At 50.3% G+C, this 71,791-nt stretch overlaps 1 long non-coding RNA gene and 1 pseudogene across 1 annotated transcript; both read right to left on the reverse strand.

The window, feature by feature from the left end:
- Positions 1-32,627: 32,627 nt before the first annotated feature.
- LOC103556244 (eukaryotic translation initiation factor 4H pseudogene) lies at positions 32,628-33,428 on the reverse strand (annotated as a pseudogene).
- Positions 33,429-35,629: 2,201 nt separating this feature from the next.
- Positions 35,630-54,272, reverse strand: LOC139074781 (uncharacterized). The gene is made up of 4 exons (XR_011524526.1): positions 54,137-54,272; positions 45,709-46,107; positions 39,770-40,367; positions 35,630-36,350 (listed from the first exon to the last, which is right to left on the reverse strand). It is a non-coding gene; the product is annotated as an uncharacterized lncRNA (long non-coding RNA).
- Between the last annotated feature and the right edge of the window lie 17,519 nt (positions 54,273-71,791).

Genomic DNA, 71,791 nt, shown 5'->3' on the forward strand with positions numbered 1-71,791 from the left:
GGGGCTTTGGGGAGAAAAAGGAAAAAATAAAATCTTTAAAAAAAAAAAAAAAAAGTGTCTCTAGACATTGCCAAATGTCCTCTGGGAAAAAAAAATCACCCCAGACTCAGAAGCACTGGACTAGGAGCACTCACAGATGACATTGGGGAAGGACTTGAAGGTCACACGATGAAGCTTAGACATCGAAGTGTCATCGGCATTGCTTAGTAAGCAGAGTATAGAGACCATTTTTATTTTCTAGGATGATTGGTCGGTCCACAGTTGGGTGGGTGGATGGGGTGTGAAGAGATTGATGGCGGGAAAATGGACCCTGCTGGCACAGTTCAGACAAGGCGTGATGAACCAAGGTCACGGCAGCAGGAATGAAAGAGGAGCTACAATTTGAGGACCTTTTATAACATAAGGTCCACAGAATTGGGGAAAAGAGGATGAGGACTGAAGGGGACCACCCTGTTTGTATATCCAAGGAGAGCTGGCCCGTGAGCAGTATGCAAACTAGCAAACTAAAGTGCGTAGTTCCTTTATCTAAAATACTATGTTTTGCACACTATGTAAGCAATCACACAGTCATTCAACAAACATTTGTGAAGTGCCTACCATGTGCCAGCTCCTGAAATTTAAAACTAGTAACAACAGCACTCGTGCCAGGTACAGTACAAATAAGCATTCGACATGAGTTAGCTCAATGAACCAGGAGGATTTGTATATTATTACAAAGGTTAATGTTTGTAAACATTATCCCTATGTTAAAGAGGAGACAGCTGGTTCTTACAGAAGTTAAGGAGCTTTTCCGTAGATAGAAACACCAGGATTCGAACCAGGCTTTGTTCCTCCTCGAGGTTCACATGGTTAATAATGCTCTATACCAATTTCTTCCAAAGGTTCTAGAAAGCAAAGGACGCTCCTTGATCCTAGTTTACAAGGCCAGCGTGAGGGGAGGGGCGCGGGGAGAGGAGGAGCAGAGGAGACGGAAAAGAGCAGAGCAGAGGGGAGGAGCTTTGGCGCGTCTTCCCTGTCATCACGCTGAAGCATCGTTGAGGCAGAAACGCGTGCTCATCACAGCAGCCAACCCTCTGCCCAGGCCCCCGAGTCCAAGCTCTGGTCTAAGCTGCATTAATTGTCCCGGCTCCACGGTGATGCCTGTTTTGTTTCTCTTTCTCTTTCTTTTGAGACTACGGCTTCTATCCTGCATGAAAACCTCTTGCCGAGGGACCTGCCTGTTGAACCAGCCCACAGGTCAGGGAAAAGGTAGGCCAAGTGACCCCGTGAGGAGCTGCCTGTCCCCCTCTGTGAGCGGCCAGATGCCACCCGGAGGCCCGCTAAGATGGGAGCGTCGGGTCTTTTAAAACAAAATAGAACGAGATGCTGACAATTTGTCAGTGGTGTTTCCTGTCCTGCTCCTACAAGATCCTTCACTATCCAACCCCGTTCACCTTGCCAACCCATCCTGATGCCTCCCCACTCCCTCCTCCCATGTCCTGCGGTCCCCGGATGCCCCAGGTCTCCACCTGCCTCCTTTGCATAGGGTCTGCGGTGCCTGGAGGCCCCTTCCCACTGCCACCCCACCCCCAGCCTCTTCACCCTGCCCCCTCGGCTCACCTGTCAGGTCTAAGAGGACACATCACCTCCTCCAGGCAGTCCTCCCCACTGCCCAAGGCTGGGTTGGGACCCAGCTCTGTGCTCCCAGAGAATGCTGTGTTCGCCTCATAGCATCGCAAACCACACTATTTTATAATTCTCTAGTGTCTTGTGTGTCTCCCCCGCTAGACAAGGCTCAGCAAACTACAACTGGGGCCAAGTCTGTTTCGGTAAATAAAGTTTTCTCGGAACACAGCCACACCCACTTTTACATAATCTCTACAACTGCTTTGGCATCCACAACAGCAGGATTGAAGGGCGGCGACGGAGACCTTCCGGCCCGCAAAGACTGAGATATTTACTGTCTGGCCCTTTGCAGGAAAGTCTGCTGACCGTCACCCTAGGCTGCGGGCCGGGGGACAAGGACTGGGTCTTCCCTTGTATTGCCACCAGCATCTGGTGCGCAGCCTAGAAGACACAAGGAGCCTGACAAATATCAGATGAATGGATGGATGAGCGCATGTTGAATGCGTTTAAGTGTCAAGTTCTGTGACAGTGTGACACTGCTGGCACAAAAGAGACACCTTTGGCAAGAGAGTATCAAACCTTAAGAAATAGTCTGATTGAAGAAAATGAGCCTAGAAACACACACACACACTCACACACACACACACACACACACATACAACTCTGGCTGGCGCATCGGGTCCTGACTTGCAGGAGCTGCCACACAGAGAGGTTTGATTAAAGTGACTTCCTACTATGAGTGTCTATGATAGTTCCTTGAGTGGGTTTTTTTTCCTCTAATGTTTTGAACAAGAACAATCAGTTGCTGAATTCAAGCTGAATTTCATCAGCCGAAAAATCAGAGTTGAATGATCCAGACTTTTTTTGAGGCTTAGAAGGAGGGGAGAAGGGAGTCCAGCTTATATGATCTGTGGAGGGAAAGCGCGGCCTCGGCTCCTCACACGGGCAACACCCCCCTGAACAAAGCCTCGCCACGCTGGTCCAGCCGATAAACCGAAACTCCTCCTCCAGGAGCCAGTCCGTGTCTTTGCCTCCCTGAAGGCTTCTCTGACCCGTCTCCCAAAACAGCTCTCTCGCTTCCAAACGCAGATAGCCTTGCTCCTCCCTGAGTCCCAGTCACTTCTCAGAACTGCTGGCGTCTCTGTTCACAGCACTGGTTCTCTGAGCTCCCTGAAGAGTCCTTTCTCCTCTCCACTCCCAGGTACAGAGTAGATGCTCGATAAATGTTTATGGAATCGTTGAAAGAATAAATGAACAAGGCAGAGAGGGAAAGAGGAAGTGGTTGAACCAAATGAGTGAATGCATGGATGGGTGGACCAGGGAGTAGGTGAATGCATGAGTGGAGAAATGAATGGATAGGTGGATGGATGGATGGATAGATTGGGTTGGATTGGATTGGATTGGGTTGGGTTGGGTTGGGTTGGGCTGGGTTTGGCTAGGTTGGATTGAGTTGGGTTGAGTTGGGTTGGGTTGGGCTAGGCTGGGCTGGGCTGGGCTGGATTGGGTTGGGTTGGGTTGGGCTGAGTTGGGCGGGTTTGGGCTGGGCTGGATTAGATTGAGTTTGGTTGGATTGGGTTGGGTTCAGCTGGGTTGGTTTGGGCTGGGTTGGGTTGAGCTGGATTGGGTTGGGCTGGATTGGATTGGATTGGGCTGGGTTGGGTTGGGCTGGGCTGGGCTGGATTGGATTGGGCTGGGTTGGGTTGGCCTGGGCTGGGCTGCATTGGATTGGATTGGATTGGGCTGCATTGGGTTGGGCTGGGCTTAATTGGATTGGATTGGATTGGATTAGATTGGGCTGGGTTGGGTTGGGTTGGGCTGGGTTGGATTGGATTGGATTGGATTGGGCTGGGTTGGGTTGGGCTGGGCTGGATTGGGTTGGATTGGGTTGGATTGGGCTGGGTTGGGCTTGATTGTATTGGATTGGGCTGGGTTGGGTTGTGCTGGGCTGGATTGGATAGGGCTGGGTTGGGTTGGGCTGGATTGGATTGGGCTGGGTTGGGTTGGGCCGGGCTGGATTGGATTGGATTGGATTGGGCTGCATTGGGTTGGGCTGGGCTTAATTGGATTGGATTGGATTGGACTAGATTGGGCTGGGTTGGGTTGGGTTGGGCTGGGTTGGATTGGATTGGATTGGATTGGGCTGGGCTGGGCTGGGCTGGATTGGATTGGATTGGATTGGGCTGGGTTGGGTTGTGCTGGGCTGGATTGGATTGGGCTGGGTTGGGTTGTGCTGGATTGGATTGGATTGGGCTGGGTTGGGTTGTGCTGGGCTAGATTGGATTGGGCTGGGTTGGGTTGGGCTGGACTGGATTGGATTGGGCTGGGTTGGGTTGGGCTGGATTGGATTGGATTGGGCTGGGCTGGGCTTGATTGGATTGGATTGGGCTGGGTTGGGTTGGGCTGGGCTTGATTGGATTGGATTGGGCTGGGTTGGGCTGGGCTGGGCTTGATTGGATTGGATTGGGCTGGGTTGGGTTGGGCTGGGCTTGATTGGATTGGATTGGGCTAGGTTGGGTTGGGCTGGGCTTGATTGGATTGGATTGGGTTGGGTTGGGCTGGGCTGGATTGGATTGGATTGGATTGGGCTGGATTGGAGTAGGCTGGGCTGGGCTGGGCTGAAGTGGCCAGACTGAAGTTATGAAGGAAGTGAACGATACCCTCAGAACTCTCAAGAGCTTGTGTCCTACTGAGGACTGTCCCACACACCTACCCACCCCCACCCCGCAGGCCTCTCTCCTCCAGGCTTAACGGTTCCAAGCCCTAGAGTGTTTCTTCCTCACTCTCTCATTGCATTTATCCATCATTTCCTCATTTCTCTTCTCTAGAAGCTACCCCAACTCTCCTTGACTCACCATGTCAGCTTTGCCCAAGGATCCAAGAGGGCAAAGGGGACTTTGTTCATGGGAAGCAAGCAGATGGCCAGCTTCCAGCCCCCCAGGAGGACTGGAGGGACGCCACCTGCTCACCCCCAATGGGTCTAATTAGAGCAGATGCTTTGCCTGGTGCCTTACAGCTTGGTCCTCCTCCCCCACCCCCTTCCCCCGGAGAAAACAGTAGAGCCGTGATGCAAAGCGAGCTCTCGTGGGGACAAGGTTGCAGGTGTCTACCTCTGAAATTCCGTCCTTGTCCTTTAATCATCTTTCAGCTCCAGATCCGACTGACCCAAAGAGGCAGCCCCCTCTCTCAGGAGCAACCCTCAGACCCCAGGACTCTCGGAAACACAGATTGAAAAGCTTTGCTCTGGCTGGAGAGAAACCACTCTGAAGATGGGAAGACTGAGGACCAGAGAGGGGAAGTGACATCCCTGGAGTCACCCAGGAAATCAGCAGGGACTCAGAGTTGGAGGCCAGACCTCCTCCCTCACAGTCCAATACACGTTCCCGCCTCACCACCTTATATGTCAAATTTTGCATGATTCCCTTGGAGACCCCTGAATAAAACGTACCGTCATATCCAAAGGAGGGGCCCCATCTCAAGCTCATTTCGCATTCCACGTCCGTGGGAGCTCATTAGAATTCTGATTATAATGCTGGAATCATTTTTATTTCCAAGCTTCAGTCATTTCGTATCAGGTGGGCATTAGTCAACAGAGACCTAAAAGAAGTTGTAAGCAAATCATCACAGAAAGGAAACTTCTCCCCTACATACACACACACACACATACACACACACACGCACACACACACACATGCACAAGCACACACATCTTTCTTTCATTAGCTTTAATTAAGTTGACCCAGATTGATCTGGAAAATTTTCCAGACCCAGAATGAGTTTCTCCTTTATGATTGTGAAAATCATGAGGTTTTCAGAGAATGGGACCCTAGAGACAAATCAAATGAGAGGTAGCTTCTGGGTAGACAAAGACCTTGATAAAATGAGAGACAACAGCCAAGGCCAGTACTGTCACATCACAGAAGCATGCCATTTGGATCCCCTTTCTGTGCCTCCTTAGCTGTGTTACCTTGGGTGACTTACTCGCCTTCTCTGAGCCTCTACTTCCAATCTTGCATACGTGCCCCTCTCACAGTTCCTTCTCTGCTAAGTAGCCAGGAGATTTTTCCAAAACGTAAGTCAATCCAGGCAACTGTCTGATTAAAAGCCTTCAATATCTTCCCATTTAACTTAGAATAAAACCCACACTCCACAATGTGTCCAACGAGGACGTCCACAAACTGACTTTTGCCTTATATAGGTTGTAGGTTAGGGTCGTGCTTGGCTATGTGTAACAGAAACTTAAGCATATTTGTGTAACCAAACAGGGGGATATTATTCTCACATGACAAGAAGTCCAGGAGTGGTCCAGAGAAGCTCAAAATGCCCTTGGAGACCCAGGCTCCTTCTAGCTTCCTGCTCAGCCATCCTCAGAAAATAGGAAGCCTCATGGTCACAAAACGGCTGCCCTACCTCTCGGCTTTGTGTCCAAGTTCCAGGCAAGAAGAAGGGGAAAAAGCAAGGAAGAAAAAGCACATGCTAGTTGGGTCTGTCCCTTTTTACTCAAGAAAGTGATAACTTTTCTTTAGATTGCCATTTACAAGTCATTGGCTAGAACGAGGTCGTATCACCAATGGTAGTTTCAAGGGATTCTGGGAGCCAAGTCCTCTTCCATCGGCACTTCTCCTCCTCAACAAAATCAGGCTTTATTGATTAGGAAGAAAGGGGGTTAATATTGGGCAGGCAACCAGCAGCACCTGCCACACAGCTTCCATTCTCACTCACAACATGCCCATGGTGGGCAGAATTCTAAGATGGACCTAAGATCTCTGCCCCTTGAGGCTCGCAGCCTGTATAATCTCCTCCCTTTGAGGGTGGGTGGGACTTGTGCCAGCCAGTGGAATACAGAACAGCGAAGAGATTTCACTGATATAATTAAGGTCCCAAATCAGTTGGTTTTGAGTTCATCAAAAGGAAGATTGTCCTGGTGGGCCTGACTTAATCAGGTGACAGCCCTTAAAAGAGGGACGGTGGGGGTCTCCCTGAGCTAAGAGACCCTCCTCGCTCGCGGAATCCTTCCATGTGACAACAAGAACGTTATTGTTTTAAGCTGCTACGATCATGGTGATTTGTCGGGAAGCAATAGAAAAAGAACACAGTGCCAAACACACAGGTCTCCTCTCTGTCACTTGCGGCAACCTCCTTCCCACGTCAGGACCTTACCCTTTATCGTCTCTTCTTCCCTTCGCGCTCTCCGTACTGGGACCACTCTTTCCCCAGCTGCCTGCACCGCCACACCACCTCCTCCAGGTTCCAGCCCACAGCCCCTTGTCAGAGATGCCGTTCCTTGCCGTCGCACCTAACCACTCCTGTATCACTCTCTCTGCCTCACTCTGCTTCAGAAAACCTACGAAAAAATCCAAAATCGTCTTTTTTTATTTATTTCCTTCTTTGCAATCATCTGTCCCCTCCACTAGCTTGTCAGCTCCAAGAGAAGAGAGAATTTGCTCTACTCCTCATGGCCCCCTCTCCACTCAGAACAGCGCCAGGCTCACGGTGAGCCCAGAAAAAGTGACCTCTCCGCATACCCGGCCTCTGGGGCTGCTTGAAAACCAGTTTCCGCAACCCACGTGAGCACAACACACTCATGAACGTTCCATGAAAGGAGCCGAGGGCGCTCCCGGCCCTGGGCTCTCCCACGGCCACCCCATCTCCCGCACGCCCAGCCGCGTGGTCCTCTGGAGGCATGGCCACTTCGCATTTCCCTCCCTCGCACTCGCCTTCCGATAGTCAGTGTTGACTGTAGGATCCTGGCTCTCCAGAACTAGCAGGCGTTTTCCGGCTAATGTCCAGCATAAACAGAAGATACGGTAGAAACACAAATTCAGCATCCATGGTCCTAGATGGCCAGCTTCTCGCTGTGTCCTCACATGGCAGAGGGGGCGAGGGGGCTCAGTGGGGTCTCTTTTATAAGGACACTGATCCCACTCACGAGGACTCCACCATCATGACCTCATTGTCTCCCAAAGGCCCCACCTCCTGCTACCATCCCATTGGGGGTTAGGTTCCAAAATGAGAATTATGGGGGGGACACCAACATTCAGTCTATGGCAGCATATTTAACAGAACTACATCTCAAAAACCAGGGCAAGATAAGGGCCTTTTCAGAAGAACAAAAACGAGAAGCTTTAAGCACCAGTAGAACTTCTAAAGGGTCTAGTTCAGGAAGAATGAAAATGATCCCAGGTAGGAAGGTCCGAGATGCAGGAAGGAAGGGCAAGGAGGGGCCAACAGGTGAGCATGTCGATAAATCTAGACCATCCTTGTATTCATAGACTGAAAAAACGCATGTAATCAGTAGGTTTAATGAAGAGACAGAGCTAAAATCCTAGGCAACAAGAGCATGTCAGTTAGCAGGGAGCTGCCTGGCGTTAAAATAGTTGACGGTCTTCGTATGTTCTGGCAGGGCAGGGAGCTGGCGAAGTCACGCTATTCACATAAAGATTATGAAGTTTCATGGGCCCTGTAAAATTTCAAAGATAACCATTTAAAGAGTAAAAACGGGCTGTAGCTTTCATCCCACAGGAGAGCAAAAAGTAATAAGAAAAAGATCTTAATTTTTACAGACCAGAAAAGAAAAATTATATATATTTATATATAATATACATTATATTTATATGTGAATATAAAAAGCAGGACAAATGAAATTCACAAAAGTTAAGATGAGAAAAGCAAGTCCAAATATATTAATATTCACGGTGAACGTAAATGGAATAACCACCCCAATTAAAGAGATTATCAGATCGGCGTGGGAAAACATCCAGCTATATGCTATTTCCAAAAACAAAAGAAAAAAGCTAAAACATAGAAAGATTGAATGTAAAGGATGGACAAAGAGGCAGCAGGCAAATACTAGCAAAATAAAGGTGGAGCCATAGGAGTAACAGACAAATTGGTCTTTAAGTCAAAAAAGCAGTTTATCAGCGACAGAGAGGGTCACCACAGAATGATAGAATGTCGCTTCTCCAGGAAGATACAATTCTAAGAGGACAGGCACCTCATGAAACAGCTCGACAACACGTATTGCAGGGGCTTCCTCCACCTTCTGCAGGAAGGACCTCGGCCGGCCAGCCGCGGGTCCAACAAGGACAGGGAGAAAAGACTGTGGGCGTCCAGATCAACGTCTGGAGGCTGTGTCCCCAGCCTGTAGCAAAGATCCAAGGGACGCCCAGCCTTGCTCATCTCTCCAGTTCCATGACTCATTCTCCTTCCCATGAGGCAGGAGGAGCTCAGATCAAACCTGCTTCCCACTCTCCCTCGAGAGGGCAGGCGTGTTAGGATGAGTTCATAATTTATGGGCTGACGCCGGAGCACAGGAAAGAGTAAGGCAGAAGTCCTGACTCTTGAACCTAACATTTCTCTAATTTTTTTCTTTTTTTGAGGAAGACTGGCCCTGAGCTAACATCTGTGCCCATCTTCCTCTACTTTTATATGTGGGATGCCTGCCACAGCATGGCTTGCCAAGCAGTGCCATGTCCACACCCAGGATTGAAACCAGCCAATCCCAGGCCACTGAAGCAGAAGGTGTGCACTTAACCACTGAGCCACCAGGCCGGCCACTAATTTTTTTTCTTAATACCTTAAGAGCTGCAGAATTTTGGCCAACAGCAACCAGATCCAATCCTTTCATTTCAAACACGAGGGAACAGAAAGCACAGCGAGGTGTGTGGCTTGCCCTAAGTCACCGAAATAATGTATCTGCGGGTGCATATGATCGTTAATATTCACACCATGACCCAAGAGAGATTTTGAAAACAAACGAATCCAAATGTTAAAATGGCAAATTCCCCATGAATAAAGAAAAAAGCCTTTATCAAACAGCCCTGCTAAATTAAAAAAAAAAGAAAATGCACTCCACTAGGGCCAGCAAGCAAAGAGCGGTGACACGCGTGCACGGCATCGAAATGTCAGATAGCTGCTGACTCCAGTAATTCATCACTGAATTGAAAGCGCTACATATGGGGAGAGCAAAAATCCAATTCCAGCTCATTTCAATAAGAATTGATCTCAGAGTTCATTACACAAAGTAATTTTTACTAACACAGCTTGGCACGTGTCCTCCGATGAGGATTAGAATCTCCCCCGTGATAGCTGAAACTGATAAGGGGAAATTTACATACGGGCTCCTTGCCTTCAATTCAACAGTTTTTGTGTGTTTGTTTGCTTACTATTGGAGATGAAGGTTAGAAACTGGGAAACTAGAGTTTGGGGTTATTTTAAAGAGGGACCTCAAATCCAGGTTCCTTTGTCTCCAAGAGCTGTGTGACCTTAGTCATGTAACTTTGCTTCTCTGAGCCTCTCTGTCTTCATCTACGAGCATATCTGTATCTCGTGTGATCATTTAATAAGCGAATGGAGGTAAACGACTTAGCATAGCTTAGAGTTTTTGATGAATGGTAGCTTTTAAAAAGCTCTCGAAACCCCAGTTGCCTAGTCTGTGATATCGAGATCATAATACGTACCTGGTCAGGCATCCTTAAAGACGAAAAGAGTGGAGTTGTGTAGAATGCAATTACTGTTACATCCAACCCTGTTTTGGGTGGGCTTGAGTGGGCTTGACTGAAGCCCTCCAAGGTCCAGGTCCCCCCAGCCTTGTGTCACATTGGCATCAGCAGTGCGGCTCATACAGCTAGACCCAGAGACCCCCAATTCCTCGAGCAAAGGAAACAATTCTCCCGTCTCTTATTAGACAGGCTTTCTGGGGCTGGCCCAGTGGTGCAGTGGTTAAGTTTGCACTTTCCACTTCAACGGCCCGGGGTTTGCCAGTTTGGATCCCGGATGCAGACATGGCACCACTTGGCAAGCCATGCTGTGGTAGGCGTCCCACATATAAAGTAGAGAAAGATGGGCAGGGATGTTAGCTCAGGGCCAGTCTTCCTCAGCAAAAAAAAAGAAAAAAAGAGGAGGATTGGCAGTAGTTAGCTCAGGGCTAACCTTCCTCAAATAAAATAAAATAAACAGGCTTTCTGGACTCAAACAACAGATCTCCAGCCAAATTCAGAAGTTCTCAAACTTGATTGTTCTCTGGGATCATCAGGGTGGGGGTGGGGTGCTTTTAAAAACCCCAGTGCCCAGGCTGCCCCCCAAACCAATTAAAACAGAATCTCCAGGCCTGGGACCCAGAGGTCCGGGGGCGGGGGGGGGGGGTCTTTGAAAGCTCCCAGGTGATTCCAATGAGCGAACGAGGTCACGAACCACCAGAGCTGGTGGGTGGGAGAGAAGAGAAAGCTGGAGGACGCAGAATGGATGGGTGGCTTTTCCCTACCCTGGCCCCCGAATTTCTGCTCGGAGCTTGAAGGATAATGTGAACAAGGGGTAAAGGAACCAGAGTTTTTTGCCAAAACCCTTTCCAATAACAAGGTAATGGGAGGTCTAGTTAGCCCAGAGAAGGTCAGAAAACTCTTTACAGATCATAAAAAAGGCCTGACTTCAGTCCCCGCCTTGGTCAACGAAATGGCCCATTTACCACTGGATGTGAAAGAGGAAAAGCATGTGGACGCTGGGGACCACCCCTGTTCTGTGTTCCTGGAAGCGGGTGGCGGGGACAAGGCAGGACGTGGGGGGAGGTAGGCTGGGAAGGTTCAGACCTCAAGGAGCCTTACAGCTCTGCCGCGGGTCTGAGGGCAATAGGGAGCCTTGGAATGTTCTAAGCAGACGAGTCATCTCGTCAGATGGACATTTCTGGAAACTCACTATCATTACAGAATAAAGAATGGATTGGACGGGGTGTGGCCAGACGCAGGAAGACCAGTGAGGAGCCAACAGGTCAAGGCCAGACATTTCTAGGACAGGTTCTCGCCCCTTAGCTGCCTCAGAATCCCCTGGGAGGGGCTTGTTAAAACACAGATTGCTGGATGCCCCCTCCCAGGGTTTCTGATTCAGCAGTTCTGGAGCCGAACCTGAGAATCTGCATTTCTAACAAATTCCCCAGTGAGGCCGATGCTGCTGTCTGAGAGCTTTGAGAACCACTGCTGTGGCTGGGGGTGATGTTGGAAGGGAGGGGGAAGGTATTTAGAAAGAAGCTCATAGTTCTAGGCTGGTGGTTCCAGGGCGAGGTTTAATGCTGGCTGCACATTAAAATCACCTGGAGAGACCAGGCCCCACCACACCCCGACACTGATTCAACTGGTCTGGGATAAGGCCCAGACACGAGCATTCAAAAGCCCCCACATGACTCTAGGATGAAGTCAGAGGCGAGAACCAGTCCTTGCTGCTCCAAGTGTGGTCCATGGACCAGCAGTACAGGCGTCATCCGGGAGCCTGTTAGAAATGCAGAGTCCTGGGCTCCCGGACCCACAGAGTCAGCATCCATGTACTAACAAGGTCTTTGGGTGAGGCAAATTGCACGTGAAAGTTCGACAAGCACAGACACAACTAGCATCCGGCCAGAAATGGGAATCCAGAAACAGCTAGAAACTTGGGGGAGATGGAGTCTGGCCCCCAGAGTGACAACCCAGAAATGGACCCAGGGGAGAGAAGTTCATTCATTTATTCAAATGAACTATAATGACCTGCACCGTGTGCCCAGCAGTGTGCTAAGTGACATAGAAATGGGAGGCAGACTCCTGGCCTCAGGCCATCAAGATGCAACACCAATGAAACAAGAGCTCGAGAGCTGTTCCTGGAAAGCTCTAGATCTGCTTCTGGTCAGCAGCCTGGTCAGCAATTTATAAGCGTCCTGAGAGCAAGGACGTCATCCCAGCACACAACAGGCCGGGCACACGCCAGCTCTCCGCAGATGCTGGCTGAAGGCACGCCGAACGCGGTCGCTTCTCGCTGGACCTTCTGAGGTGGAAAGGTTTGCTACAGGCAGAAATGGGGGAGGGTCCCAGAGATGCAACAAGCTGGGAGATGCGAGGGACCAACAGCACGCAGTGCCGTCTGGCAGACTTGGGGCAGAAGTTGGCAAACTTTTTCTGAAAAGGGCCAAACAGTAAATATTTAAGGCTTTGCAGGCCGTGTGGTCTCTGTTGCAGCTGCTCAGCTCTGCCCTCGTAACATGAAACCGCCACAGGCAAGGCGTAACAAACCGGCGTGCTGTGGGCGGGTCAGACTGCATCGACAGCCACGGCCTGCGGGCTGGACTGGGCCCCCAGGCCATGGTGTGCTGGCCCCTGAGCTGGAGTAAGAGGGGAAAGAACTGAGATGGAGGCGGATGGGTGAATCGGAGGTCAGTAGAAGGCCATCGAAGGCCATGGCTACAAAGCAAAGCAGAGCAGACCCTGAATCCACAGCGGGCGCTCATGCAGGATCTTCGACAGCAGAGCGAGTGATCGGAGAGTAATTTGGCAGAAGCGTGTGAGAGGAGATCAGGAGCTGGGGGGAGGGGCGAGGGGCGCAGCGGGCCAGTCAGGACATGTGGGGATGGTTCCTGAGAGAGCTGGATGGAAGAGAGCCAGAGTGAGGGACGGCAGTGGAGGCCCTGCGTGGGAGAACGCGATCCACAGGGCTCAGGGTAAGGAGGACGAGGGGGGAGACACAGACAAAATCCGTTTCTGGTCATGGGGGTCACAGGGGTGATGGGGAGGATGCTGTGGCCGGAGACAGGGGGAGCTGGTAGGAGGCGTGGCTGGGTGGGGACTGGAATCTGGGAGCCCAGGGAAGCATGGAGCGCAGCCGGACCCACTGCAGTATGTCACCTGTCACACCTGAGCAGCCAGGCAGCTGGAGAAGACATTCAAGAAAAGCAGGAGAAAAGGTCCAGAGGCAGGGCCTGCCTGAGGGCTGCTGCCAAAAGATGCAAATCTGGGAAATGGAGCGCACCCAGGCTGGAGGCAAATCCCAGCTCTCCGGGGCCAGGAGGTGCCTCAGAGCAACGCCCCTCAAACTCTGATGTACCCGGAAACCCCCCGAGACGCTGTGAAGGAGGATTCTGTCTCGATGCAATAGACCGTGGATGGAGACACTGCATTTCTAACGAGCACCGTGGTGCTGATGCTGCCGGCCCAGGACCACGCTGTGAGAACTGAGGCCTTACATATCCCCCTGTTGTCTCCCCAACAGGGACAGTGGGGCCCATTAGATTACTATTTTTTGGATGATAATATATGCCAGACCCTGAAGACACTAAGAAAACAGCAAAAGTAGCTAACATTGGAATCCTTGTTCTGTGGCAGGCACCATTCTGAGACACCGTGACTCATGTATCCTTGCTGTGGCCAATGAGGTGGGTCCCACTATGTCCCATCCCCCTACGATTTAGTGACAGCCACACTCTGGGGCCAAAACTCCATCCCTGAGGCTCAGAGAGGGAAGCCACCGGCCACCTATGGCAGGACCGAGAATCCCAAATTGGTGCATTTTGCATGTACCCATGGCAGGACCATGAGTCCCAAATTGGTGCATTTCCCCCCAATCTAGGCCACCTCTCCTGGAAAACTGAAAACTTCAGCTTTGACGTTGAACCCAAGGCAAAATGAACCTGCCTAGTCCTGTGGGCTGGGGGCAGGCGACAGGCCTGCAGCGGGGCCACCACGCGGCTCGGACGATCCCTTAGCTTTGCTTCTGAGACGCTAAGACGGCCCTTGGGAGAACTACTTCCGCGGAGCTCCTGCAATGCAAACAAATGCCCCAAATAAAAGGGGAATAAATTCAGTGGAGAATTCTGAGGCTGGTGCGTAGATTTTTGCGGGCATCCTTTTCCGCAGCGGCTCTTTGTGACGGTCCCGGGCGCGGTCCCCGCCGCGCGTGGCGATGCTGCCCCCTAGTGGTGATGGGGAAAGCTGCTGCGGAAGTCGAAGCGTCCAAACCCCCGAAACGCTGGGGAGGCGGCATCCTGTTAACACCAACCTGGGCGGTGGCTGTTTTTAGCTGGGTCTCTCCTTCTGTGCCACTTTCATCATGAAAGCCGACTCTCTAGACCCAAAAAAAGCTGCGACGTGCTATGCAAAAGCTGTTCGAGGGCCAATTTTAGCTGCATTTCTTGGAATTTGGGCTCCCGGGAGGGAGGAGGGACGGACAGTTCCCAGGAAGTCGGGCATCTTCTTGGAACCTAGAACCCGGAGGCCCGATCTGGCCATGAGAAGTGTGACATCATAGATCCCCCTGGGTTCCAGCTTCTGTACCGGGCCCTGCAAAGGAATATAAATTTGGGGGGTGGGGGGGGGGTGAAGGCAGCAGCTACTGCATCTTGGCAGTTTTACCCTGTACTAAGAGGCTCCCTTACATGGACTGTGTCATCGGTGCCTCGAAATAACCCTAAGAAGAAATGTAGAGTTCCACCCATTTTACAGATGAGAAAACTGAGGCTTGGAAAAGTTAAGTGACTTGGCCAAGGTCATAGAGCTGGTACCCAGCAGAGCCGTGATTTGAATCCTAGAGTCTGTGTGTTAATCCAGAGCCCAAACAAAGCAATGGATCAAGAGCTGAAAGTCCTGAGTTCATCCATCCTCTGCTGCCAACTCACTTAGCACCGGAGAACTGGAAAGGCACCTCATTTTCCTCTTGCGGTCGACCCCAGTGGGCTGGCAGAGGGGAGAAACACTGCAGAGAAGGAGTTTGAGGCTTACCGTGGTTGACTAGTGATGTCTGCCTTGGCCCTTCCTTGGGGAAGTACACACACAGAGACGCATACACATAAACACACAGACACAGAGATGCACATCTGTACACACCAATGCAAACACACACCCATACACTCAGAGACACGTAGAAATACATATACACACACATATATACACACACACACATAGACTCAGAGACACACAGACACATGCGCACATGCACACATACATGTAGAGACACACATCCAGGCTCGTTACATAAGCTGCTGAGGACAGAAGAACCCCGACTCTCCTGGAAGCATGCCTCTGCACACTTTGGGGTGCATTCTCCCTCCTATGCAGTTTTAGGTCCATTCTCCCTGCAAATACGACCCTCAAGTTAAAAAAAAAAAACAGACCGCCTATTTCCTCCCCACCTCCCAGCACTTCAGGGCTGGCCTGGCCTTTTCACATCACCATGGAAACAGTGCCACCACCCCCCCAGCACTCACCCTTCAAAAACTTTTGTGCCATTCGAAACCATTCAATAATGTCAAAGTGACATTGATACTTCCCAGACAGATGACCCTAATTTTTGACTGCGGTTCCAAGGACTCCTTAAAGAGAGAACGAGGAATGACTTTGCCGGACATGGGGTGAGTCATCGGGCAGAGAAGGCAGTATTGTCAATCCATGTGCCTTTGGGTTCTGGTTTTTTAACGCCGTGGGCAGTCCTGTCTGCGGAAGAAGAAAAGATGCCCCAAGGGAAGCAGTCACCTTGGAGCCTTTGTAATAAGTGCCTTGCTTTATATTCTCAACAAAAGTCTATAAAAACATGCAAGGGAGTTCTATTTTATTTTATGTGCCTGATCAGTTACAGAATTCTGTGTTATAAAGTGGGCCTCGAGAATAAATTCTTGATTGTTAACATGCTGCATTGAAGAAATAGGGGTGCTCCGAGGCCCAGAGAAGTTAAGTAACCAGCCTGAGATCACCGAGGAGAGCCAGGTTTGACTCCAGTCTGAACCCAAGGCTCCCCCTCCACAATTCTCCCTTGCTACTAAATGGAATGCAAGACCCTTGCCTCTTTCTTCGTGTCCTTGAGATGCCACACCCCAAACTCTACTCTCCACTCTTCCGAAATGCTTGCCTTTCTCTGTGCATTAGTTTCCTGGGGCCGCCATAATAAAGCACCATCAACTGGGTGGTTTAAACCACAGAAATTTGGTGTCTTGCAGTTCCAGAGGCTGGAAGACTAAGACCAAGGTGTCCGCAGGGTGGCTTCCTTCTGAGGGCTGTGAGGAGGAACCTGTTCCAAGCCTCTCTCCAGCTTCTGGGGGTTTGCTGGCCATCTTCGTGTTCTTGACCTGTAGACGCATCACCCTGATCTCTGCCTCTGTCTTCCCATGGCCAGGACCCAAGGTCCTCAGCAGCTGGCAAAAGCCTCCTCAGGGCCCCAGTCCAAGAGAACTCTTGGGAAGGGGGCCCAGCTGGCAGCGAAGGGAAAGCCCCGAGGACACCTAAGCTAGGCTCCTGGAGATTCAACATCCAACGCTACAAAGTCTTTAGACGCAGGTTGATAAAGTGGGTTAATAGCTGATACCTGAGAAGTAACCTCGTGGTTCGGAGAGAGAAGAGCAACGAAAGTCTGCTCTCTCTCTTGCTCTGTCTCATCTCATTCCACACACACACACACGCACACACAGACTTCCACTGCCCGAGCCCTGCCAGCAATTCTCAACCAAGATATGGTATGTTGCAAGCAGCTGCGAGGTGTATTACAAGTAATCTATTGCTAATAATAAAGTGCCAAACGCTGCAGATATGTGTACGAGTAGAGTCAAGGTTATTCCTACAAAGCAGAGGTTTCACTCACTGCATTCTGATTAGGTTTCTTCAGTGGGAGCAGAAAGGAAGGAATTTACAGCCGGAGGATGGAGGTGGGTGTGTCCGCACGGGATGGGATGGAAAGCCTGGGGCAGCCTCTCTGTACCCCGTGCCCTAGGAGATACGTCCAGAAACATCAAGCTTTCTCTTGTGTAACATGCACAGATGCACCTACTGGGGATAGATCCTGGGGGAGGAAAAGAGGTTCACACGGCCAATAGAGATCAGGAAAGATTCTCAGGGTCACCAGTGATCCAGAAATGCTAAGTAGGAAGAGGAGGCACCATTAGTCATCCATCCCATTGATAAAACACATTGCGTTGGATCCTAACAGGTATTGGGAAGGGAGGGAGGGTGGAGAGAGGGTTCCCCCAAACATGGCAGAGGGGAGTGTAACTGATAACGACCATTTAGGGGGCATTGCAGATCTGGAAGCCATGACCTTGCTGACCTCAGTTGCTTCCGCTCTCCCCCTCATTCACTCTGCCCCAAAGTCTCCTTGAACTTGCCAGGTATGTCTCTGCCTCAGGGCCTTTGCACCTGCTCTTCCCTCTGCTTAGAATGTTCTTCCTCCAGCTTTCTGTATGGCTCCTTCCCTTTAAGTCTCGAGTGACATGTCACACATGTCCCCAGCCACGTGTTAACTCCCACACACACACACTTATACACGTACTTCCCCTCTCTCTCTCTCTGTCCCTCTTCTCTGCCTTCTCTTTTTCAATAGCACTCACAAATTGCTGAATATACCTATGTTTGACATATTTCTTGGTTTATTTCCTGCCTCCCCTCAATGCTACACCCCACAGAGTGTCAGCTCCAAGAGGGCAGAGGGATTTTGTGATTTGATTGTACCCCTGTGTCCCCGAAACCTGGAACAGGCTTCACCCAGAGGGCAATATGAATGTGTTGAATGAATTAAGATTTGAAGTGCAGATAACCTTTGATTCCCCTTGTAAGAAACCATCTGTGTTCGTTTTCTATTGCTGCATAACAAACTACCACTTACAACAGCTCCCACCATGGGCTCCCAGTTCCACAGGTCACACGGTCAGCCCGGAGCAGCTGAGTTCCTGCTCAGGCTGAAGGCAGGGTGTCAGCCTCCAGGTGCTTATCTGGAGCCCAGGATCCTCTTCCACGCTTATTCCTGCTATGGGCAGAAGTGAGTTCCTTGCGGTTGTAGGACTAAAGTCCCCAATTACTTGCTGGTTGTCAATTGAGAGGCAACTCGACTTCTAGAGGCCACCTGCCTGCCTCTTCACAGAGACTCCACACCTTCCGGCCAGCGGCAGGGTGTTCCCATGCTTCACATCTTGCTGGCTTCCTCTCCTGCTCCCAGCCAGAGAAACTCTCTGCTTTCAGAGGGCTCCTGCAATCAGATTGAGCCCAGCTGGATAATCTGCACATTTGCAGTTAACTGACTTGGGACCTTAATTAAATCTGCAACATCGCTTCCCAGCAATACCTAGGTCAGTGTCTGGAGGACCTGGGGCTGAGAATCCTGGGGGCATCTTTAGGGTTCTGCCTACCACACCATCCTAGAGAAACAGTCAGCACTGTGCCCTGGAAGACAGAGATGTGCGTGTACGTTGCAGAACTGTTTATAACAGAAGAACCTGGGAACGACCTCCACGTCCGTCAAGAGGAAACCAGTTGAATGAGCCACAGTACAGCCATGCTATGGAATACTCTACAGTCATGAAAAAGAATGAGGCAGAGTCCCAGGGTGCATTTTCACCCACAGAATCTACACAGCGGGCTGTATCTTCTCCTGGGGTCAAGAGCACAGCCCTGGAGAAAGGCCGCCTGGGTGAGTCTCCACTTCATCACTTCCTAGCTGTGTGAGCTGGGCAACTTTTAAAACCTCTCTGTGCTGGTTTCCTCATCTGTAGAATGGAGGTGATGACAACAGTAGGACACCACAGGGGCTGTGTGGATTAATTCCCATAATGCACATCAAGGGCTTAGCACTATGTTGGAACAGAGTGGATGCTCCATCCAGAGCAGCTACCATCCTCACTACGTTATTATTATTCTCATCATCGTCAGTGTTATTTCAGATGCGCCGATGGGGTCCCTTCATTCTGCACGATACAGGCCAGTGTGCCAGGATTTAGTATTTCTGTACATCCAGATATGACACTTTTTACTCAGCTGTAGATAGAGACATGGGATGTTTTCTCTCTGTTGTTTCTACCGATCAGGCAAGTGTCACTGTTGGTGACATAACAGCCATCAGGCACTTTACTGTGTTATTTTCGGGCGAGGGTTTTTGGGTGTTATGTACTTTGTTAGGAGATGTGTGTGTTTACTCCTCGCCATCCATGCAGACCTGGCAGCTTGTGGTTGGTTCCATATGCTTGGCTCACGTCGCCGCCATATACGGTGATGCAATCCCAGAAGAGATGGGGAAAGACTGAGACATAACTGCATGGCTAGCAGTGTCCCTGGACACAGGACTTCCAGGTTTAAAACCAACAAAGTTCCAGGCAAACTAGGGCAAGTTGGTCACCCCAGACACAACCCGGGCCAGCGTTCTCCAGATGCCACTCATTCGCGCCACATGTGCGTAACCGCTTAAGACCAGGGACTCTGGAGTTGGGGGGTCTGGGTTCAAATCTCAGCTCTTCCATTTCCTGGTCATGTGGCCCTGGCAAGGTACTTAAGTTACTGTGAAGTGGGGCTAAAAATAGAAGCAACCCAGTGGTGATGAGGATGAAATGAGTTAATAAATAGGAAGCACTTGGAATCACGCCTGGCCCCTAGGAAGCACTCAATAAACCTCTGCAATTATTGTTATCATTACATCTGCCACCACCTCTATTATCGACTTAAGTATCTTTTATATCTACATGCTCTTAAAAGGCTCAAATGCGTTTATTGTAAAATGAAATTGCACATTGCTACCCTAATTGGAAAGCCAGTCCTGTTGGCCATAAAGAAAAGGTAACCGTCAACAGAAATGAGTAACTATTAACAGTCAGAAGTGGCTGGGGCCCCACCTACGGGTGGCGACACCCTTTGGAAACCCTCGTTCTGTACAAAGGGAAATAGGCTCAGAGACAGGGAGGGAGGAGAGGAGGCCGAATCGGGGCTCAGACCTGACTTATGACAGGTTTATGGGATCCAATCCAGAGCCAGTCCGAGGGCCAGGACCAGGGGCCATTAGGGGCCAGGAATTCCCCAGAGCTTGGCCCTTCTCGAAGCAACTGTCTGGAAGGCCTCCCATCTCTTCTCACCTAATTTGGTCCTCAGAGGGCAGGTCTGGGTTACAATGAGGGCAACTCCCTGCTTGGGCTCTGCCCCTTAGGACAAGTCTCGCCACCTCTCCTAGCCTCGGTGGACACTATCTGCAAAATGGGCATCACAACACCCACCTCTTGGGGTTACTAAGAGGATTGAACGGGATGAAGGTAACCTCCAAACCGTTCAGGAAACATTCGTGCTCACCGTCTGGTCTTTTCAAATATCAAGAATTATTTTGTGGAAGCTTTTCATCACTCGAGTGGAAACAGCTCCTTCCTGTAGCCTCAGCTGCTGGGGTGAACCGTGAAGGGTATATAATCAGAAAGCCCTTTAGAAGCCCAAGGATGAAGGATGCTAATTTTACCACTTTTAGGTAATTGCTCTTTTCTTCTCTGTACTTGAAAACCTGGGCTCCCACTTAAAAATGCTTCAAACGTTGAACTCGAAGCACGGGACGAGTTTCTAGTGACAGGCTCATAATGCAATTAGGGCAGCTGATTATTATCTCCCATTATTGAATAATATGTTCTTTAATAACTCTTCCCTTTACCTTAACGTTCCCTTGCTAAGAATAAGCATAAACACCAAGACCCAGAACAGACTGAGAGCTGAACTCGACCTCAGAGTGGCCAGCCACAGCACTCAGTGGAACTGGCAGGCGGTGGGCACAACCAAATCCAGCCGGGGGCCAACTCTCTGATCCTCTGATCTGGGAGCCCTCGCCCACCAGGCCAAGTGGAGACAGCAGGAAATGAAAGGCCCTGCACAAGTCTTATCTGGTGTCATCCTCACCGCATCCCTGGAAACCAAGTATTACCACTGTGACTTCCCATTCCCAGATAAAGAGACCTTGACTTGCCCGCCCAAGCCACGCAGTGTGGAAATGTAGACCTGCTCTCCACTTTATAAATGTGTGTGACTGAGTATATGTCCTCTCCCACAAAATAGGTAATCATCTGTGCCACCTTGCCCTTCCTCCTCCTCTCCGTGCTCTCCTGCCTCCCTTCTCCCTCCAGCGTGGGCATCCAAGACAAGGAAGAGGGCCTTTCTGTAGGATTATGAGAGACTGAACGTGCATGTCTGTGTGCTCAGAGCTGCTACCCAGGAGAGCTGTGGCTTCTCCCTTTGGGGGCTGAAATTGTCTTCGTGGAGGAGCTGGAGAGTCATATAAATAGCTCGGGGACGTGCCAACAGCCACCTTCAAGCTCTGACGTTACATTTTCCTCCCCTGAGATGACTCAGGGACTCAGGGAACAAAAGGCGTCAACTTGCAGGATCTTCCGTCCCATGACAGTGAGGCCACTGCCCAGAAATCATGTTCATCCTCTTGCTGGCTCTGCCTCACTCACCCCGCAGTGCCCTCCTGGCCCATTTATCCCCGTTTTATAGAGAAGCTCTCACACATGTGATCTCATGACGGCCTCATTCACCACCAATAAGGCAGTTTTCGCCATTTCTTCAGGACTCAGAGGGCTTAAGTGACTTGCCTGGGGTCACCCAGCTGGGAATCAAACCCATGCTGTCTGCCTCCATTGTCCACACTCTTTCCATACACCACACAGCCAGCAGGTAGATGGTATCTGAGAGGCTGGGGGCATCATTCCTGTCCAGGATCCCAAAGGAGATCCGTCCTCAAGGCCTTCCGTGAAAGGTCATCGAGGTCAGAAACCAAGATGCACTTTTTTTACTTGCAAAAGATGGAAAATCCAACTCAAGTTCCCTTAAGCAATGAAAGGAATGTCTTGGTTGGTGTGTGGGAAGCCTAGTAGTAGAGCTTCATGGACAGCCCGAGAACAGAGTCAACAGCATCATCAGGGTCCCCAACAGAGGGTCCCATCACCCCTCCAGGTGGCAACCTTCTCAGGCTCTACACCATGGCCCTGGAAGCTGCTAGCTTTCATCACCTGAACCGCTAGCACTTCCTAATGGAGAGAGAAATCCCCACTACAGATCCAAGGCTTGGGATTAAGACTCAGCATTGGCTTGCCTCTCCTCTCTTTCCTGAACTAATTGAGATGCAACCCAATGTGGTGGTTAAGAGCCACCCTGCCTAGGTTCGAATACTACTACTCCATCACTTACCTACCGGGGACCTCGGACAAGAGCCTTAATCCTTCTGTGCCTCCATTTTTCCATCTGTAAAATGGGAATAATAACTGTACTTCACTCAACGGCTGGTGGTAAGGATTAAATGGGTTAATAGACATTCATAAACTGCTTAGAATCTTGACTAGTGCACAGTACGCGGAATGTGGAAGTGACTGTTAATTAAATTCCTGAAGGCGGGGGTTGAAATATGCTAACTTGACAGGCCCAGGGTGCATCCTTTTATTGGGAACCCACGCAAGTGGAAAGACCAAAAGAGCAGCTGCCTAAGAGAGTGGCCTCAGTGAAATGCCACCATACCTGATTATTTTCTCTCCCCTGGGGACAAACTTGAGGTTGGAACTGCCTTAAATTGGAAAGATAAAGAATATCCTAATTATGTGCAAGAATAAAATGGAGCAGGTCATTCTGTCCTGCTGCTAGGCTTTCTTTGTGTTTCTACCCCTTGAAAATGAAACCAGCAAAACAAGACATTTGAATTCTACCTTTGACGCATGCACTTAGTCAACAGACCTTTAATGAGCCCAAGAGCTGGGCTTTCCCTGAAGCTAACGAGGCTTAAGCTTCAGGGGCCCTCTCTTCAATGGCTCTCTTCCAAGGCCTTCTACCTAATTTGGTATTTGTAATTCTGTATTCTTTTACTTAAAGAAGGCGCTCCAAATTATATAAGCTTCAAGCTCTGAGAAACCTGGATTTGTCCCGCGCGAGCTCCTATTGAGAGCCTGGCCAAGAGGTACTACAGGAACAGAAATGAATAAATGATGATCCTGTCTTCAAGATGCACCCTCTACCGAGGGAGACTGAGAACGAGCGTGAAGATCATTTCGCAGGCAAAACATTTGCTATTTATTCATTCACCCGTGGAACCAATATGTATTGAGTACCTCTTTGTGCCAGGCACTGGGGACCCTGGGAGGAAAAAGCAGGTAAAGATGTTCATGGCAAGGAGCTTATAATCAATCAATCAATCAATCAATTAACAGCAAAAAATTCAGTACAAAAAATAGAATCAGGTGGCAAAGAATGACTGGAGGGGTACTTTAGATCGTTGGTCAGGAAAAGCCTAGTAAGATATACATTAAAGATTAAAAGAAAAGGACTGCAAAAAAAAGTTAATGATTACATCATTAATGGTAGCATTGTTATTGTTTTCCTGAGGCCAATCTGCATGTGTTGTGGCATAAAGGAAATGAGCCATTATGTTGGTTTCTTTGGGAGTCAGGAGTTTGGGAAGGGAAGAAAGGAGACACTGAGATAAGATTGAAGACGTTATGTAAAAATCTACTATACCTGAACTTCAATTAGAAGTCTCTGTATAAACTCAAGATGTACTTTATCTTCAAAAACAAAAAGTCACTGGCTCTAAACAATAAAAGACTAGAAACAGTGTCCAACTCAGGACTAATGAGCACCTCTAGCACCCAGATTGTGGTCTCTAAGGACCGTTCCCACCAAGAGAAACCAGAGATCAATGGAGAAATGGCTGATTCCATGTCTGGAGCAAAGGATGGCAAAGAAGCAGAGGAGGAGAAGTGAGAAAAGGAAGTTATAAACCAGCTGCCAGGGAACAGGAGGAAAACTAAGAAAGTGAGGGGACAGCAAAGCCAAGAGAAGAAAGTGTTCTACGGCAGTGAGAGTGATCAAGTGTGTCTAATGCTGCTGACATAAAAGTAAGATAATAGCAAAGCTGGCCGCTGGATTTGGCGATCTGGAGGCCAGCAGTGGCCTTGACAAGTGTGGTCTCAGTGGAATGGAGAAGCCTGACTGGAGTGGTGAGAAGAGAATCCAAGGTGTAATTATCAAGAACGCCAGCAAAATTAAAAGATTGCTCTGAAAACTTCTGATGAAATAAAAAATAACACAGCCAAAGGAAACACATCCAGATCCTGCCATCTGCATACTCACCTCTAATAGGAACCTGGCATTTAGAAAAGGCGGATGAAAAAGACGTGTGCTTTTCCTTATGCTGTTCATCGAAATGCAGGCGTCATTTCTGTGCGTGGTGGTGTTTAAGTGGGAGAGCGCTACCTCAGCTCTCCTGACCCAGGTGAGGCAATGAGCACGTCATCCCGAAGGTGATCAAGTTAAGGAAGGAAGAGTATCCTTCAGGGATGCTGTAGAGGTGGTCCAGCCTTGGATATGGAAATAGTGCTCTATGAGTTGTGGGCTCTCCAGAGCAGGAAAGCAAACAATAGGGACTTCAGTCTGATCTGGGGAGCTCCCCCAACATGCCCACATCTTCAGCTCCAAGACCTTCCAACTCCACGGTGGTTGCTTTGAGTAAGGGGGCTCTGATTCCCTTCCACGGAGCATTTCTCCAGGTATTTCTCTCCACTGGCCTCTCCTCCACTCCATCTGCCAGCGTGTCTCCTGCGCGTCCTGCTGCCAGGATTAGCCACAGAAAAACAAGCGAAAAGGAGTCTTTTATTGATAGCACCAGCTGCATACCTCGCCCCAGGCTCCTCTGCAGCCTCCCGCCATGTGGTGGTTGTGAAGCAAGTCCAGAGCACAGCTGTGCATCCTTCTCCTACTTACTCACAGAGATGGAAAGGGAAGGGGACCCGTTCTCCAGTGTGACCTCTGTGTTAGGTTCTCCTGAGGAAAAGAGCCAACAGGATGTACATAAATATAGAGAAATAGGGGCTGGCCCCGTGGCCGAGTGGTTAAGTTCGCGCGCTCCGCTGCAGGCGGCCCAGTGTTTCGTTGGTTTGAATCCTGGGCGCAGACATGGCACTGCTCATCAGACCACGCTGAGGCAGCATCCCACATGCCACAACTAGAAGGACCCACAACGAAGAATATACAACTATGTACTGGGGGGCTTTGGGGAGAAAAAGAAAAAAAATAAAATCTTTAATAAAAAAATAGAGAAATATCATTTGAGGGATTGGCTCATGCAATTACAGAGGCTGAGAAGTCCGACGATCTGCCTTCTGTAAGCTGGAGGCCCAGGAAAGCCAGCGGTGCAGTTCCAGCCCAAACCCATAGGCCTGAGAAGCAGAGGGGCCAATGGTGTGAATCCTAGTCCAAATTTGACGGCCTCAGTTAACGGGCATGAGGGGTCTCATTAGGGTGGCGGCAATAGTTGCACAATTTGATAAATTTACTAAAAATCATTGAATTGTACACTTGAAACGGATGAATTATATGACATGTACAATATGCCTCAATAAAGTTATTCTTTTAAGTGTTGGCACCACGAGTCCCAGTGGATCAGCTGGAAGAGATTCCAACCCTGGACGAATAGATGAGAGGCGCCCAGCAGAGGGAATGCAGCCCCCATCAGCTCAGGGGCAGCACCCATGGGAGCAGCAGTGTCCCCAGATGTGGAAGGTGACTTTCTGCTGAGCACAGAGGGGCACGCTGGGGTTCCAGTAAACACTTAAAAGGGATTTTAGGCAAGACAAAGTCCTGGTTTGTTACATTGGTTGCAGAAGGTAGTGGAGAGGGATGAGTTACCATGAGGACCAGGACACTATTTGTGCTGGGTTTAGAACAACTCAGATTTACATTTGTTTTGCTTGAAAACTCCAGATAAAAATTGTCCAGGATGTCAAGTAACTGTTTCTCTGCAGTTGATTAGTGGTGACTGGCTGGAGCATTGTGTTGAAATTGATTAGTGATGTCTTCCCTGGGTATAGGAGTAAGAGCATCAGTATGTATGCTATTTACTCTCCAACCCTGTCTGAACACTCAGAATCATCGCCCTGGTACAGAGGGAGGTGACATAAGCCTGAGACCTCTGGGAGAGCAGGATCAACTTGTCGTGGACTGAGCAGAGAAAAAATCTGTGATACAAAGGGAGCTTCCGTGGTCTTTTAACGCCTCCGAAGCCCAGAAGAGAATCTTTTTTCCTAAGAGCCTTGTTTATACAGAGGATATGCTAAAAAGGAATCATTCAATAAAACCAGAACTTCTAACCTCTTTTGATACATTTTTTTTTTTAAAGCTTGGCACCTGAGCTAACAACTGTTGCCAATCTTCTTTTTTTTTTTCCTGCTTTTTTTCTCCCCAAGTCCCCCCACTACATAGTTGTATGTTTTTTTCAGTTGTGGGTCCTTCTAGTTGTGGCATGTGGGATGCCACCTCAACATGGCCTAATGGCAGTGCCATGTCCGCGCCCAGGATCCGAACCCCGGGCCACCAAAGTGGAGCGCGTGAACTTAACTACTTGGCCACAGGGCCAGCCCTTGACACACTTAAACTGTCAAATTCTCATTTCCACAGAAGCAAGGAAAACTATGGAGCAACAAGTCCGAAACCTTCCCCCCACCCCAGCCCATTAGTGCAGCTGGAAAATTCTTCCCAATCCTTTATTTTGACAATTTGTCATATCATAGAAAAGTTAAAATAATAGGGTAATGAACACCTAGATTCATCTGGATTTCCAGTCGTTAACCTCTGCCACATTTGCTTGTCTCTATCTGTATATTTTTCTTTTGCTGAACTCTTTGAAAATAACTTGTAGCTTCATGCCTTTCATCCCTAAATACTTCCACGTATTTTCCCAAAAACATTCTCTGACATAATCCATTGTGCAATATTCCCATTATCACACCCAAGAGATTTAACAGTCATACAATAATAGTAGTTTACATGCAGCCCAAATTAAAATCTTCCCAATGGTCCCAGTAATGTCCTTCCAGCTACCTTTTTTTAAAAATCCAGAATTCAGTCAAGGGTCATGAATTTCACTGAGTTGCCATCTCTTTCTCTATTTTTTTTTTTTTTTTTGGTGAGGAAGATTGGCCCTGAGCTAACATCCATTGCCAACTTTTCTCTTTTTGCTTGAGGAAGATTGTCACTGAGCTAACATCTATGCCAACCTGCCTCTATTTTGTATGTGGGATGCTCCCACCACCACATGGCTTGTGAGTGGTGTGTAGGTCTGCTCCTGGGATCCAAACACACAAACCCTGGGCCGCCAAAGCAGAGCACACAAACTCAGCCACTACGCCACCCAGCCAGCCCCAGGTGCCATATGTCTTTAGTCTCATTCTACCAAAGGGTCCCACTGCCTTGTTTTGACTTTCATGTTATTGATACTTTTTCAGAGTCCAGGCTAGTTGTCTTGCGGAAGGACTCCATCTGCCCAAAAGGGGCACAGCTCTTCAAAGAGGCTTCAACATTTCGATTTCTCTATAGCATAGAAGACTCTCCCCCAGCCTCCTGCCTGTGACTGAGATTTCGGTGTGCGTCTTGTGCACGGCTGATTTCATTCTGATTCTTCGGTTAAGAACGCATTCGAGGCACCTATCTCTTCTTGCCATGTTGCCCCCATGAAATATGGTTGCCAACGGCAAGGCGAGCCCCACTAGTTTCATTCAAAGTCAAGTGAAGGTCATCCGGCTGCCCACCGCCTCCCCAAAGAGGAGAGACAATTTGCTCAGGTTTGGGGCTGTTGGCGTAGATTTGACGCCTTTCCAGACTAACCTTTTTGCTACTTTGTTAATTCCAGCGGAGGTTTCATAACAGGTGACAGCTTTGCTCTTTAATTGTTGGGGGATTTTAATTTTGCACTGCTATTTGCTGTTCAGAATTATTGACCTTGGTTCATAAACACGTGCGTCACAGGGACTTCCTCAACAGTTAGTTAGAAAAGTAAACCTACAGGCTGTGTGATTTGAACACACACACACACAACAGCAGAAGGTTCCTGTAACCCTCACCATTTGGGGCACATGTGGAATTACTTACTTACTATTTTTCTTTAAACCAAATTGGTTTTCTTACCAAAATAAATAACTTTTCCAATAAGACCTTCTATCACTATTAATGAAAAACTGGCATTTCCCCCCCATAATCAGCTGTAAAAATAAATACAGTGAACACCTAGATATTGGGGGCCCCTGAAGGCGCCGAGCCTGAAGGCTGTTCTGTCTTGTTTAAATGGAAGGTCAGCAAGAGATAAAGACAGATGACTCCAAACTGAGACCTTTGGCTTTGAGTAATCGGAGGAATGAGAGGAAATTGAAAGACGATGGATTTTCCACTGCAGGATTCCAAGTTATTTAACGTCGGGTCTGGTGACCACCTAGAATGATCTCTTGTGCCCAAAGAAAGGCACACACTCTACACTTTGAGAAACACTGTATTTCATCTTCCTGTTTTGGGTGGTTTGGTTGTTTTTTTATGTTCTATTCAAAGATCAATTCCTTGGTTAGCTGACGTATCCTAGTGTTCCTTTGGAAAAGGTGGTTGTCATGTCACGGCAGATGGATGGTTAGAAGATAAAACCCTCTGCAAGGGTTGAACTCTTGAAATGCTATTTTTTTAGATCGAAATGGCCTAATGTTAGCAATTTCATGTAATCTAGCCTAAGAACAACCAACATCACCATCATCATCAACATCGCTGGTCTTCACCATTTCCGAAGGGCTTTCGAAAGCGTGCCCTCACTTTGTCCCACCAGTAAACTTGACACAGGTTCTTTCTTCCTTTCTTTTCATCTCCCTTTTATAGTTGAGACAATCCCTCAAAAGGAGGAGAGGGGGTCTCCCAAGACCAGGCAGGGGGTCAATGGGGGCCCAGGGGCTGAAATCGGGGAGGTTGATCCTTTCCCCCTCGGGTACCTCCCCCAAATTATTGCTGTAAACATCACGTTGAACAAGGAATGGGCATCTACAGTTCGCCCTGGCTGGTTTCCTGTGCTTCTAAGCCCTTCCTACGGGTGAGTATTTCTCACAGAAGTTGTGCCTGCTTGGTCTGCTCACTCCCTGGCAAGAATAAATGTCTTAGAAAACAAGAACGGGAGGGAGAAGGTAGGGAGGGAGGGCTGCCTGCAATGCAGAGTCTGGTTTCTAGTGTGGCTTATTTGGATATCTATGGGAAGGCAATGTGGGTTTAGGCTTCAGATGGGTGAGCACTCAGGTCCCAGCTCCTCTCTCGGGGCAAGCTACTTCACCTCTCTCGGCTGCAATTTTGTTGTCCTTATGAAGCAGAAAGTAATGCCTCTTCCAAAGGATGTTTGGAGAATTTGAAGAGAAAGTGGGTACACGATGAGTGTTTGATGGCACTGTTATTATTACTATTGTCATTGTTGGAAAGATTTACTTCCTTCTTTTTGCTCTTGAAACATCAGTGTCTTTACCCTTTGAGCAATCTTCCAACTCAAGGGAGCTCGGACCCCAGATTTGTCCACAAGGAGAAGGAAACTGAATGAGAGCCATGGAGATGGTCACTTGGAGTTATAGAGGCCACCTGCATCAGGTGTGTCTCAGGATCTGGTCTGGACAATGTCCCCCTGAAAAACTTAAGCCACCAGGATGTTCCTTTGGGTCTTGGAGGAGAAAGCTACCGCCACAGGTCTCTATCTTGGTACAACCTCCTTCCAGGCACTGAGCCAGGCATGGCGGGCGCTTGATAAATGTTTGCTGAGCTGAGCCATTGATTCTAGCAGGGAGGAAAGACCGCAAATCACCATCTCAAAGCCTCTGAGGGGCCGTCAGGGAGAAAATGTTGCAGATTCGTTCAGCCCAGAAGGCAGGATGAAAGCCACTGCCTTGGCGTAGAAGGAAGCAACTTCCACCCTACATAAAGGAGTGCTTTCTAACAACAAGGGTTCCCAAACATCCAGTCTACTGCCTTTTATGGCAGGGTGCATCACTGGATACCTTTGAGCAAGGACTTCCTGATCACTGAATGGCTGTCACCTGGACGGGCCATCAGGTTAGAGAAGGCTCTACATTGTCAGACCTGCGAGGTCCAAGATGGCAGCCATGAACCACACGCAGCTCACACGCACTTGAGATGGGACCAGTTTGAATGGAGATGAGCTGTCAGTGTGAAATGTACAAGTGACTTCAAAGACTTCATACCCAAAAAAAGGACGCAGAATACCTTGTTAACACTTTTTGTGTTGGTTACAGGTCAGAATGACATTTTTTATACATTGCATTCAACAAAATATATTATAAAAACTCATCTCACCTCAGCGAAGCCTAACATACAAAAAGAAGATGAATAGGATTTAACTCAGTTTTCTCAACATAAAAGTGGGTGTGGAGTTACAAACAATAAAGTCAAAATACTAAAGCACCGAAATTTGACATAGTCCTTAATTTGTGTTTTTCTATCTATGTTTTGTTTTCTGCGTAAGGATGCCCTCAACGAAAATCTTGGGGAGATTATTGAAATTAGAAGAGAAATCAAGTCCATAAGATTTGGGGATAAAATGGAAAAGAAAATTCACAAAATACATTGGGATGTTTCATTTTTGGCTAAAAAACAAAAATGAATAAATGTTGATAACAGGAAAAAATTTGATCTAACCGGTTTCTTTTTACTTCTTCAAGGTGGCTATGAGAAAATTCTACATTGCACAGGAAGGCAGCATTTGCGATTCGTGTTACCCTTCTGATGGATGGCGCCACTGTAGAATTCCAAGTCCAGTTGCTTTTCTGTGAAACAGTAGCACCGTCCCCAAGTCGGAGTCCACAGGGATGAAAAAAGGAAGGGAAGCTTAGAAAATGCCTTAAAACGTCCACTTCTGGGTCCCCCACTCCACGCTTAAATCAAAGAATCTTAGACCCACGCAACACCGTAAAGATTATCTAGTTCAGGAGTCAGCCAATTGTGGCCCAGAGCCCAGTCTGGTTCACTGCCTGTTTTTGGTTTTTTCTTTTTCATTTATTTTTATTTTTTTGTTACATAAGGTTTTCTTTTATTTAAAAGATCATTCACCAAATACCATATCCATAGATTTACTTTCGGTCATACAGCTGAATGTGTTAAGTGTTTGGAATTCCATTCTTACCTTTAAAAGTCAACTGGATTGCCCAGAAGTTTAGATGAATTTGTTTTGTTCTTAAGCTTTCCACCCTGAAGATGTAAGTAGGTCATCTGAAAGCATCAGCTTTGATTACAACCCCATAATGTACATCATTCTTAAGTACTGGCGTTACACAAATGGTTCTTATTTCAGAAGCAGAGATGACAGGCGGAGGGAGGAAAGGAGGGAGAGTTCTGTGAATTGCTGAGACCTCGTAACACAGACCCAAGAAGAGAAGCCAAGGATGCCAGCCGGTGAAGAATTGCTACCAAGAACGCTGCCCCGCGGGGGCCAGGCTGCCCTCCACCCTCCACTCATCCTGGCCATGGTCTCTTCTCTCTCCGGCTCTAAGCTGCCAGCTGACCCCAAATTGCTCCCAATGGGACGCACTGGGACTTGGGTGCTAAAAAATTCAGTCTGTTCACACACAGGTGTTCCAGCTCAAAAGCTACGACCCCAGCCCCTGGCCCTGAAGCGCTGAACACTGTACGTGGGAACAAGAAACTCTGTCCCAAAGGGGAGACCTCATGACGTACAGCCACCTGCCAGTTATCTTACGGTTCTTGACAGCTCTGCAAGGTGACATTCTCAGTTCGTCAAGTGAAACAGTAAAGAGCCAGATTCTAGTCCATTTTCATCCTGAAATTAAGGGAGGGTGGGAAGCACAGTATCTCATTCTGTTGCTTCTATCAGGAACAGATAAACAGAGGGAGAGACGCAGGACACACAGCCCACAGGGGTGTGGACAAGAGCACAGTCTGCACTAACCAGCTAGCCACACAGTCTCCCACCACACCCTCCGTCCCCCCAGCTCCTCTGCCCAGGGGAAAGGAAACCAGGGGGCAGTTCGCTACATCCAGCCTCTAATAGGACAGTTTAAAAGCGGGGACCAATTTGGACACGGTTTTGAAAGAGCAACAATAAAACGTGTGGACACAATCGTGCATTCCATTCACCCTCTATGTGAGCTGCTCGCCAACGTTTCCCCTTCCTCTTCTCTTGGGTTTTGCTGTTTGAAAGATGAGCCTATTCTGCTTGAAGGATCCACATGGGGAGGGGGTAACAGGGACGGGAAAGAGTTTGCAGGATCAACAGATCTTTCTTCCTCGCTTTGAAAACAAGACGCCTCAAACTCAGGGTGATGACCACAGCTGAGTACAAACGAGATGCTCTCCAGTCGGTGACTTCTTCTCTGGTGTTTTCTTGGAAGCCACAGCAACACAGAACTCAACATGCAGGTCGAGAGAGAAGCACCGAGAAAACCAAAGGAGACGACCGGACCTGGCCAGTGTGTCTAAAGCAGAAAGAGAAAGCACGGGAGAACGGGAAGCAGCCCCTCCATCCAGAGAAGTCTCACGTGGTGACCGCCTTGGCTGCGCTAGAGAAACGCACGTGCTGGAAGGAAACAAGGAGCAAAAAGGAAAAAGGACAGAATGGAAACGGGGAAGGAGTGGCAGGAAAAAAAGAGAGCACAAAACAGGCGCTAGAGAGAGACAACACAGCTGAAGATGTATAAAGACCACTTGTTAACAGACATGCGCTCACGCGCTGTGTTTCCGCTGCAAGAAAGGAGGACAGAGGTCAAGAGAGGAGTGGTGACTGCGGGGCTGCCGGTCCAGGGCCAGACAGCTGTGGTCTCGCCCCACATCCCCCCACACCCCATTCCCTCCCGACGGCAGCTCATCCTTGCTCCTCGTGGACCCCTGGGCCGGGCTCCCCCGAAGATGGCAGAGTTGGGACTGGCCACTCGATCGAGGGGCGTTGCAACTGTGCGAGCTTTAAGCTGGAGCCGTGGCCTCTGTGCCCTTTCCTCTTCTGTTGATTCTCTGAAATCCATGCTGGACCCTCACAGGGGAGGGCCATCTCTGAAATGACTCCCCATTGCGGGGTCTGTTTGCCAGTCACCTGGGCGACTCCCTGCCTCCTAAGAAGTCGTCTCTGGAGCCTCTGTCAGCTGGTCCACCTTTCCCCAATCCTAAGCCACATTTATCTTGTTTTCTGCCTTCTGCAATGTCCACACGAAGTGACTGATCCCCGAACAGTGCACCATCCTGTGTCAAGGCTTCCTTAAGGGAATCCACCGCATCAAATTCTACATAGCAGAATCCTTTAAATTTGTCTGTCTTTGTCTCTGACTAGCCATATACTCCTTACACTGAGATCCTTAAAGATAGCATCTACGTCGCCCTGAACTGTATTAAAAGGAAGATTTCCTACATATGCTGTGTAGAGGCAGCATCCTTTTAGCTACAGGAACCATGGCCACCAACACAGCCACAGGACCCTCTGCCGCCCCCAAAGCTGCTGTAGGGCCAATTGTCATAGGTATCGAAGTCCACCATTTGCTGTCTCCACTTGGAGAGGAGCCAGGGTGAGCGAGGAGGACCCCACAACATAACTTCTTCCAACCCGCTGCCGCCAGGCCTGTCCACCATGCCACCTCTTTTCTTTGTTTAATTGGGGTGAAATTAATATAACATAAAATTATCCATTTTAAAGTTACAATTCAGTGGCATTTTGGACATCCACATTCTCGTACCACCATCACCTCTGTGTAATTCCAAAACATCTTCATAACTCCAAAAGGTGACCCCGTACCCAGGGAACAGTCATTCCCCATTCTCCCATCCCCAGCCTCCAGCAACCACGAATCTACTTTCTATCCTACAGAATTGCCTATTCTGAATATTTCATATAAATGGAATCATATGCCATGTGACCTTTTGTGTCTGGCTTCTTTCACTGAGCATAATGATGTCAAGATTCCTCCACATCATAGCATGTCTCAGAACTTCATTCAATCATTTTTTATGGCTGAATACTATTCCTTTGGGTGGATAGACCACATTTTGTTTATCCATTCATCTGTCGGTGGACATCTGCGTTGTTTCTGCTACTGCCTGTTTTTGTAAATAGTTTTCTAAGAACACAGCCTCGTCGATTCATTTATGGATCGTCTATGACTGCCTTCCCACTATGATAGCAGAGTTGAGTTGTTACAGAGACCACGTGGCCCGCAAAGGCTAAAAAATTTACGCTCTGGTCCTTTACAGGGAAAGTTTGCTGACTCCTGGTCCAGCTCATCTGACTCCTACACACCTATCTTTAAGTGAAGGAACTGAGTCTAAACTCCTATCCACCTTCCCTCCCCAGCCCAGGCTCCTCTCTGCCGTGGACTGAATGTTTGTGTCCCCCCAATACCATATGATGATGCCCAACCCCAACGTGATGGAGCCTTTTGTTGGGAGGTCATTAGGGATAGAAGAGTTCATGAGGGTGGGGCCCTCACGATAGGATTAGCGTCTTTATAAGAAGAGGAGAAGAGAGAAAGAGGAAAAGTCATAAGAAGACACAGCAAGAGGGTGGCCATCTGCAAGCTAGGAAGAGGGCTCTCACCAGGAATCGGGCGGCACCTTGACCTTGGACTTCCAGCCTGCAGAACGATGAGAAAATACATTTCTGTTGTTCTAGCCACCCAGTCTATGGTATTTTGCTATGGCGGCCCTAGTAGGCTAAGCCATTCTCCTTGTTTCCTTTGGTTGTAAATGGACCCGTCTTCCTTGTCACCCATGCCAAGAGTTTAGAAGTCATCCTTGATGCCTCTCATCACCGTCCACATCCAATCAAGCCAATTCCCGTCCTCTCTATGTCTTAGATTTTCACGGACTCTGTTCCTTTCCTTCCCTCCCAGTTTCCACCACCCAAGTTTACGCACAATCACCTTTCACCTGGATTCAGGTAACAGATCCACACTCCCAGTCTTAACCTTCCCTTCCGGCCCCCAAACTCTTCCTACACTTCAGCCAGAGGATTTTTCTGAAAATAAATGTAACATCACAATTTTGCCTAAAACCGCCCAGTGGTCCCCCCTTGCCCTGGGGAATAAAAGCAGAACTCCATAGCATGGCTTCAAACGCCCTGCAAGAGGTGGCCATCCTTGGGGCTGGAATGGGGTCTCTGTCTCCTTCCTTCTAGAAGAGGGATCCAACCGAGAAGGAGATGAAGGAGTTTGGCAAATGGAGATGCGGTTGCTGATGGAGTGGACTGGATGACTGCTTAGATGGGAGGCATCATCCGACTTCTTTCTACTTTCGTGTGTGAGACAGACTTCCCCACCCGGGAAGGAGGAGATCGGAAAATGGGCAGAGACAATGGAGGGGTGGGAGTGAGTGTGGAGAGCCGGGCTTTGGGGGAGGGAGGAAGAGGCCATTGATCCTCCACAGAAAAAGCAGGACCAAGGGGAACTGTGACCAGCCCAAGCAGGCTTGTGAAATCTCCCACTGCTGAGGGCCCTGAGGGGTGAGACGCAGCATTCTGAAGTGGTTAACAGCGTGAACTTTGAAGCCAGACTGCCGGATTCAAATCCTGTCTCTGACACTTACTGGCTATGTGACCTCAGACATCCCACTCAACTTCTCTGTGCTTCAGATTCCTCATCTACAAAGAGGGGGTAATTAATGGACCTAGCTTTCAGTTTCTCATAAAGTTAAACACACATCTACCCCTGTAGGACAGTGAGTGACACTGAGCAAAACACCCCAGGCTGAGCAAGAAGTGAGATTTATTTGAAAGGAAAAGTACACCATCCAAATGGGGTATTTTGTTAGTTACCTGTTGCTGCGGTAACAAATTATCACAAACTGGGCAGCTGAAAACAACAGAAGTTTATTCTCTCCCAGTTCTGGAGGCCAGAAGTCCAAAAGGAAGGCATTGGCAGGGCTGGCTCCTTCAAAGGACTGTGAGGGAGCACCCGTCCCCTGCTTCTCTCTTAGCATCTGCTGGCTGCTGCCATCTTTGGAGATCTTTAGCTTGGATGTGTCTGCATCGCTCCATCTCTGCGTCCATCATCACATGAGCCTCTCTTCTGTATCTTCTCCCCTCTGTCTGTGTCTTCTCCCCTTTTAAATCCACCACTCGGATTGGGGGCCACCCAGAGAACCCAGGAGGATCTCCTCTCAGGATCCTTAATTGAATTATCTCTGCAAAGATCCTTTTCCAAATAAGGTTCACATTCACTGGTTCAGGGTGGACACATCCTTTGCGGGGGCTGCCGTTCAAAACAGTGCAGGTATCCAACACTATTACCCCAGGCAGGAACTGCTTTCATTGCTCACGAGGTATGATAGCCCACATTTGCCAAGTGTTTATCACATGCCAGACACCGTGCAAAGTGATTTCCACCCATTAACTCAGCTCTCCCGCTTGCACTTTGTTCCATCCGAGCATATGAAAGTGCGGCCATCCTTTCCTCAGGCCCTCAGCGCCTGCAGAACAATAGCGTGCGAATTAATTAGTGGCGCCGTCTGAAAGGGAAAATGAGCAACACCCTCACTCCTCTGCCATCCATCCTCCTTTGATGATCCAGAATTTGATCACTTTAAAGGATGTAATAACCCTGCTTCAAAAGAGGCATCCTTTTTATCTTCTCCAAGGCTTTCACTCTGCTGGGGACAAGGTTTCAGAATTGGACTGTGGTTTGTTTCTCTAAAGCTCTTTTAACGATGCTAGGTGTGGAGAAAAATAAAAACAAGTTTAAAAAACTTGTTTGTAAAGAACTTGGGGATTTTCAACAACCCTTGGTGTCAAGTAGTAGTAGCAATGAAATAAAGATAACAGCAATCATGAAGTCTAGCATTTATTTACGAGCACTCTTAAAAGCATTTGACATGCTCACTCATTTGAATCCCACAACAACCCCATACGGTAGGGACTGAGATTACTCCCCATTTTACAGATGAGGAGGCTTATTGAGGTGAGTAACTTGCCCAGAGCTCTAGAGCCAGTAAAGAGCGGAGCTGGGGTTTAACCCAGGAAGTCTGGCCGCAGGAGTCTCTTCTGCTGTGCAGTGTTGTCTACACAAGTGCCAGGTAAGTTCTAAGTCAGTCAGCAAGGAAGAAATCACCAAGGGTCAAAATTACTCTTGAAAAGCCTGGATATAGTCTATACAGCAGTGACTTTTTGAATTCAAATAGAGAGTTATTTTTGAAGTTTGAACTATTCCAGTGGTTCTCAACTGGGGATGATCTTGCCCCCCTCAGGGGACAGTTGGCAACGTCTGGAGAAGAGTTTTGTGGTCACGACTGGGGTTTCAAAGGGAGGTATTACTGGCATCTAGTGGGAGAGGCCAAGGATGCTGTTAAACATCCTACAGCACCCAGGACAGCCCCACAACGAGGACTGAATGCCCACGATGTCAGCAGTGCCAAGATTGAGAAACGCTGACGAAACTAAAGGAACGAGCAAGAGGAGAGTCTGTGTGTCCGTGTCTGGCAAGACGACCCTCAGACCACCCAGCCCTGGTGTGGAGGGGTCGGGGAGTGGAGAACGCTGCGCGGCTCCCACGTGCCGCAGTGTTTGCTCTTGTCTCCCGGAGCAGAGACAGCTGGCAGCCCCCAAAATCCATCCTCCTTTCATCTGCAATGAAAGGCCACAATTTTTAACCAGACCCACGGCCACCTGGACCAAAGACCACATTTCCCCACTTGCCTTGCAGCTTGAAGTGGCCAACTGAATGCATCTGGCCAATGGGACAGTGTGGACAAGTGTCACAGCTCCTGGGATGGAGAATTCCACTTCCAGGAAGATTCAGTACATGTACTTTTCCCCACTCGTCCCAATGAGCACAAGTAAAACCCGGGCATTGTATGTAAAACAATCATACAAAGACTCTGGAAGGTGGGGAGGAGAAGGCAGACCCACGGTGCCCTCAGGACCCGACGAGGAACACGGTGGCGAGTTCTCTTGCTTTTCCTTGTGCCTCATCCGGGCTTGGAGCTGAAGAAGCTGACGGCTTGGAAACGCCCACGGACACAGTCAGAAAAGCTCCAACAAATGCCCTTTCTTTGTTGCCAAAGGACCAGGAAGGGGCAGCCCAGCAAAATGGAAAACTTCTAGACAATACCCCCCCCCCCCACTGAAGTCAAACACCGCTGAAGAAACTGTGTCCCCATCCACACCCATGCCAGCAAAGCCAAGTGGGAAGCCTAGATTTCCACCCTTCCAGGCTGGAATGAGGTGCCCCCCCCACACACACGCACATGCACAGCGTGGGATCAGAGAAGGCTGAGCAGAGCCTGAGACAGTCATCACTGCCAGGCAGCAAGGAAGCCCCCTCCCTCGGTGCCCAGTGCTGATGGAGACCACGTGGACCACTCCCCGCCACCCTGTAGTAATGAGGGGCAGCTCCCGCCCCTCCTCCCCCACCCAGGGTGTGTCGGCAGAGGCTCAGCAGAGAGTCAGGGCTTCTCCCACCTCTGGGCAGTAACAAGGCCCCCGCCCCCCGTGGCGTCAGTGGAGACCAAGCGTGGAGCAGTAACAAGGTACCCCTTCCCCTCCCGGTCAGGGGGGTATCTGTGGGGCCCAGTAGGAAGCTAGACCTCTCACCCCTACTCAACAGCAGCAAGGAGCCCCCCTCAGGTGTCAGTGGAGGTGTAGAGGCAACCTGGACCTCTACTCTCATCCCAAAGTAATGAGACGCCCTACACTCCTGCTGGAGCATGTCAGAGGAAACCAGCTAAAACAGAAGGTTTCAGTAAAATCCAAAGTCTCATAAAATAATGCTCAAAATGTCCAGGTTACAATCAAAATTCACTCATCACACCAAGAACCAGAAAGACCTCAAACTGAACGTAAAAGGACAATCCATAGATATTGTGTGACATCATAGAAAGGTACCTGATCTTTGTCCCCGATTCCTGGCACAGAGCTCCTAAAACCCTAGAATTTCCTGAGTGGTAAGGGTGATAGAGAGGAGGCGTTTGTGGGGACCGGACTTGGGCTGGGAATTCCAGAAAGAAGAAACGTCATGCACAAAGGCCCCCAGGGGCACCCGGAACAGAGAGGGAGCTCAAGTCTGCTTTAGAAAAGCAACATGGTGTAGAGTTCTGCAAGCCGGCTCTGCAGACAGATGAGCTGGGTTCTCACCCCAGAGGAGATGAGCATGTCACCCAACTGTCACTAATTAGCTGTGTGTTACGGATTGCAGGTCTGTGCTCTCCCTAGATTTAGAAGTTGAAACCCCAATCTCCACTGGGATGGTATTGGCAGGTGGGGCCTTTGGAAGGTAATGAGGTCATGAGGGTGGGGCCCTTGTGGTGGGATTAGTGCCCTGATAAGAAGACACAGGAGAGAGCTTGCTTGTGTCTCTTTCTCCGCCATGTGAGGATACAACAAGAAGCCGGCCATCTATAAACTCAGGAGAGAGCCTTCCCCAGGAACCCGACCATGCTGGCACTCTGACCTCAGATCTCTACCCACAGACTGAGAAACACGTTTCCGTTTTTCAGTCACACAGTCTATGATGGTTTCTTACGGCAGCACAAGCCGACTAAGACACTGTGTTATCTGAATTATCTAGAATCTCTGTGCCTCCGTTTTCCCATCTGTAAAATGGGGGTATGTTGGTGCCAACCTCACTGCATTGTTGTGCAGATAAATTAACCAGCACAGTACTTCCCAACAGGAATATGACATGGGCCTCACACATAATTCTGCCTCTCGTAGAGTGAAGTTAATTTTAATAAAATATTTTATTCACCCCAATCTATCCCAAAGATCCTCATTTCAACCTGTAATCAATACTTTCAAGATTATTGATGATATAGTTTATATTCTGGTTTTTCTACTAAATCTTGGAAACCCAGCGTATATTTCCTCCTCACAGCACATCTCCGTTTGGACTCACCTGTTTCAAGGACTCAGCGGCCACGTGTGGCTCATGGCTACCGTAAGGGACAGTGCCGCTGTAGTGGAATGCCGGGCGCATACTGAGAACTTGACACCTGTTGGCCACTATCACGTCTTCAGACCCAGGTCCTGGCACTGACAGGGGAGGCACAAAATGCCTGAACTCTAGCCCCTGCCCTCATGTTGGTTTGCAAACTGGCCCTGTACACGGAGGGCGAGGAGAGACTGAAGAAAGAGGCAGCCCACTCCAGACCAGTGGGCGGCAAGTGTAACCAGCAAGGAAACTTCCACACAAGGCTTGTCTTGGGCGCTGCCAGACGAATAGGTCTCTGCATCCACCCACCAGGATCTTCCAGGTTTATATAGAGGACTTGATGGGGTTTGGTCACGTGCACTGTCTGGATGGTCTCAGCAACACGTTACTATTTCAAGGCTGTGTCCTCAAGGCAGCTTCTAGTGCCAAGAAGGCAAGCAGAATGCACCATCCAAGGAGAGCAGAGGGGCGAGGAGCCTCCCATTGCCTGGGTCCAGCTCAAGGGTCCCCCGGCGGTCACATCCTCTCGATGACCTCCTCCACTCCTCAGGGAGCTGGGGGCCTGGGGAGAAAGACAGATAAGGCCAAGGAGCTTCGGAGGCCCTGAGAGAAAAACATCCCATGTATCAGGCCCCACTTGGAGGAGGGGAGAGGTCAACAAGGCTCTCTGGAGGTGGTGACCCCAAGTCGAAGTCTGGACAAATGAACAAGCATTAGCCAGGTGTTATGGACTGAAAGGCATTCCCACAAAATTCCGGTGTTGCAGCTCTAACCCCCAATGTCACTTATGTGCAGACCGAGGCTTTAAGGAGGAGATTAACGTTAAGTGAGGTCATAACGGTGTGGCCCCAATCCGATAGGAGGGATGTCCTCATCCAAAGAGAGACAGACACCAGGGATGCTCACACACAGAGGAAAGACCATGGGAGGACATGGCAAGAATTTGAAAAATGAACATAATGGGCAGGATCTCCAAATAGTGCCAGAAAGATAGTGTGGTGTAGTGGTGACATGAGAAGCTTCGAGCAAGATGGCCCAAAGTCCCACCTCTGCCACTTGCCAGCTGTGCAACCCTAGGCAAGTAAGCCAACCTCTCTGGGCCTCAGTTTGCCTATCTCTAGAGTGGGGATAATAATAGCATGTAACCCGCAGAATCGCTGGGAGAGTGGGAGAGTCCGTGCGTTTCAGGAGCCTAGGGAGACCCAAGCACAGAGCTAATACCCTCAGAAGACAGAATCTGTGGTTATCTGCTCATTCCAAAAATTGTCATCTGGGCATCCACAGAGTCCAATTGTTCTTTGTTGCTGCCATACCAAATCACCGCAAACTTAGCAGCTTAAAGTAACACAAATTTATTGCGTCACAGTTCCAATGGGTCAAGAGTCTAGCGTAGCGTGGCCACATTCTCAGCTCCAGGCCTCAGTGGGCTAAAATGCAGGCATGAGCAGGGCTGCATATGCATCTGGAGGCCCTGGGGTGACTGCTTCCAAGTACATTCAGGTCGCAGGCAGAATCCAGTTCCTGTGGTTGTAGGACTGAGGTCTCCGTTTTATTGCTGGCTGTCAGCTGGGGGCACCCTCAGCTCCTCGAGGCCCCTCTCTGGTCATTGCATGTGGGCCCCTCCATCTCAGAACCAGTACATCACATCCTCCTCACACTCAGACTCTCTCTAACTTCAACCTCTGCTCCACGGCACTGAATACAACACAGCCTGTGCCCTGCGAGAGCTCACAGCCCAGAGAGGAAGGCAGGCAGGTGGAGGGACATTTATGATGGAGGGGAGCGTGCACGCACAGCCTAGAGGGAGGAGCGTCAGACAGCATCCATGCAGACCCCCACCCCAGATCTGAGGCTGCACGACCGAGGAGAGCTGGGTAGACACCAGTCTCAGCTTACAGGTGAGAGAGTCCAGGCAGGGAGAACAGCCACACAAGACCTAGAGCTGAGAGAGAAGCTAGTGAGAGAATCAGATATTGCCATGTATATTCCTTGGGAGGCCGAGCTGGTGGCGCAGTGGTTAAGTTCGCACTTTCTGCTTTGGTGGTCTGGGGTTCGCCGGTTCGGATCCCAGGTGTGGACATGGCACCACTCATCAAGCCATGCTGTGGCAGACGTCCCACATACAAAGTAGAGGAAGATGGGCATGGATGTTAGCTCAGGGCCAGTCTTCCTCAGCAAAAAGAGGAGGATGGGCAGCAGACGTTAGCTCAGGGCTGATCTTCCTCAAAAAAAAAAGAAAGAAAAGAGAATATTCCTTGGGAACAGCTCTTGAGGACAAAATAGCCAATGCGTATGTGGACCTGACTAGGTGTCAGCCACAGTTCTGGCACTTTGCACATATTACCTCATTGAGTCCTTGCAGCAACCCCATAAACTCAGGACTATTATTATCTGCTTTTCCAGCCCGTCCCCACAGCCTGCGGCGGATGGACCATTTTGGGCCAGCTGCCAAAGCCCTCGTTATGTGGTCACCACAAAGAAAAATAGTGAAAGCTCCGGTCCGCGTGATTTTCCTTCCCAATGCACATCTCTGGGGCCACAGAAAATATTTTGACACCTGCTTGTAGCCAGTTCCAACAAGTACCTTTTCTCTTCCTCACGCTGAACGAGATGCGAAAATTAAACATAAGGAGCAGTCCTCGCTTAGGACTGGAAGGACAGTGGGCAGAGTGGTTAGGGACAAAGCCTCGGGGCCCCAGCCAGAGTGCTAATCGCAGCTCTGCTGTGGGACCATGGACAAGCAACTTTGCCTCCCCGTGCCTCAGTTTCCCCACCTGGTATAAGGGGGGCGATAACCAGGTTGTTGTGACAATTAAATGACAATGTAATAAAGCAGGGCTCAAAGTTTTTCTGTAAAAGATCAGACGGTAAATATTTTCAGCTTTGCAGGTCATTTGGTCTCGTAACAACTAATCAGCTCTGTCACAGATAACATGTAAATGAGTGAGTGTGTCTAGGTTCCAGTAAAACTTTGTTTACAAAAACAGGCCATGGGCCAGGATTTGGCTATGGAACTGCAGTATGCTGACAACAAGCCTGCAACTCTGCCTCTTCCTAGCTGTGTGGTCTGATGCAAGTTACTTAACCTCTCTGAGCCTCAGCTTTCTCATCTATAAACGGGTGTGAATAGTTGAACCTACCTCCTAGGGCTAAAGGGAAGACTGGCGAGATACTGCATGCAAATCCCTCGGCACAGAGTCTGGCACGTGCTAACGACTCAGTAAATATCAGCACCTTTGATTATTCAAAAACCGCAGCCTCTTTTCCGAAGTCTTTGGGCATAGTCAGCCCTGACGTCCTCAGTTCTCCCTCCATGGTCATTGGACTGCGTTGTCATCATCTGCTTGGATGCTCATGCTCTTCTCCGCCACCTCTCCCCGTGAGCTCCTTGAGCCCAGGGTGGTGGGGCCTGGTACACAGCAGGTGCTCAATAAACACCACTAAAACGAATGACTACTGGACCTCTTTCCTAAGTCCCAAGCTAAACTGAACCCAAATATGAATTTTCCCTCCCAAATAAAGCCCAGAAACACCAGGCCGGGTGAGGCGAACGCACACCCGCTGGTTGGTCTGCCTTAGACTCTAGAAAACCAGAGAAAGATGTGGCAAGGGGAGACCAGAGGCACAAAGACATGCTTCAAGTCACACAGCAAGTCCAAAGCAGAGGAAGGAGCGGAATTCAGAGCCTGTCCGTGGGCTCATTCTCATTCACTATATCCCGCTCCTGTCTGGGTTTCTTCCGCTCTCCTTCGGACCACCCCACGGACGAATGCCCCCTCCGGGTGGAACGTCACTCGCACAGGTGGGCTGGAAAGCCCCTCTGGAGATCCTGAAAGGTGAGCTGGATTGGAGATTGGGGTCTTCTGCAGGGTGGGCCCAGCCAATTTCGAATTCCTCCGGTAATGGTCCACCGCCTGCCCAGTCATGACGGGAAACCAGATTCCCTCACCAAGGTGGGCTTTGGGGAGCCAGGGCCGGGATGCTCAGGGAGGAGAGCACAGGGACGGGTCAGCCCCCCTCAGATCAGGGAAGCAAGGAGGCGCTGGCTCGGCAAAGGGCCTCTGAAGGGGTCCTGGCTCATTACCAGATGCCCCACCTCTGCTTATCCTCAGGCTCCAGTACCTCTGGTCTGCTGCTGTAGCGATAAAGACAAACAGGGACTAAATTATTAAGGACATGTTCTGTGCTGGCTCTTGGCAGACAGGATCTCATTTAAGCTTCACAACAACCCAGTGTGGTAGAAATTACCCCTCTTGCAGAAATTGCTAGTTGCCTCTTGGCATCTTTTCTTTTCCTCTTAGTAATAGAGACCCCTCCAAATTTTAACAAGATGCATAGCCTTGGAGCCCAGGAAGAGGTAGGATTTCCTAGCCTCCCTTGCAACAAGGTGCAACCATGTGACAATCTAACCTGTGGGAAATAAACAGAGGGAACATGTGAAGCTTCCATATCACATGGAAAGTGATGGCTAGTCCCCGTTCCATGGTGTCTTGCGGGTGAGCCCGCTTTGCCATGCTGATGTTGGCAGAGCAGCAAAGTGGAGGGAAGCTGGGTCCCTGGATGACGGTGGAGTAGAGATGCCAGCCTTGGAGCGCTCATGCTAAGCCCCCTGGGTGAGAGAGAAAATAGACTTCTATATACTATTCAGGGGCCTCTTTGTTACAGCTTTGTACCCTCACTAATACATGCTTAGTCCCCTCATGAATACATCCATTTGGCAGATGAGGAAACAAGCCTCAAAGCACTTCTGTTAGTTGATCAAGAGTGTGGATGAGATGCAGCAGGTCAGGGGTCTGAATCAAGCTGAGTCAAGACCCCAAAGTCTGTGTTTTTCTCCTGAGTCATCCTCCCTCTCAATTACAAGAATACTGATGCACGTGGTTTATCAATTTACAAAGTCCTTTCACATACAAGCAGACTGTTTTCTGAGCTTCGCTCCAGCCTCGTAGGAAAGATTACTTCTTTCATTTTACAGATGGGGAAACTGAGGCTTTAGCAGGATTCAGATGGTGCCCGAGCTCGCACAGGTGGTGAGAGGCAATGCTGGCATTTGAGCAGAGTCATCTGGCTTTCAAGGCAGTTCTCCTTTTCCTGCTCCACGGCTGCCCAGCTGCTTCAATATTGACAAGATACCCTGGGGACAGGCTTCACGGTACCTGTCCCCCCAGTAGAGAGGCCCCCATGAAGTCACAGATGGCCAGCGGTCTCAGGCTGGGGTCCCCAGCAGCAGACTCCGAGACAAGGTGTATTAGGGTTCTCTAGAGAAGGGAACCACAGGATCCATATATTTGTCATAAGGTATTGGCTCACATGATGATGGAGACGAAGTCCCACCATCTTTCATCTACAAGCTGGAGGCTCAGGGACGCCAGTGTGTGTATTCTGAAGGCCCAGGAGCCGGGGAGCCGGTGGTTAGATTCCAGGCCAGGTCTGAAGGCCTAAGGACCACGAGCACAGAGGCCAGCAGTTCAGCAACGTTCCAGCTCAACAGTCAGGCAGTCAATTCTCCTTCCCCTGCCTTTCCGTTCTATTCTGGCCCTCCACAGATTGGATGGCGTCCACCCACAGCGGTGAGGGCAATCTGCTTTACTCAGTCTACCAATTAAAATGCCATTCGCTTCTGGAAACACCCTCACGGGCACACCCAGAAATAATGTTTTACCAGTTCTCTGGGCATCTGGTGGCCCAGCAAAGTTGATGCAGAAAATTAAGCATCACACGAGGTTTCTGGTGCAATTCATTTCTTTGGGAGGGGATCCCAGATACATCAGCAGGAGGAAGAGGAAAGTGAGACAGGGAAGGAGGGACGGGCAGCCAAGGATGTGTTAACAAGCAAGATGCCCTGCGTGCAAACTGGAGCTCAGGACCACGGGGAACTCTGGGCAGGACGGGGGAGAACATACCTTGCAGCTTCCCTTTAAAGGGCGAGCGATCTTCCATGTATTCCACCAACTCTCTGGCCGTGTTGGCTGAGGGCTGTTTCCAGGAGTATTAACTCCCTGGTGCTTCTAGCCTTCCCCAAGCACAGGCAGATCATGCTTTACCCCAAAGGGCCCTCAGGATGGAAGCACAAGAAGATGGAGGCAGATGCTGGGGGTAGCTGGGGCGCCGGCACCTCCCGGCACACCAGTGTTAGACGGGTGATCAACTGGTCTACCCTCTTCACAGCACAGAAGAGAACAAGGAGCTCTCACTTTGGACTGATCGTTGATTCGGGTTCTAATTTCAAAACCACATTTGCTTGATTTTGAGATACCATCGCTTGTAAGAGGCACATTGTGTATAATAACAGCTTTCCTGGACTTAGAAGAAGAAAAAAACTACATTGAGCACACACACAAAAGGCATTCTAATTTCAGCTATGTTAAAAAGTTTAAAAGAAAGCATCTCAAACTCTCAACAATATGGCTTTGTCCTGCTGTCCCCATAAGAACACCTGCACCCTTCTGACCCTCCGTCCCAATTTGGGCTTAGAAAATGAGGTTACTTTGCTTGAAAATCGGTTCTGGGCTTTGAGGTTCTGTGATTTTCTATTTCCTTGCAACATCTTTGTCATGGCAACACAATGCATATTTGCATATCAAAACCATCTCTGCCTACTCCACACCTTAAAACAAGAATCAAGGGCCCACCTTCACATTTCAAAACATGCAACTTCAGCCCCTTTACGTCCAGGTTCCCTCCTCTGGGCAAGAAAAGAAGCCACAGTTTCTTCTTCGCTGTGTCAGTATCTTTAAAATGCACAGTTATTAATTAGATGCATTAGGGGCTGGCCAACTTTGTTACAAGGAGAAAGGGGGAGAAGTAACATTTATTAATTGACTTCTGCTCCCAGACACAGATGGCTTTAGATGTATCATTTCGTGCAAGCTCGGCAACCGCTCCACCAAGGAAGGAACAATCTTATGTCCAAGGTCACATCGCCGGCAAGTTGCAAATCTGAGACAATGTTGGTAAAAACACCTACCGCCACACCCAGCATCTTGTCAGAGCTTAATAAAGACAGACAGAGAACAGAAACAGAGAGCAGAGAGGGAGGAGGAAAAGAAGAGAATGAAAAAAGGAAAAGAATTCCATCCCCCAAAGATTTACCTCCCCCTGATGCTGGACCACCTGAGGTTGCTAAGAAACACGGCCATGCGCGCTCTGCTGTCCAATTCCTAAAGATAGAGACTGGATCACTGCCAGAAAAGAGGGAGAAACTCTCCTTTTTCTTTCTTTTATCCATTTCTTCCCCTCTTAAATATTCTCCCGCCAACATCAGCCAGCCACACTCCTTGGGCACGAGATTTATTTTGTTATCTGTTCTCCGGTCCATTTAATTTTGCATGTCATCTTTTATTAGTATTTTCCTTTCTCCTTCACTCTGAAAAAGTCTTAGAGAATAAGAAATCTGGCCTCTTTCTAATCCTACGTGAATCTCCCAGGCTTTGTTTTCCCACTTTGGGATCATAAAATCAGCAAGCTGTCCATTAAGCAGCATTAGCACAGCATGGTCTGTGTAGGGCCAGCTGAGGAAGCTCCAGGCTGCCCCAGGCCCTGTTATCTTTGCAACCCATATAATAATTCCACCACGATTCCCCCCATCATGCATTTGGCTATTCAAAATCCATCTGTAAAATCCAGTGATCCTGGGAGAAATGACAGGTACCAGATACCCAATGGTTCTGAACTTTTTCTGATTGAGAATGTAGGGGGTGGAAGGAAGGAAAGCCATGAACTCTCTTACTGGACAAATGCAGACAGATGCAAAATCCCGCACAACCCCTGGACCCCAGAGGGAGAACCCCTGCTGGAATCTGTTATCAGCTGATACTTCAGGAAGTGGGTTCAGAGGAAGGAATTATTCACAGTGGCAAGAATTGAGGCCCTGCAGAGAAAGATGCTAAGTCCCAGCAGGGGTGGGGGAAAACAGAGCCTAAGGGACAAGGAGGACGAGAGGATGGGAAAGATGAAGTTAGTTTTGAAAGCTAATCCTGGGATGAGGAGGAGGAAGCAGTTACCAGAATCTGGAGACAGAGAAAGTTGTAAGAAGAGGGCTGTGGGATGGGAGCTGTGACCTTCAATCAAGAGGTCCACTTGACCCTGACTGACCCTGCGAAGAGGTCACAGGAGAACAAGCATCCTCACCTCACTCCCCCTCCTCTGAATGTTATTGCTCCCATTTTATAGATGAGCAAGATGAGGCTCAGAGACATGAAGTCATCTGTCCAAGGCCACACGGCTGGGAAATGGAACAGCCAAGATTTGAACCCAGCTCTCCTCTCTCCGAGGCCACAACCTCGACCCTTGACTATCTCACAGGCCAGCCAAAAGGAGGCTGGAATGAATGTGTCCCCAGAAACCTGGATAGCTCGGGTTTGTTGTGATCCAGCTGAGGCCAGTTTGCAAAATTTAGCTAATAGAGACTTAAAACACTGAAGTGTTGTGCTCCCGGAGGGACCGCGGGAGAAGCAGATCTTGCAAATGAAATTTACCAACAGGGTAATATGCGTTTGGTTCCAACTGGTGTCATTATCATCAATCACCAAGCAGAGCCGGTCCCTGGGAAGTCTGTCCCAGGAGCATCCTAGGCCCTCCTGAGCCTTCGCCAGTGAGCCCAGTGTCCCAGGCCTGGAGGGAGGGGATAAAGTGCACCCAGGAGTCTTCATCCTTTGAGGCTCGGTCCTGGCAAGGCAGAAGAAGCTGACATCGCCAGCAAGGGAAATGTCTCTCTTCCCCCTCGCCCCTCCCCAAGCCCCCAAGATGCCTGCCTTCAGTCTCCAAGTGGGCCCAAGATTGTGCCCACCCGAGGGTTGGGGAGCAGGGCTGGCTTCACCCCCTCTGCGGTTAGCTGCGACAAGTGGTCCACTTGGGCCCATTTGGGACGCCTCTCCGCCCGGTGCGGATGCTGCAAAAGCCCAGATGACGGGCCCTGGATGCAAGCTGCAGCGACCCAGCCAGGCAGGCGTCCCCTCAGACTTGGGGACACATCTTGCTTCTGCTGTGAAGACAGAAGGCAAATGAGCAGCTCTAACAAAGAGGGCGGCCCAGACCAGAGGTGCAGGGGGTCCTCCCTGAGGAGGTGATGTTTGAACTGAGATCTAACGGACAAGGTGGAGTTGACTCGGCGGGGAGGGGGGCCCTGTGGCGGCTCAAGGAGCCCTGAGTGAGGGGATAGGAACCACCCATGAACCAAGAGCCCCCGCTCGAGGACCTCGGCTCCCCACCAGGCACCACGCTACAGCTCTGATTACTGTCTCATTTAATCTTTACGACAACCGTCCGAGGTTGGCGATCTTTGTTGTTGTTGTTTTGTTTGTTTTGTTTTTTGCTTTTTGCTTTTTGAGGAAGGTTAACCCTGAGCTAACTGCTGCTAATCCTCCTCTTTTTGCTGAGGAAGACCAGCCCTGAGCTAACATCCGCACCCATCTTCCTCTGAGGTTGGCAATGTTGTTACCCCATGTTACAGATGAGGAAACTGAGGCTCAGAGAGGATCAGCGACTTGCCAAGAGTCCCACAGCTACAAAGCGGCAGAGGCAGGCTCCGTGCCCAGCTGGGCTCCAGGACCCGCGTGCTTACCCGTTGGCAAACAGGACAGGCTCTGTTCAAGCTGGGTTCTCTATTACCTGGCCAAAGACTGGAGGGGGAGGCAGAGAAGTGGAAAGAATCATCATCTCAGGATGGGGGCATCAGCAGTTTCTCTATTTTTTTAATCAAAATTTAGTGCTGATGCAGGAGTGTTTTACTAGTAAATGGAATGGGATTGGTGGGGGGAGGAGTGGATACCAGCCCTTCCCCCCACCCCAATATCCTGCCGAGGTGTCACCCTCAGGGCAGGAGTTGGGGGAGGCAGTCTGTGGCCAGCCGTCTCCTTGGGGAACAGCAGAGCTGGGGGCAGGCCGGGGGTGGGGTGCTGTGAATGAGAGAGACAGAGAGTAGCATTTCTCTCAAGAGCCCCCAGCTCACCTCCAGTCCCAAGGGCCGAGGACATGGCGATTAATGCAGGAAGGCCATTTGGCTGTTATTAGCAATTTCGAGCACTCTGCCCTGAGCCTGGGCACCTTCTGATCCGAGTGGGCACTACTTGGGGGCTGCCCTCCAGAACTGTGTGAACTTTCTTCATACCTTCCAATCTGAGGCCTGTGGGCGGGCGGCCCTCTCCCGCCCTCTGGGAAGATGGAAGGAGGATGGGCCCATGCTCTTTCAGCAAAACACTGCGCCATCTCCTTCCGGAGGTCAGAAATGCTGGGAAGTCTCTGAGATTCAGCCCAAACATCCACATGGGCATGGCATAACAACAGTGCTCACATCACAGCGGCCAGTGCCCACCACCTAGTGACTAACACTCGAGAAATGTTTCCTCTTACTGTTATTGTTGTTAGCGCCATTGTTGCTGTTGTCATTATTATTATCATTATTACTATAGGGATCCTTGTGCCACCACGCAGGACTGTTGAGATGATCAGTCCAAAGCACGTGGCACAGAGTAGAAGCTCAATAAATAATATCGATGTTTGTGATTATGATTACTCCACTGAGACATTAATGAAACAACCAACATTTTGGGGAATGTGTCCAAGGACCCAAAAAACATATAAAAAGGTACATAAGCAAAGTGTTCCCAGCCCAAAGGCCCCAGCCTAGCTCAGACTAGCAAAATAAACCAGGCATTGTGAATCTCTGCTAATGAGTCGGCAAGGTAGGTAACCAAACCAGAGGCATCTGTGGCCAAAATAGCCATGGCATTAATCCTACCGCTTGCCAAAGAGCAGGTAATCGGATCCAAACACTCCTTCCTTCCTTCCTTCCTCCCTCCCTCCCTCCCTCCTTTCTTTCTTTCTTTCTTTCTTTCTTTCTATCAATAAAGATTTATTTGACCTGGCTTGAAATTTGACCCAGCACCTTCATTTACTAGCTGTGTCACCCTGGAGAAATTATGCCCCTTCTTGGATTCATGGTTATCTCATGGACAAATTGGGTGTGATCCTTCGTACCTTGCATAACACTATATTTTCTTATTTTCTGTATTCTTGATGTTCTGGCATCTGGGAGTTTACTGACCAGGGATAGACTGCTTTTCCAAGGTTCGCTAATGCCTCCTGATAGCAATGACTTGCCTTGGAGAACGCCTCTCATAGGCAAACCCCCGTGGGTCCTGTCACCTCTCCCCGACACGGCCTGGAGCCCGTGGCCTCCTGCTGGGCCGTATTGGTTTCCTAGGGCTGCTGTGACAGATTACCACAGTTTAGTAGCTGAAAACAACAGAAACGTGTTCCCGCACAGTTCTGGAGGCGAGAAGCCTGAAATCAAGGTGAATGGCAGGTTCGGTCACTCGTGGGGCATCTGAGGGAGCATCCGGTCCCTGCCTCTCTCCTGGCTTCCTGTGGCTGCAGAAATCCTTGGGCGTTCCTTGGCTTTTGGATGCATCATTGCAACCTCTGTCTCCATCTTCACACCGTCTTCTCCCCTGAGGGTCTCTGTGTCTGTCTCGGGTCCCCTCCTGTCTCGTATAAGGACATCAGTCATCCAATTTAGGGCCCATCCTAATCCAGTAGGACATCATCTCGAGACTCTCAACTAATTACATCTGCAAAGACCCTCATTCCAAAATAAGGTCACGTTCTGGGTTCTGGGTGGACGTGAATTCGGTACAGGGACAAGGGAGACACTATTCAACCCACTGCCCCTGCTGTGCCCCAAATGAATGATCCCAGAGGAAAGGCGCCACGTTTTCTCAGATGTCAGACCTTTACACATTCATGCTCTTCTTGGCCCAAACCCTGGACTTCCTGCCATTTCTCCTCTCGGTGACTCTCTTCCTTAAGGCCTCAGGTTGGCTTTTCCCCAGGAGGCCGTCTCCTCCCTCTGGAGCGGGTTAGGCCTCCTGCCAGACCCCCCAGGGCTCCCTTACACCACGCCCCCCCCCAAATGCTCATCATCCCGCAATGCTATCAGCTGTTAATGGTCCGCTTCAGCCACAATACTGTCCCCTCTCCGAGGGAAGCGGCTGTGCCTGCCTCACTCTAGGTCACGCGGCTGGAAGGTGGTCGGACCGGGAATCAGCAACAGGCTGACTGTAGACGCTAACAAAGACCCGGGCTGCTCACGGCTACCTGCCCGGGCCGGCGCGGCACTCAGATCATCACGGGCATTCGGATCTGGCTGATGGATAAGAGGGCAGGGCCTGGAGCCACCTGCTCGCTCCAACTCCTGACCGTCAGATACCGGCTGTTGGATTGTAGGCAAGTTACGTAACTCCTCTGTGCCTCCGTTTCCTCATTTGTAAAAGGAGATGAGAATGAGCTAGGGTGGTGTGGCAGATTTGATGTTCTAAAGATGGTCCCAACAACATTTCCCCTGCCACATGTTCTCCCACAGTGTGGGGTCTGTTTCTCCACCCCGTTCAGTCGGGGTGGGGTCGGTCGTGCTTTGCCCAACAGACCTCAGCAGGAGGGACCCTAGGCCAGATACGGGCATAGCCTTTCACCGGCCTGGCAGCACAGAACTCCCTTGAGACCACCTGCGGCAGACAGAATGGCCCCCTAAAGAGGTCCAGGAACCTGTGAGGATGTTACTTTATAGAGCAAAAGGGGCTTTCCAGATGTGACTACAGCTATGGACCTTAAGATCAGATTATCCTGGATCACCCCGTGGGCCCCAGCTGTCACATGAGCCCTTAAAAGCAGAGAGCTTCCTCTGACTGGAGGCAGAGAGATGCAGCAGAAGGAGAAGTCAGAGAGACTCAAAGCATGAAAGAGACTCATCCTGCTGTTGCTGGAAGGAGCCACCTGGAGAACCGGAGAGGGAATGTGGGCAGCCTCTGGGAGCAAAGACCAGTACCTGGGTGGAAACGAGGACCCCACTCCGACAACCACAGGTTCCTGCATTCAGCCAGCAACCTGAATGAGCTTGAAGTGGGTTCATTCTCAGAGCTTCCAGAAAGGAACACAGCCCCACTCACAGCTTGATTTTGGCTTCCTGAGACTCTGAGCAAAGGACCCAGTGAGCCACGCTGTCCTTCTGGCCTCCAGACTGTGACACAATCAGTGTGTATTTTTTTTTTGAACTGCTAAATTTGTGGTCATTTGTTACAGCAGCAACAGAAAAATGAATACACCCCACGCAGTGAGAAGCCCAAGTCATGTGGAAGGGTCCTGGTGGCTGAGGCCCCGTGGAGAGAGAGGCACCATGGTGCTGGGTCTGTGAGTGAAGACGCCCCTTGGACACCCAGCCCAGTCGAGCCTTCAGATGATTCCAGCTCCAGCTGCCCCTGACCCACGACTGCATGAGAGACCTCAAGCCAGGAGCGCCCAGCTGAGCCCAGCCAAGCCACAGAAGTGGGACACATAATGATCAGTTGACATTTTAAGCCACTAAGTTTCACAGAAATAGAAAACCGGAACAGTCTGTTATGAGGATAAATTAGAGTTAATGCCCAAAGCATTTGGAACAGTAAGTTTTTCATACATGTCAGCAAACGCACCTCCACTAGGATCATCCCCATTTGACAAATGAGGAAGCTGGGGCTCAGGGAGGTGACGGGACCTGCGGAGCTGGAAGGTGCCACAGCTCTGCCTGTCTCTGGATCCTGCTCTTCCCACAGCACCGGGCTGGCTCCTGACCCTCGAGCCCTGCTAGAAATGAAGGCGGTTGTGTCGCCTACAGGGCAGCTGACTTCCACGCAGCCAGGCCAGTTAAACGTTGTGCCCGTATCTGACACGAGCTTCTGCAGCCGGTGAACACGCTGCAGGAAGTTGACGGCCCCCCACCAAGACTCCAGCATCACCAGATTCTCATCTGCTCTCAGGGCTCCCGGCAGGGATGGTGCAGCTAGCGAGGATGATACCCACTGCTCAGCCCCTCCTGGGCCCGAGGACCAAGCACAGGGGGCTTCAGTGTCACAGCCAGGGCTGCCAGGCTGCCCAGCTGGTGGCTTTGGGACCAGGGGGCTGGAAGATGGCTCCCACGTGAGCCTGCAGCATCCAGCTTCCTGAACAGAATAGCAATGACTGGGTCCCATCACCAGCACTCCCTCTAGCAGAAGATGAAAAAGATCAGATGTGTAGCTGATGGAGTCTGCCACTCTGCCCCCACCCAACTGTGGGACGCGGGGCAGGTCCCTTCTCCTTGGCAAGAAGCAGGGAAAGAACATAGCACAGAAAGGGATGTCCTTTCTCTGTTTTCTCTCCCTCCTTTACCTTCTCCCTTCTCCTACATTCTCTCCTCCTCATTTCTTCCCTCCTTATTCTCTCCTGCCCCTCTCTCTGGATCATTCCCTCCCTCCTCTCTCTTTCCTTTACATGCACACACACACCTCCCATCTTCATAACCCAGCATAGGGCACCAACCTGGCCAGTCGAGCTGCAGACAGAGTGGGGACCACATGCTCCATGGAGCTTGAGCCCAGAGGAGGCTGCCGTGGCCTCCAGAGGCATCAGCCTCTCCCCCGGCACACACAGTCTCCTCCCTCCCTGTCGCACCAGAGGAAAGGCTATGGAGGGCTAAACGTCCTCCTCTCCTAGCCCCCGCCCATTCCCGCCCACCTCCGCCCTCTGGCTGGGATCCCACAACAGCCAACGTCCCCTCTACAGAGACTATGGAGGTGGCATTGGAGGTGAGGGACCACAGAGCCGAGATGTCAAAACCCCCTGGGCTCTGCCTGGTGACTCTTGAGATTTCCTTCCTGCCCCGGCCTCGCCTTCAGGATCTGGATCACGCTTGGGTGTCGAGAATTTAGGCAGCATCCCTGTGGTCTTCGAGTTACTGTGTGGTGGGGGGTATGTCAGACCACTCTCTTCCGCCACACCCGCCACGCCCACCGCCCCTCCTCCTCCCCCGACTCAGCTTCAGAGCTGACGGAGCCTTCTCTCCCTCCTGTGTTTTGTTGGGAGCCGACAGGAGAGGAATGAGCTGTTGGGCCCATACAGCCGTCTCTCAGACGTGTCCCTGAATCTCCAGCTTCTCTTCTTGGATGCTCATTATGGCAGGAGAAAAAGATGCCCTTGGGGAGACACCACAGCCTAGGGAAAGCGCTGGAGAAAGCTCACAGGTCTGAGTCACGTCCAGACATCACCACCCGTATCTTCCATCCAGACGCCTTGGAGCGGGGAGGGGCGTCTAGGAAAATTGTCCCATCATTGTTTGGTGTCCGTCCGGCTGTCCTGAGAGCAGACTCCACGGGACACATCTGAATGTCCAGGAGAATGAGCCGCCCCCTCCCAGGTGTGTGGCATCACAGGAAGGCAGCCTGTGACAGGCGGGGCAAGAAAGAAGGCAGCTGTGCCATCAAGACTCAGCCTCCATAGTCTGGAACAGCACAGAACCGCACAGCAACGTCGCGTGGCGAGGCTCATCGGGCCCACACTACAGATGAAGAAACTGATGCCAGGAAGGTGAGACAGCCTGCCCCAGGTCACACAGCTCACTCCTGGATGCAAACTCGGGTCTACCCAACTCCAAAACCACGGCACCAGCCTCCAGGTGGCGGAGGGATGCCCGCCGACTTCCCGGCAAAGCCTGCATTCAGCAATGCTGCCGGAGGCCTAGAGATTTACCCCAAAGCTGGGAGAATTATGCAGTTAATTTCCATTAGGACTAATGGAAGGAAGGAAGAGCCATTTTTCTTATAATTAGAAAAGAATTCAACCTTCACAGCCAACGAGTCTAATAGCTCAGCTTATGTAACAAAAGAAAGAGAAAAGCAAATGGATACAATTAGAGAAGAGAAGAAACAATTCAGATTACTGGGCGCAGAAGCAATGAGGCGCAGGGAGAATTCGATCCCAGATGGAAACAGTTCTCTCCGCTAGTCAGAGTGGATGGCAAATCCCGTCACGGTCAAAGCTTGTCGAGACTCCAGGGTGCGCCAGCTCGGCACATCATTTGCAGCATCTGCTAGTGACCCCGTGGGGACAGGATATCATTATGCCCATTTCAGAGATGAAGAACTGAGGTTCAGAGAAGCGACATGCCTCACCAATCATTGCAAAATGCATCTCATCATTCAGCACCTACTCAGCCGGCGCCTACTGTACGTCAGACACACAGCAGGAACAGAATAGATACTCGGCAGAGCAAGGATGGTCCAGGATCCAAACCCGCCCCAAATCCACTCCCCTTCAGAGCAGGAGCTCAATCGATATTTGTTGAACGAATGAATTCCTTCCAAGTTTCACTCCACGGCTATCTCTTTGTCGCCGGCAAGAGTTCCCGGCAGAGGGGAGCTGGGGTGGGACATCACAAGCAGCTGGGGCTCACCAGTGCCCGTCAGCTCCTCGCGCCCCATTGATGGGCTACATCTGTGAGAGCCAGGCTTCGGTTCTGGTCCCGCAGCCCCAGGGATCCCACACCCTCCTGCCCCTCAGTGGCCTGCGTTAGACAGTCCACAAAAGGTGTTAGCTAATGGAGTATTGATTTTTTTTAAGAAGCAAAAATTGCAGGTGTTGCAGCAATCGATGGCCTAGCGGAGGGAGTGAAAAGAGAGCCCCTCGAGATCCCCAGGCACGTCCCCCAGCTCTGCAGACTCTCTGCATTCCCCTCCCCGGCTGCGGTCCTGGGAACGGGAAGATGGAGCAGGAGGTTGGAAGGGAAACGGCACATCATTGTGTGCGGGCTGTGTGCCGGGGGCTCTGCAGGCATTGCACCCCTTCTATCTTACAGATGTTGAGGAGGGGTTGGTCCCTTGCCCAAGGTCATACAGTCACCGAGTGACAGAACTGGGACTAAAGTGGGTGTAACTATGTAACCTGGGCTGTTTATGTTGCACTAATAGCAAACCCGGAAGGGTAGACCCTCTGGAGAGCTTAAGATGCACGCCTTGTCAGTGTGGCTGTTCCCAGGGAAGAGCAGCTGCAAGGCCCAATAGGAGCCAACTGGGGAAGGGTGGACGCCTGGAGGAGGAGCTAAGAAGGGCCTCGCACACTCATTCCACAAATATTTATGGACTGCCCACTATTTGCCAGGCGCTGGGATTCGTACTGGGGAAAGAGGAGCAAGCAGAAATAGGTACATTCTCTACCTTCCTGGAGCTGATGGCAGTGAGGGACATATGCTAATCAAAGGACTGCAAGGATGAATCTAAAGTCCCAACCATTCCAAGGCTTGGAAAGGAGAGGTAGGGGAGCTAGGAGAGGAGATAATGAGGGAAGCTGGCATGGTCTGGGAGGTCACGGAGGGCTTCCTGGAGGAAGCAAAGTGATCTGAGATCAGTTTGAACTGAGACCTCAAGGATGAGAAGGAGTTAACTGGGCCCAAGAGCATTTGGCATAACGAGTGGAGCGTGTGCAAAGGTCCTGGGGCAGGACCAGTGTATGAGAAGGGCAAGGATTTGCCAAAAGGCCAGGATAGTAGGAGTGCAGACAGCTAGGAGGAAGCAGGTACAGCATGAGGCTGGAGAGGCGGGCAGAGGCCAGACCACAACGGGTCACACAGGTCCTTTTAAGTAATTTTGTCTTTATCCCAAGAGAAAAGGGAGTCCATTGAAGCATTTAAACCTGGGGGTGGGGTGGGAATTTACACCATCAAATATCGGGCTGCTGGGTTGAGGATGGACCCAGTGATGAGCACAGGTAAGAGAGCAAGAGTCGGGAGGTGAGAGCAGGGGCTCATGGGGCCTTACACCAGCCTCTCTGGGCCCACCTACCTCAGCCAAGCCGTGAGGCGGGCACCACTCCACCTCGAGGGTGCATGGAGACATCCTCCGCTTCCCGCCCACGGAGAGCCACGCCTCCCGGAAGTGAGGTGGAGTAACGCACTTGGGGCGACCCTCAGCCAATGGGAGACGGGAAGTGATGGAGAGCGCCCCGCCTCCCACGCTTTGGTGGACCAGTTCTTAGGTGTGTGCCGCGCGCTTCCTCCGAGAAGCCCCAGCGAGCGTTTAACCGATGCCCACGGCATCTGAACAGCTCAAAGCACACGCACCTCGTGGCTTTCTCTCCCTCCCTGTCTCTCTCTCCCAGCGCCCTCACTGCTGCCCCCGGGCATCACTTCCCAGATGACCTACCTGTGCCCACCTGTGCCCACCTGTGTCCTGTGAGACACCTGTATCGAGCCTCCTTGACAGGAATGTCCAAAGCGAGATGGGCGCTTGTGGCAGAACAGAGGAAAACCCAGGGCGGCTTGGAGAGAAATGGCAGCGGGGGTCCACCCATGTCGGCTCGTCGCTCGCTCACACCCCGACGCGTCCATTCGTGAGCTCACGCGGTCACTCATTCATTCATTCTCTCCTCACTCGTTCTTCCCTCCCTCCATTCCTCCGGTGGTAACAGAACCTAGGAAAGGGTTAATGAAACTCTCCTGTCCTGGCTTCTCTTCTTATCAGTGAAGGACACAGTCCCCTTCTCTCCAGGGTGTGAACTAGCCATCACACCTCCATTTTCATGCAGAAAGAATTGCACTCCACTTCAGAGACAATGCAAGTCCATTAAGGAGTCCATTAAGGAGCCTTTGAGAGGATGACCTAAAAGCACAGATTTCCCCAGGGGTCACTCTCCAGGGGAGGCCCAGGAGTCTGGAGGGACGTCTTAGCCCCACTGAGAGCAGGAGTCTAACCTCAATTAAGTAATCAAGCACAGTCATCCTGCCGGCAGCCTCCTGCCACAGGGCAGGCCCTTTCTCCTCACTGTGAGGTTGCACGTCCTCCTTGAAACTCTATCCTTCACCTCATCTCAACTCCGAAACGTCTAGAAAATCGGAAAAGACATCCTCTTGGAGAGCGCAGAAAGCCATTTTGTTTCTCAGTTCGCAGGGTTTTCCATAAGCTCGATTATTCGCTGTGTTCCCCCGCCTAACTTCTCCAGGCCCCTCCACCTCGAGATGTCGTAAGAGCCACATTTACGGAGCGCCTACGATGTGCTGAAAGTTTTATGTCAATTATTTCATTGAGTCTGCAAAACAGTCTCAGGAGGTACATCCTATTGTGCCTCACCCCCCCCCCCATTTTTGAAATGGGGAAACCGAGACCCAGAGAAGTGGTGTGTCACCCGGCCGACACAGCAGGAAGCTGACGTTTGAACTTAGAGCCACAGTCTTAATCGTGACACTGTGTGACCGTCTCACTTTCTCACTCAAAACCTTCAGGGCCTTCAAGGGAGCTGCCGGCAAAGGCAACTTACATGGGGACTGACAACAGCGGATAAATTCTGGGCTGGGGGTCAGGGGACCCAGGGTTAGGAACCAGTGCCACTTGAGTTTCTGTAGGATTGGGGACAAGTCACATCTCCTCGCCTCTTCTGCATCCCCAGCAGGTTCTCCAGGATGCGGCCCCCACTGACCCGTCCATCCTCATGCCCAGTTCTCTCTACCGTCTTCTCGTATTTCAGAAACCCCTAACTGCCTCTGGTCCCCTGTGCCCGGAAACTCCTTGTGCTATGGCGTCGCCGGCAATGCCTTTCCCACCACTCTTCATCCGAACTCGTTTTTCAAGTCTCTGCTTAGAGGTCACCACTGAGAACTAGTAAGAATTGTAAGGAGATCTAATTTTGAAGCAGAATTGGAAGTGTGCATCCAGAGGGAGAAAATTGGTTAGTATTCTACTTCCACAAAGCAAAACCCCTCACTGGGACTGTTTCTTTGGTTTATCTATTGCCAAGTAACACGCCACTCCAAAATGTAGTGGCTGAAAGCAACAGTAATTACTTATTTTACTCACAGATATATAATTTGGGTAGGGCTCAGTGCAATGGCTCATCTCTATTCCATGTGGCACTCACTGGGGTAGCTACATTAAGGACTGGACCTGACTCCCATGATGGGCAAGTTGGGGCTGTCAATCAGCTGGGACCTCGGCCAGGGCTGGGGGCTGGGGACCTCCAGTCCTCCTCATGTGCGCCCCTCTGTAAGGGTGCCTGGGCTTCCTCACAGCATGGCGGCTGGTTTCCAAGAGTAAGCGCAAGGCAGATGTGCATAGCATTTTTATGACCCAGCCTGAGAAGTCATATACCGTCATTTCTGCCATCTCGGTTGGTCAAGACGTCTGCCAAGAGCTGTCCAGGTTCCCAAGGAGGAGGCAGAGCCTCCAGTTCTTGATGGGGCTAATAGGACTCTAGCACAGCTGAGGGACAGGAGATGCTGTTGCCGCCATCTTTGGAAGATACAATTGGCCTCAACTTGCATAATGGCTTTCTTGTGACTTCTGGTTGATTGCTTTAGAATTTCCAGTTATTTCTCACACCTTTCTGATAGGAAGCAATGCCACAAAGGAATAAATTCCAGGGACGCAGGATATTCCACACGCAACGCTGAACTTCCTGACAGTGGTCTCAGGGAATAGCCCCAGGCAGGATGAGATCAAAGACCTTTCCCTCTGCCCTTTTTGCTTTGTGGGTTGCCATGGTGATGAGAAGGGTAGAACTGAGAGCTGACTAGAGACATTATCATAATATTGGACCTTATAAAATCTACACCAAAGATCATACACACACACACACACCCCTGCCCAAGGCAGGTAGAAGTGCGTAATTGCAGGCTCGAGATGCGAGATAGAAAAAAAATCAATTATATCTTTTAGGATTCTGCTGCTTCTCGGGACTTCAAAGAGAGACAGCCACTGAGATGGCGGGTCACCTCCTCCAGGAGGTCTTCCCTGGTCCTCCAGACCAGGCTGTGTGCTGCCTCTGCGCTGCATAAGTTGCCTTCACTGGCAAATGTATCCAACTAGAAACTAATACATGTTTCCTTCTCCACGGTGTTTATTTCCTTTGTGTTGTTGTTACCTTTAAACTTTTATTTTTCAACTGGTAATTCACTTTTTAACTTTGTCGTATTTGTCACATGGTCAAAAGGCTTGCAAATATGTATATAATTGCCTTTTAATTGTTTGCCCATTTTTTTTTATTTTTGAGGAAGATTAGCCCTGAGCTAACATCTGCTGCCAATCCTCCTCTTTTTGCTGAGGAAGACTGGCCTGAGCTCACATCTGTGCCCATCTTCCTCTACTTTATATGTGGGACGCCTACCACAGCATGGCTTGACAAGTGGTGCCATGTCGGCACCCGGGATCTGAACCGGTGAACCCCGGGCCGCCGAAGTGGAACGTGTGCCCTTAACCACTGCGCCACCAGGCCAGCCCGTTTCCCCTTTTTTAAGTGTATTTTAACACACACGCACACACACACATGTGACAGAAGTTTATTTAGAACAAAGGCCAAGGGTTCAAAAGTCAACTTCAAGTGTTTTTAAGCCATTCTATGTATTTTTATACTTAGCATTTATTTATTGTTTGTGATGCTGGCTTTTCCTTTATAATAGCGTTATAAAGTTTCCTGTTAAAATTAAATTCATACATTAATTAATACATATTGCATATGTTATAAAGTTTCCTGCGGAAATTAGATTAATAATTTAATTTTTAAATGGGTTGGCTTTATAGTGAGTAAATCATAGGATATGATATGGCAAAAATCACACAGGGGATGCGTGAGTGACTCAAGTTTGGGTGACACTGGCAAGCTTGATTCTTTTAATATTTGGCTTGCTGAATTTCAACTTTTGGAAACGGGAGCCGCATCCCTTCTGAAGACAGGAAGGCTCAGAGGAGCCAGAGCTGCAGTTGGAGCCGGCCTCCCACCAGACTCCCAGGACGTTCCCATCACCTTGGAGCCAGCGACCAGCTCGTCGGTCCCTCCTCTCCGTTAATAAGCCGGAAACAGACAGGGAGCTATTGTATAGACCAGGATGGGATGTTTTACAGGAGGCCGTTTAATGAGCAGCGGTTCGAATGGAGACAATTTGAATGTCTCTTTTGTTTTCCACCCACTGTCATAGAAATTGCCGCAAATGATGTGTTAATTCTGTTCCCTAGCGGGTCTCTGATATGGCGAAGGATGAATTTTAAATTGTTTGATCAGAATTAGCAACATTAGTCACTGCAAATAGCCTTTTAATTTCCACAGAGCTGCCAAGGGGAGCAAAAAATAGAATTGGCAAGGAAGGTTCCAGCAGGCAGATGTGTCAGTACTGGCTGAGGCCACGTGGCTTTGCTGCTGGGAGGTCCTCGGGGTCTGAGCCCCAGCTCTCGAGCCCCTGTAGGTGGGAGGTTTGCTCTCCCAGCAGCTCTGGAATCTGAGGGTGATGGCCTTCCTCCTCGTGGACGCTGCAGTGGGCTACCACTCCTGGGAAGACCCCAGCCCCCTCCTCCCAGCTCCTGCTGCACCTTCCCCGGTCCCCAAGGGCACCTGCCACGAGCCCCTGATGACATGCCCATCCCCATCCAGCACCACCAAAGAGATCTTTTAATTCCTAAAACAGCCCACAACGTTCCTCTGCTCAAAACTCGCTAAATTCCTTTTCCTTGCTCTTAGACTAAAAACCAAGTTCCTCGCCTTGGCCAACAAGGCCCAGCTCATCTCTGCTCTCCTCCTCCCTCCCATCACTCCCCTAAGCTGGCCTTCTTGCTCCTTCTAGAACATCCCAAATCATTCTTGCTGGAGAGTTTTCACTGCAGATTACGCCCCCATCCCAGGCTTCCCCTGGCTGGCTCCTCCTCCTGCTCCTCCTCCAGGCTCAGCTTAAAAGCCACTTCACCCCCTTAACCCTCTCCCCCAGGCCAGCCCTGGTGGCCTAGTGGTTAAGTTCAGCATGCTGTGCTTCAGCTGCCCAGGTTCAGTTCCCAGGCACAGACCTACACCACTGGTCTGTCAGTGGCCATGCTGTGGCGGTGGCTCACATGTAAAATAAGATTGGCAACAGATGTTAGCTCAGGGCGAATCTTCCTCAGGAAAAAAACAAAAAAGCCACCACCCCACCTGGAGGAGGGTTGTCGTCCCCCTCCCTCCCCACCTCCCACCTGACTTGATGTCTCTTCATTTCCTACACAGGACCCGTCATCATTTCTAAGCATTTCCGTGGTTGGTTGGTTTGCATGATGGTTTAGTTGCGGTTTTGTTTTATTTTGTTTTGTTCGTCTGTCTCCTCCCCCTGGACTGTAAACTTGACGAGGCAGTTACGGAGTCAACCCCAGTGCCTAGGACAGCGTCAGGCACATGGAAATCCTCGGTGAATAACCGTAAGATGAATGAGTGAATAAACGAACAAATGAATGAGCAGCCCCATTCTCCTGGGCAATGTGTGCTGTGTCTGGGTTGTGAGAACTCCTTCCTCCAGACCTGGATTTCAGCATCAGTTGTGGAACCGGCCTCCCTGCCTCCAGTCTCGCTTGCCCGCTGTGGATTCATCCTCCCCCTGGCCTCCAGTGTCACTTTTCCTACGTGCACATCTGGCCTGTCACTTCCTTCTTAATACCCTTCAGTGTCCACCCACCGCCTCTGGGACCAGGACAAGCCCTTGGGCACAGTGGGGTTTGGATCTCTGCTCCACAGCTTAGCATCCATGCATGAACTCTCAACCTCTCTGTGCCTCTGTCGCTTCATCTGTAAAACAGAGGCAGTGATGAAACCTACACTGTAAGGCTGTTCAGAGGATTACAGGAGTCTTGATCTTGATCGGTGCTTAGAACAGCGTCTGACACGGTAACACAGTGTTAGCTCTGAGAATGACGTGATGTCATCATTATTGTTATCACCATCATTATCTGAGCCACACAGAGCAGAGGCCAGCCCCACCTCAAAGCTGACTGCGTAATCCCAGGGCCAAGGCCAAGGTCATGGTCTTCCATTTCAATGATGAGGGTCAGTGGTTCTCAACTGGGGGCAATGTTGCCCCCCAGAGGACAATTGGTAGCATCTGAAGACATTTTGGTTGTCACAACTGTAGGGGGCAGTGCTGCCAGCATCTGGTGAGTAGGGTCCAGGAATGTGCTCAACACCCTACAGTGCACTGGGCGCCCCACAGCAAGGAGTGACCCGTCCCAAACGTCAAGAGTGTCGAGAGTGAGAAACGGGATGTATGTCAAAAAGAAAGTGCTGGTGGGGTCGGCCCAGTGGCGTAGCAGTTAAGTTCGCATGTTCCACTTCGGCAGCTCCGGGTTCGCCAGTTCGGATCCCGGGTGCAGACGTGGCACCGCTTGGCACACCATGCTGTGGTAGGCATCCCACATATAAAGTAGAGGAAGATGGGCACGGATGTGAGCTCAGGGCCAGTCTTCCTCAGCAAAAAGAGGAGGATTGGCAGCAGATGTTAGCTCAGGGCTAATCTTCCTCAAAAAAAAAAAAAAAAAAAGTGCTGATGAGACCTCAGCATGGAAAACGTGGGTCTGAAGACTGGCATTTTTTAATGGTGACGTGTACGTTTTTAAGACTGTATATTATAAAACTAACACCAACCTGTTGTTGAAAAGAGAGGAATCGGTACACAAGCATCACTGAGTCCTGCAGCACACCTGCATCTTGACTTACACATTCCCGTCTGTCTCCACTACCTCCCACTTAGCCCCAACTGCCATCACCCCTTGCCTGGATGAGGGACAGGTGCCTGGCCGACTCCCACCCCCTCCAATCCACACAATACCCAGCAGAGTGGTCTTTTAAAAGCATAACTCCACTCATGACACCGTGCCTGCTTAAAACCCTTCAACCGTTCCCATCTTACTTAGGATAAAATCTAGAATCCAGCATGGTACCGTGTGGCTGCTCCCTGCCTCCTTTTCCTGCTTCATATTATGTCCTGTCTCCCTGACTCACGGCTTTTCATCCATCCGCAAAACAAGCCCAGGTCTTCCCAGCCCCAGGGCCTTTGCACATGCTGTCTCTCTTTCCCCAATATCCCATGATAGACTGCTTCTCACCCTCCAGGTTTCATCTTGAATGTCTTTTTCTCACTGCTGTATTCCCCAGCACCCAGCACACCGCTGGCCACTTCACCCACATGGTCTCACCGAGACTTCCCCACACCCTGTGAGGTGTGGGCTCCTCTCCCTACATCATAGATGAGAAGACTGAGGCTCAGAGAGGGCAAGGAAGTGGCTCAGCACCCATGGTGGGGCCAAGATTCAAACTCAGGTCTCTTTCCCTCCCAAGCCCAAACCTTTTCCAAAAGCGTTCTTTTAGAAAAGGCAAGACATTTCCACATGCAACCAGACCCAACACACCCTCACTTTGCACCTCTCTCTCGTCATCTGCAAAGTCAAAAGTAATTAAGTACCAGCTCTTCGGGGGAGCAGACGGCACTGGCCTCTGCGAAGAGCAGGAGGCGGCTCTCGGAAATGTCATCATTTTTCTCCTTTTCCCAGAAAGAGCGGCCTCAGCAAAGCTGCTGGTGCAGTGGCAGCTGCTGACAGTTAGAAAGCACGGCGGTTTCCAGCTCTCCCATGACAACTGGGAGCCTCGGTCTCGGGCCCGGGCGGAGAGCTACCTGCCACCTCGAGAGGCACCCGGCTCCTGAGAGCCGAGACGTGGCAGTGGCCCCCAGCCCCCTGCCAGGCAGCCCAGGGACTTCTGGAGTCACAGCCCGCCCCCCACCCCGGCCCCCAACAGAGCCCATCAGTCAGGAGGGCTCAACCACTCCCCAGGCACTCCCCCGACCCATCCCGTCTGCCTTTCTGGAGAGTTTGCTGATTTATTTGGCTCGTGATCTGGGGTCCCCTCTCCAGACCATAAACCCCACAGCAACAGGGATCCTTGTCTGTTTTGCTCACCAGCATATCCATCTGCGATGCATACCAGGAGCCTCCGTCAAAATTTTCTAATGGTCCTGGGGTCCCACCAGTATATCCAAATATGAGAGTGTCCATTCAGAAATGTCCACCTTGTACCCACCCAACTGGCAGGGTGACTGGAGGTGTCATTCCACAAACACAGTGTTCCCAGGGGCAGTAGTGAGACCACACCATTAGGGGTTATGAGACTGCCCGGGTCTGATCCTCACCTCCTGCAATCCTGCCTACAAGCTGTGCAGCTCTGAGCAAGTCACCTAACCTCTCTGGGCCTGGGTCCCCTCACCTGTAAAACGGATGTGGTAGAGAAAATAATGCCCCCCCACACACACAGATGTCCATGTCCTAATGCCCAGAACCTGTGAATGTGTCACCTTACACAGCAAAAGAGTCTTCACAAGTGTGACAAGTGAAGGAGCTTGAGATGGGGAGATTTTTTTTCCTGGATTTTCCACGCAACACAGTGAAATCCCAAGGGCCCTTAGAAGGGAAAGAGGAAGACACAAGGGTCTGAGTCAGAGAAGGAGGAAGCAGAGGTCAGAGGAGAAAGATTTGAAGATGCTGCGCTGCTGGTTTTGAAGACCGAGGGAGGGGCCACCAGCTGAGGAATGCAGGCAGCCTCTGGAAGCTGGGAAAGGCCAGGAAACGGATTCCCCCCCGCAGCCTCCAGAAGGAGCGCAGGCCTGTCGACACTTGATTTTAGCCCCGTGAGACCATTTCAGAACTCTGGCCTCCAGAACTGTAAGATAACGCATTTGTCTTGTTTTAGGTCACTGAGTCTGTGGGTTTCATCCCCACAGCCACAGGAAGCTAAGACAATGGGCATAAATAGTGGTACCTGTCTTGTGGTGGTACTGGCAAAATTAAAAGAAATAATGGCCAGAGTGCTCGGCACCGTGCCCAGCACACAGCAGGTGCTCAAACCAAGGTGCTCATGGCTTCTCACCAGGGCCCTGCCTTCTCGGGCCGTCTGCTGCCACCCACCACGGACGATGCCATTCTCCAAGGGTGCTGGGACTTACCTGATCTCCGTCTGTCGCCCATCTGGGTGCCGGTGTCTTGCAGTTAATTCGCTTAAATAAACGCAAAGGCTTTGAGGTCAGAGGGGGGTGGTTAAGGTCCTGGCTCTGCTTTGTCCTCATAATGCCATCGTGGGTATGTCTCCTGAATTTCCTTGGCCTCATCTTCATCATCTGTGAAATGGGGCTCATCACACTTCCCACAAAGTGTTGCTGGGAGGTCAAGAGGCAACAACGCCTAGAAAGAGTTCAGCATCCCACACGTGGCGTTGTTACTATTACTGTCGTCAACAACAGCAAAGCTCAAAACTGTGCAACAGTAGAACGGGCCCTCCTATAAAGTAGTGAGTTCCCTGTCGCTAGAAGGAGCCAAGCTACAGCCTGATGATTGCTCATCCCCAGGGACCCATGCACTGGCTGGAGGGGGGGCCAGACTGACATAAAATGTCAGGGCAGAACAGGCAGGGAGAGGGGGGTAACTTCTGAACCAGTGATTCCAGCCCCTCATTTTATAGGGGGTTAAATTAAGGCCTGGAGTGAGGAAGTGGAGCCCCCCCCCCCGAGGCCCGAGGCCCCTCCAACTCTCTGAACTGTGAGCAGCCTTTGTTCCTTGGCCGCCTCCCCCCATCGCACCCAGAGCCAACCGTCTCCTGTTAATATTAATGCAGCGGAAAATTAACCCAGGCTCGCACGTGCCGTTTTCCAGCCCATAACCCCTGGGCTGTGCAAGGGGCTCGTTTACCACCAAGTGTGACTGGCCCGGGACAGATTACAGAGGCCTGAGCCAGAGGAAAAGGTGATGTCTGGCTGGTCCGGGGATGGGCGAGGAAGACCGCGGGGAGAGGACACAGATCACACCCAGGGAAAGCTCATGGACCGGAGTCGAGAGGGCTATGCTTTCTCTTGCTAGAGCCCTCTGCACTCTATATCCTCACCCCATGTGCTCCCCTCCCAAACATCCGGAAGAGTCATCATATCATTACTGCCATCATCGTCATCATCATCACCATCATCATATCATCATCACCACGACTGCCTTCATCATCATCACCCCCATCACCATCATCACCACCACCATCATCATCACCATCATCATCATCATCATCACTGTCACCACCACCACCACCATCATCATATCAACAGCAGCAGCATGACTGCCTTCATCATCATCATCACCATCATCATCACCACCATCACCATCATCACCACCACCATCACCATCATCACCATCATCATCACCACCATCACCATCATCACCACTATCACTATCATCATCATCATCATCACCATTATCATGTCTTATTATCATATCATTACCATCATCACCGTTATCATCACATATCATCATCATCATGTCATCATTACCATCATAATGCCAGCCTCTCCCTCAAAGGTTCGCTATCCAGTGGGGAAGACTCTGAGATAAACAGAACAGAGGCAGGGTCATGAGCACTGTGACAGAGACCCAGCGAGGAATTGGGAGCACTGCAGGTGGAGGGAGAGTCTGCCTGGGAGAGGCACGGGGACCACCCTTGAGTGAAGAGCCTGCACCCTGCACTGGCATAAACAGAGTACCAATTGCCCACCTTTGCTTGGAGTAATGGGATGGGCACTGTGCTGGGAGTCTGGAGTCCAGATCTCAGGTCCTGGCTTGGCTCCAGGCATGTGACCTTAAGGCAGGGTTTCTCCACCTCGGCACTGTCGGCATTTGGGGTCACATCATTCTGTACGGTGGGGGTTTTCCTGTGTACCACAGGCTGATTTCAGCATCTCTGACCTCCACATACCAGAAGCCAGCATCATCCGCCACCCCCCGCCCAGCTGTGACCACCAAATTTTCTCCTGACATTGCCAAATGTCCCCCAGTGGGGGCAAAACCACTCCTGGTTGAGAACCACGGCCTTAAGGAAATGTCACTTAGTCTTTTAGTTTTGGTTCTTTGTCTGTTAAATGATGCTCAGAGCTCAGGTCCCACAGTCAGCCAGCCTGGGTTTGAATCATGGCTCCGCCAACTGCTACTTGTGTGTCCTTGTCTCTCTACTCTTTGGTTCCCTCCTCCGTACAACGGAGACAACAATCATGGCTACTGCATCGACTCATTGTGGGAATTAAATAAATGATGCATGGAAAGTGCTTAGCGCAGAGCCTGGCACGTAATAACAGCTCCATAAATGTAAGCGATTATTCTCATTATTATTACCCGACTCGCGGACGTAGAGCAAGGATTGAGGTAAATGTGCTGATTCTCCGGACACAGGCTCTCATCTCAGATACAGGTCTCTCTGGCCCCTCTCCACTGCTCAGCCAAACCTTGGTGAGAATGAAACTGCTCCCAAGGAGCCACAGAGGACAGACGGAGCCTCTGGGGCTCGCCTCTGAGCACCTGGCCAAGAAAACCCTCTGATCCGATTCCCAGGGTGCCACTGACTGCCAGCCTGGAAGAGTTACACTGCAGCATTTCCAGCCTCCGCTCCAGCCCTTGCGAAGAGAGAGATGCAGCAAAGAATTCAAGGGTTCTAATATCCTTCTGTCTGTTCACTACTATTGTTATGGTGCATTGGGCCAGCATATTATGCTTTTTAATCACAGACCTGACAGTCACCCAAGCTGGATCCCTCAAAGAGAACTGTCACATTAGATATCACATAGAAAGTGGTTGCAAGAAGAGAAGGATGCAGAAAGAGAAGGAATGCACACACTCTGAAAAGGAAAATAATTATTCATGTACCAAAAAAAAAAATAGTGCTTCTTTCTTCTAGGTCTCGAGGAATCATCTCCTGGTCTTTGACAAGGATGGATGGGCGGAGTAGAAAGAATGTGGTTTTGTACTCATAAGAATTGGGTTCTGTATTAAAATCATGTCCTTTTTTATTCTATATCTTGGATGCCTTGACATCTTAGAGCCTTGCTGAGCTGGGAGGGGCTGCCCCTCCCCAGAGTTAAGCTGATTTCTAAGGGGAGCGAATGACTCACCTGCAAGCGCACATTTCGTATGCAAATCAGCCAACCGGAGCCCACAGCCAGCCACCCCCTTTATCAGGCTCTCACACTCCCTCAGGCCACCACCCCTCCACCCCAATCACCACTGCCCAGGTACCAGACAACCAGGGGCAGCCCCGTGCCCCAGGCCCACTGAAATTATTCCAACTAGCCGACCCTCAGCCCGCTTCCCTTCCCTTGCCTGTTCCATCCCACGGAAACCACGATGAAGGCACTACCCATGTTCCCCCTCACTCCCTCTGCCTCCTGACTGACCCTGGTGCTCCTCCATGTGGCCCTGCGTGACGTGCCCTGCCCTCTGTTTCTATGAGAAACTCCTTCCTTCGTGACAGCTCTTTCCACATCTGCGTCTTACCATCCTTGATTAAAGCAAATCCCAGGTACCCTTAAAACTGATTCGAATCCAGTTAAGTGACTTTGGACCACTTTGGGCCAGCATCTTTTTCAACGCATGCCTCCATCTCCCCACCTGCAAATCAGAAGTAACAGCCCCTTCCTGTTGGTGACGCAGTAAGGCTTATGACGGAGAGAAAGCACTTTGCACCGTGCCTGGCACATGGGGGTTAGGGATGGGTAATTCCTCCAAGGCTGGATAAGGAAAGATGGCGGAAAGGGATGTGAGGAGATGTGGAAGGGAAAAATGAAGGTGGTGAGGAGAAAATGAAGGGCCTCCCAGACAAGGGGCACTGACTGGCAGAGAGGGGCATCTGAGATGCGATGCCCCCACGGGGGAATGACCCTCCCCTGCCAGCCAGTGGAGGGATTCCCTGAATCCACGTCCAGCAGGGGTCCTCCCTGTGGGCCCAGCCTAAGAACCACAGCCAACATCTCCTCCCGGAAGGAGGGAGGAGCCCCCGGCCCACAGTGAGGGCTCAGATGGAGCAGCCCTGGGGTCCACTCATGGCGCTGGCACAAAGGCCCCTTGTAAGCTCTCAGAGAAGTCCTAATGTTCAACAACATCACCTCTCTGGGTCTCCGTTTTCTCATCCCCAGAGTGAACCATAATATAGGCAACTGCTTAGATCACAGAGATGCGGCAGTGCTCAAGGGGGTAACATGTGCCAAATCAATGTGTTTGTCGACTGCAAAGTGCTATACAAATAAGGGGACGGGCTGGTGCCTTGTTCTCAGGCTTCCGCCAGGTGATCCTCAGGTTCTGGCAGCTCCAGACGCTTGACTCAACACCCCACAATCCAACTGTCTTCTACTTGTGCTGTCTCAGGCCCGTGAACGCTCCAGGAGCCGGCTGCCCACACTTGGCACTCACGTCCTCTCAGGCTGTATCCCAAGCCCGTTTTTATGAATTAGGTCTTCCTGACACCTGGAATCTCCATCAACCAGCCACCTAAAGACGGCACAAAGGAATCAGCCACAGCTGAATCACGAGGCACCCAGCAGATGCCCGGGAAATATCGGATTGACTGGACTGTGTCCCCGTAACCAGTTAGATCCCTTGCCTTGGTCACATCCACAGAGGGGATTTCCTTTTTAAAAAGATCAGTGCAAAACCAAGACAAGAATTCATGCCCTTGAAACTTAGGAGGGATGACAGATGTCTCCCTGTGCCTACAAATGAGAGTGGTGACATTTAGAGCAGAAGCAAAGCTTATAAAGTACATATCTACATGCACGCACACATACATGTACAGTATACACGTGTATATACAAATATACACACACACCCAAGGCACGGAGGGGGACATCCTGGGGGAAAAATCCTTGGGCTCCCAGAGTTGCTGCAGACGTGATTAATTAAATTAAGATGAGGTCAAGGGCCGGCCTGGTGGCGCAGCGGTTAAGTTCATATGTTTTGCTTCTCAGCGGCCTGGGGTTTGCTGGTTCAGATCCCGGGTGTGGACATGGCACTGCTTGGCAAAAGCCATCTGTGGTAGGCATCCCATATATAAAGTAGAGGAAGATGGGCACGGATGTTAGCTCAGGGCCAGTCTTCCTTAGCAAAAAGAGGAGGATTGGCAGTAGTTAGCTCAGGGCTAATCTTCCTCAAAAAAAAAAAAAATTAAGATGAGGTCATACTCGAGTGGTAGCCAGCATCATTGGTGTTCTCATGAGAAGAGGAGAAGAGAACAGAAACCCAGGGGGAGAAAGTGGCCAGGGGATGATGGAGGCAGGCATTAAGGTGTTGCAGCTACAAACCAGGGAACTCCCAGGATTGCAGGTAACCATCAGAGGCCAGGAAAAGGCAAAGGATTCTCCCTTAGGACCTGCAGAGGGAAGGTGGCCCTGCTGACACCTTGATTTTGGACTTCTAGCCTCCAGAACAGTGAGACAATAAATGTCTGTGGTCTTAAGCTACTCGGTTGGCAGTAATTTGTTATGGAACTGTAGGAAACAGACACAACATCTCACAATTCAAAAGGTCAGGCAGAAGTTGTACATCATTATCTGTACATCGTAACCCCAGATCACATACCCTTTCC

This window comes from Equus przewalskii, chromosome 12, assembly GCF_037783145.1.
Source record: "Equus przewalskii isolate Varuska chromosome 12, EquPr2, whole genome shotgun sequence".
Classification (NCBI taxonomy): Eukaryota; Metazoa; Chordata; class Mammalia; order Perissodactyla; family Equidae; genus Equus; species Equus przewalskii.